Source organism: Nicotiana tomentosiformis, chromosome 6 (assembly GCF_000390325.3).
Source record: "Nicotiana tomentosiformis chromosome 6, ASM39032v3, whole genome shotgun sequence".
NCBI lineage: Eukaryota > Viridiplantae > Streptophyta > Magnoliopsida > Solanales > Solanaceae > Nicotiana > Nicotiana tomentosiformis.
In genome coordinates, this window is record NC_090817.1 from 36,670,002 (window position 1) to 36,735,258 (window position 65,257).

General features: G+C 39.4%; 1 protein-coding gene, 1 long non-coding RNA gene and 1 other non-coding gene across 4 annotated transcripts; 2 read left to right on the forward strand and 1 right to left on the reverse strand.

The window, feature by feature from the left end:
• The first annotated feature begins 13,402 nt into the window (after positions 1-13,402).
• On the forward strand, positions 13,403-13,509 carry LOC117279816 (small nucleolar RNA R71). Its single transcript, XR_004510234.1, has one exon. It is a non-coding gene; the product is annotated as a small nucleolar RNA R71 (small nucleolar RNA).
• A 29,581-nt stretch (positions 13,510-43,090) lies between these two features.
• On the reverse strand, positions 43,091-50,607 carry LOC117276705 (uncharacterized). The gene is made up of 4 exons (XR_011409125.1): positions 50,378-50,607; positions 49,342-49,432; positions 44,382-44,449; positions 43,091-43,314 (listed from the first exon to the last, which is right to left on the reverse strand). It is a non-coding gene; the product is annotated as an uncharacterized lncRNA (long non-coding RNA).
• Positions 50,608-53,191: 2,584 nt separating this feature from the next.
• Positions 53,192-58,680, forward strand: LOC104095687 (uncharacterized WD repeat-containing protein C2A9.03-like). 2 transcript variants are annotated; one of them, XM_009601878.4, is made up of 11 exons: positions 53,192-53,431; positions 53,893-53,947; positions 55,276-55,425; positions 55,545-55,712; positions 55,799-55,885; positions 56,233-56,367; positions 56,461-56,571; positions 56,976-57,067; positions 57,150-57,255; positions 57,744-57,830; positions 57,914-58,680. In XM_009601878.4, exons 3-11 carry the CDS (start codon positions 55,285-55,287, stop codon positions 58,325-58,327), a joined length of 1,341 nt encoding a protein of 446 aa, XP_009600173.1. In that variant the 5' UTR covers positions 53,192-53,431; positions 53,893-53,947; positions 55,276-55,284; the 3' UTR covers positions 58,328-58,680. The 2 variants fall into 2 exon arrangements, with proteins under 2 accessions (XP_009600173.1, XP_009600168.1); XM_009601873.4 differs by lacking the exon at positions 53,893-53,947.
• Positions 58,681-65,257: the final 6,577 nt, after the last annotated feature.

Here is a 65,257-nt window from a genome sequence, read left to right on the forward strand (position 1 = left end):
TTAAGAATCTAAATTAACAGAAAATAAATTATATTTTATGTTAAAACCAAATAATCAAATATTTTAGTTAAATATTTAGCAAGAGAATCTAATTAAATTATTTTTTAAATTTATCATATGAGTAAAATTATTTTTCAAGTTAAAGAAAAATCTTAGGGTACATAAATTTATTCCATAAAAAGAGCGTTAGAGATTAAAAAATATAGATCACAAAGTAAAAAAGATTAATATAATATTAAGAATACCATACAAGTGTTTGAGGAAGCACAATCAAAGCTAAATCCTGAACAAGAATAAGCTTTCAAGACTATATTATAAAAAGTTGACTGTGGTATAGCGAGATTATCATTTATAGATGCCTCCGGCGGAATCGAAATAATATTCATATGTCATACATTTCTTGCAAATGTCAGATCAAGAGGCATGATATTGTTAGAAATAAGAACAAGTGGTGTACTAGCAACGATTTTATTATGAGGTCGAACAACTCACTTTAGATTTGATATACCTCTTCAAATATCTGAAATAACCATCATAAATATATCAAAATAGAGCAATAGTGCTAAATTTATAAGGAAAGCAAACATGAAAATATGAGATGAAGCGCTTTTGGCTAATTGTCAAATGATCGAAACAATCGATTAGAGTTTTAGCGATATATTGGATATCGATAAACGTTGGTGAAAAAGTAATAGTTTGGGAGGTGATTTCTGTTAAGCACGATCAGTAGTTCCAAAATTACCAAAGCAGAAACTATAAAAGCTAGCTTGCCAAAATTATACTTATGACCTAAAATGAAAAATATTAAATAATAAGAAACATAAAAGTAAGAATAGATCCAACATTCAGTGACTTCTTGATTCGTGCCGGAAACGAAGAAGAGCATCAAATAAAAGATGATTTGGTTCTTCTAGAACACTTGGTTATCAAACCCAATGGTAATAGTAGTGCATTTAATAAGGAGAATATTTTCATCATTAGATTAAAACGCAATTTATAAGAATTACATGATAGAAATTAAAGAGTTATCTTAGCTAGCAGAAATGAATTTGTTGATCAACTAAATAAAAGGTTGATTACTAAGTTTTATGATAAAAACAAAATATTTTTCAGTTTTGACTCAGCAGAAGATGATACCAACAATTACTACCAAGAAGAATACTTAAATACTTTAATACCAAATGGCCTTCTACCATACATGTTTGTTGTCAAGTTCATTATTTATTACGTATGTTAGTGTGACCGTATATATAATAGACTAAGTTATAATTGATCTTCCATTGCATATAGGTTAATTTTGAAGAAAAATATGCTTGTCATGCTACTTCAAACTTAGATCCGTTGAATAGCTTATGTAATAGTACACATACAGTATATAGAAGTTTTGACAATAACGTCATGCATGCAGAACTTATGATACTGATCAATGTGCTTCTAAGTATGTGTTTATCCCCGAATTCAACTTTCGTCTTCCGAAACTAAAGAATATCCTTCTAAATTTGTGTGAAAATAATTTTCAGTATGTTTATGTTTTGAAGTTATAATAAATAAAACACAAGGACAAACATCCTAAATATTACACTATATTTACCACAATATGTTTTCTTACGCGAATAACTATATGTTGCACTTTCAAGAGAGATATCAATATCGATAACAAGAATTCTGGTTATGGCAGAATAACCAAAGTATGATAAGGAAATATATACAAAAACACATCGTCTATAAAGAAGTGTTCGGTTAGAGACCATCACATTAGACATCTTTAAACTACACTACATAATTATCTACTTAACATGACTAAAATTGATCATTTATATAATTTCTGATGATATCCTTTCATTTTGAATTCACGTATTATGCTAATGTAACAATATTTTTCGGCATTTAGATGATTGTTGTAGTATTATATATAAAATTTCTCTCATTAATTAAATTTTATTGTTCCTTCACATAAATAAATATTTAAACCATCATGAGCCATTATTAACGTGCAACTGTCACGACCCCTATCGTGATGATGCATATCATGGTACTAGGCAAGCCGACTGCTCAGACATTTCCAACACTTTAATTGTTGAAATATGCTAAACTAGTCTAAATAAATGAAAATTCTCATAAAAACATGATAGAATATCAATACTCAATATATAAAGTCTTCCCAAAACCGGCGTGTCACTGAGTACATGAGCATCTACATAATGACATAGTCTGGATATCTGCTCTGCATCTCTCACTCGGTCTCCCAAGTAGCCTCCTCAACTGGCTGATCTCTCCACTGCACCTTCACTGAAGCTATATCCTTTGACCTCAACTTTCGAACCTGCCGACCCAAAATGACCATCGGCTCCACATCATAAGTCAAATCACCATCCAACTGAACCGTGCTGAAATCCAAAACATGGGATGGATCACCGACATACTTCCGGAGCATAGAAACATGAAATGATGGATGCACACTCGACAGGCTAGGTGGCAAGGAAAGATTGTAAGCCACATCTCCAATCCCGTGAAGCACCTCAAGCGGCCCAATATACCGAGGGCTCAACTTGCCCTTCTTCCCGAACCTCATAATACCCTTCATGGGTGAAACCTTGAGCAGTACCTTCTCCCCAACCATGTAAGCAACATCGCGAACCTTCCGATCGGTGTAACACTTCTGTCCAGACTGCACCGTGCTAAGCCGATCCTGAATCAATTTAACCTTGTCCAAAGCATCCTGAACCAAGTCAGTACCCAATAGACTAGCCGCACTCGGATCAAACCAACCCATCAAAGACCGACACCGTCTCCCATACAAAGCCTCATACGGAGCCATCTGAATGCTCGACTTGTAGTTGTTGTTGTAGGCAAACTCCGCGAGCGGCAGAAACTGATCCCAAGAACCCCCAAAATCAATTACACAAGCGCGTAACATATCTTCCAAAATCCGAATTTGTGCGCTCGGACTATCCGTCCGTTTGAGGGTGAAATGTTGTACTCAACTCAACATGGGTCCCCAACTCATGTTGTACTGCTCTCCAAAACTGTGATGTAAACTGCGTGCCCCAATCTGAAATGATGGACACCGGCACAACGTGAAGGCGAACAATCTCGCTGATCTAAATCTCAGCCAACCACTCCGAAGAATAAGTAGTCCCAACTGGAATGAAGTGCGCGGACTTGGTCAACCGATCCATAATCACCCAAATAGCATCAAACTTCCTCGAAGTTCATGGGAGCCCAACTACAAAATCCATGGTGATACGCTCCCATTTCCACTCCGGAATCTCAGGCGTCTAAAGTAATCCGCCCAGTCTCTGATGCTCATACTTCACCTGCTGAAAGTTTAGGCACCGAGCTACAAAACCCACTATACCCTTCTTCATTCTCCTCTATCAATATTTCTGCCTCAAGTCCTGGTACATCTTCGCGGCACCCGGATGAATTGAATACCGCGAACTGTGGGCCTCCTCAAGAATCAACTCATGTAGCCAATCTACATTAGGCACACAGATCCGACCCTACATACTCAACACCCCACCATCCCAAATAGTAACATCCCTGGCATCATCATGTTGAACCGTGTCCTTAAGGACAAGAAAATGGGGAACATCATACTGGCGATCTCTGATGCGATCAAATAAGGAAGACCGAGGAACCACATATGCTAGAACCGACTAGGCTCCAAAACATCTAATCTCACGAACTGGTTGGCTAAGGCCTTAACATCAACTGCAAGCGGTCTCTCACCAACCGGAATGAATACAAGGCTGCCCATATGATCACGCCAACTATGCCTTGTAAAAAGGACTACGCGGTCGCTGCAAATATAACCCGATTCAAGTCCAGAGTCGAATTCCACAGGGAACTAACCTATTTACTACAACCTTAAATAATGCTAACGATGAGCTCAGACAACTTCCGGATGTAAGAGTTTTATGAATAATCAGTGAAATTTATTTAGCCAAGGAAAAATGACAATAAAATTAGCAATAATCAAGACTAAAATTGAATTCAAGGGTAAAAGGATCTAGGGCTATTGATTTCACCAATTGCCGGATTAATTCTCAACTCTTTAGCAATAATCTCACCATAATACTCTATGAGGATTATGAGTTCCGGGCTACCGTAATTACCTTTCTATCAATTACGGTAATTTACTAGAAGCATTCTCTCGAAGTACTCTAGTTAACAATTTATGCAACTCAGAATTATCCCACCAAAGCTTCGTTATTTCTAACACCACTTTTAAATTCAAGTAATTAATCTCTTAACTTCCCCAAAAGTGGTCTTGTTCAACAACAATCTAACAAAGTGTTCTTTCTCAAGCAACACAAGGTGAATAGACACGATTAATCGAGGGCCCTTTCAATTAACCACAATACAATACGTAATTGAACAATCATAAAATAAACACGGCTCAATTATAACAAAATAGAGTCAAGACTTCATCCAACAATTGGTTCCATCAACCCTAGATAATAGATTTAGATACTTATACTAATGGAAAACAAATCACTAAAATAATTCATAATCAACAAATAGAAGTATGAAGAAGAAGATGAAAACTCTTAGGAATTTATCCGTCTTCTCTCCCTCGTTCTTGCCTCTAAAATCTTCTAAAAATAGCTATCTCCCACTTCTGGGCGAGTTTAGGTTTCATATTGGTTTAGGTTAGTCACTTAAGAAATTACATAATTAACCCTGCGTGTTTGGCTTTCGTCCGCCCCTCCGCGGCCGCGGATTTAGACTGCCTCACTGCCTTGAGTTCGCGGACCAGTTCGCGGCCCACTCCGCGGCCGCACACCTGGAGGGGTCGTTTCGCTTGCTTTTCTCTCTCCTTTTCGACCGGTCTAACCTTCGATTGCCCTTTCACATTCCATATTGACTCCAAAACACTCGTTAGCTCCCTCCTAGCTCGGAGTAGCTCCTGCAAAGCATCAAATTCTTAATTAGAGCATTTTGTTATCTTTTAGCAATTAAATATTAATAAAGTGCGGCTAAATTAGAGTGTAAGTAGTGTCTAAATTGCATAAATATAGCCTACTATCAACACCCCACACTTAAACCATTGCTCATCCTCGAGCAATCAAACCACACTCTAAGAGGCCTAACTTCACTGAGTGACTTCCCTACTCGTCACACCAAGAATATTTCACATAAATTGACTATATTTGTGCAACATCTACACCTCAAGAGTTGACTCCCTCTAGCCACGCAATGTTCCTAACCGGCTTACTTACTCTATATCAAAGGTCCAGACTTACCTCTCCTTCATGAATCAAGTGCCTGCTCACAACAAAAGAGACTCATTTCACAATCAGTAAAATTCACACATACTAAGGAACTTTAAAAGGAACATAATTCACTCACCCTCAGAAATGACATTCTTGTGCCACAGAAAACGCACTATAGACTTTCCCGTAGTGTACGACTCTACTAATTGAGCTCACTCAGTCTAGGATCAAGTAGGACTTTATTTAGATGTAATGTAGGCTGTAGGTTGGGTAGGATATATTTGGATATATAATAGTGACTACACCTCCCTAAGCACTTTAATACATTTATTTTACAATCAAGTCCACACCTAAGTTAAACCAATATTTTCATTTTTAACACCACATATACTACCCCACACTTCTTCTTTGAGCACAATCACCTTAAAAGCCACCAAAGATTTATTACCAATCAACATGATACACTATTAACAATGTTTTTCTCTTTTTTTTTCACAAGTGGCCTTTTCCAACAAGATATACCTTTCTCCTTATTTCCTAGTTTCACTCAAAAGCTCCATCAACTACCCCACACTTTATCCTTTGTAAATTCATAGTATTTCCAGTGCTTACGAGAGGTAATGGATTCAAAAAGATGGTCAAGTCAAACAAGGGATAGGGCTTGTAATGTGGTTGCCAAGGAAACAGGATTACATGCTCAACGGGGTTAACTATGGTACATAGCAAATAGGTGGGTGGAGTATGTATATATATGGTTCAACAAAGAAATGCCTATATCACTTCCCAGGCTAAACAAGACTACCATTTCGCTTTGTAGACACATAGGGCAAGTTCTAGACATTAAATGTCGTGCACGGAATATAACAAGCCTCCCACACACATGGGACATAACTCATTCCAGATTAGATCATCAAACACTCAGATCAGAGTACTTCAGCCAAATTAAGAACATACATTTTAAGGCCTTCTTACAAGAGTCAACAAATGAGCCTAAGCGTCACACTAAAGTAACAGCTATATTCAAGGCATTACGAAATCAAACAAGGCTTCCTATTTTAATTCTGCCCATAGCCCATAAGTTCCTAACTAAAAAAATAAAAAGCTAACTACACCCGGTTTAACAAAACCCTTGGAAAAGAACCGTGGTTTGAAGAAAAACCAAGGAGGAATTGATACACTACTACAAAAGAAAATCTATTTTTTTTCTTTCGACTTTAGTCCCTCAAGAAACCCGTCGAATGATATCTATCGTTGGGCCAAGTCGAAATTGATTTATACAAATAAACTACGAAACTATCTACATACAACAAAGTATCCCCCTCCCCACACTTAAAAAGATGGCATGTCCCCATGTCATACAAAGTAAAGTAATGTGAGGTAAAGGAACTTCCCTGGTGGATCAATCTTGATCGGAGACAGTGCAAGGGTCGAGATGACATGCTCTCCCCAGCGCACGCAGCCAGCCCATGATTTTCTTTTCTGACTTCGCATTTTGGGTTGCCAAAGCATCAACTCTGGTCCCCAATTCTGTGACAGAAGTGCACAGTCCTGCCATGTCTTGTTCTAGGGTTGTCATTCGCGTGCTTCGTCTGCCCTGGGATGGTCCTTTAGCCACTGCAGCTTGTTCCTGTGGGGGTGAGGCAGGTTCAACCTCCTCCTGCCCTTCGTCGCCCTCTTCCGTCGCATTAGAATCGTCACTATGAGTTGCCCCTGGTGCCACCGGGTCTTTCCCGATGGTCACATTGTCTACCTGAAACTTTGCTTCTTTCTTTATCATGCCATACGTATTTGGGTTCTCAGGCACCCTTGCTGCCTGGTACAATCTAGTGATCAGAGAGGGGAAAAAGAACCCATACCTCTTCTGTGTTGAACGGACGAACATCTCAGACTGAAGAACCTTGGCCACATCGAAGTCATGGCCATTCATGAAGCACTATATCAAGACAACTCTCAGACCATTTACCTCCATGGTGTTGTGGGACTGCAGTAAGCGACTGTTGATGATGTACAACCAGCATTTTCCTTCAAAAGTGAGTGAGGAAGAGTGTAGCTTCGATCCCGGCATAACCCACACTACCTCTTTGTCTGGTGCACAGATAGTTCTGAAAAACTTGTTCCATGTGATGGGTTCTCTCCTGTAAGTATCATAGAAATCCTCCTCCCCATTGAATTCAGGCAATTGATACACTCTCGTGATGGCTTCTAACGAGGCATCCACCCTCGTGTGTCGCACAGTGCATATTCTATCCTCATGTTCGGGATAGTTGGAATAGAACTCCCGAACAAGCATCAAGTTACCCTCCTCCGGCTCTTCGAAAAAGTTGTCCAATCTGCGCCTGATCAACTCCCGATACATATTAGGGCATTCATCCTGGAGGGGTCAATACCCCTTTCCGGTACAAGTTTTTTAGTGGCCTTCAAACTGAAATGGTCTTGGGCAGCTCTGGAGACAAACCTGGTATGATCAAACTGAGCTGCACTGGTCGGTGCCCATCCCCGAGATGAGCCTCCATGACCACTTGATGAGGCCCCGGTAGCGCGTCTCTTCCTTGAAGATTGCATGTTACCTACAAAATAAATACTACTATCAGTGGAGAGAGAAATATGTGTCCCAATGGCCAGTTACTCAGACTTCACTCGCACAATTGTTCACAATTTATCTTCAATATTCATTAAGGCAAATCAACAAACAGGTAGTGTGCATATGTACCCCCAAGTCACCCAAAGACCCAATCAGACAACCATTCCTCACCAACCCAACAATGGCTTCCTCCAAATCAATCAATTCAAATAGCCTCCATATACCACATATAAACCACAATCCAAATCCCAGACAAAAGTACCTATGATTTTACTACCCTATATAGAAAAGGAAAAAAAACAAAGAAAAATACTAAGAAAGAGGAATAAAATCATGTACTTACTTGGAGATCTTGAGAAGAACGGAGGTTGGAGATCGGTTGAGTAGAGAAGAGAAAGAAGGAGAAGAGTCTTGTGTTAAAAGGAAAATATGGGGGAAGGGAGGGGTTTGGGTTCTTGAAGTTAGGGAGGGAAGAAGAGAAGTTGGGGGAAGTGAGGGGTTTGGGTTCTTGAAATTAGGAAGGGAAGAAGAGAAGTGGGGGGAAGTGAGGGGTTTGGGTTCTTGAAGTTAGGAAGGGAAGAAGAGAAGTTGGGGAAGTGAGGGTTTGGGTTAAGGAAAAGAAGGGGGTTGGGGATTAAAAATAAAAAACTTACCTGGACACGCCCACGCAACTGCGCCCCGATCCGCGGTCCAATCCGCGGCCACAAATTCTGGGCAGAGGGGGTCCCAAAATCCGCGACCCAATCTGCGGTTCGATCCGCGGCCGCGGACGGGGGGCAGAACACAGGCCAAAATCCGCGGCCGTGAATCTCCGTCTCCAGCCAATTTTTGTGTTTGCCGCATTTTTTACCTATTCTTGTGTTAATTTCGACCCCCGAATCCTTTCGATGCGCATGATCTTTGCCATGCACACTAGTAGGTTGGTCAAAGTCGTTCAAAATCAATTACAACAACCAAAGTATGAAAAATAATGGGTTGCCTCCCAAAACGTGGCTAAGTTAACATCGCGGCACGACGATTTACAACAAACCATGGGCTACCTCCCAGGAAGTGCCTGATGTAACATCGCGGCACGATGCAGGCTTTCATTATCACTCCTCGTTCGCGTACTGGGGCTCTTCCAAAGTTATCACCACTCTATCCCCTTTCTCTTCGACCATTCAAAGGTAATGTTTCAACCTTTGCCCATTTACCGTGAACTTGTTTGTCCCATCTTCGGATTCAATCTCCACAGCTCCACTTGAGAACACTTGCACCACTCTAAAGGGTCATGACCATCGAGACTTCAACTTACCCAAAAACAACCTCAATCTCGAGTTGTATAACAAAACTAGATCTCCGGGATTGAAGTTCTAATCTAAGATGTGCTTATCATGGATCATTTTCATCTTTTCTTTGTATAATCTAGCATTTTCAAATGCATGGAACTTGAATTCCTCGAGCTCATGTAACTCAGTGACTCTGCTGGTGCCTGCTGTCTCTATATCCAGATTCAGCTACCGCAGTGCCCAAAGAGCTTTATGTTCGAGCTCTACCGGAAGGTGGTATGCCTTTCCAAACACCAACTTGTACGATGACATACCAATTGGAGTTTTGAATGCTGTGTGGTATGCCCATAATGCATCATCCAGCTTCTTCGCCCAATCAGTCCTTGTTGCATTCACTGTCTTTGTTAGGACACTTTTAATTTCTCTATTGGACACTTCAACTTGCCCGCTCATCTGTGGGTGGTACGGTGTGGCTACTTTGTGGCGAACTCCATACTTTTCCAACAGACATGCGAACGCTCTATTGCAAAAATGGGTTCCACCATCACTGATTATAGCTCTCAGGGTGCCAAAACATATGAAGATATTTTTCTTTAGGAAACTTGTTACCCCTTTTGTATCATTGGTTGGGAGAGCCACCGCTTCGACCCACTTGGAGACATATTCAACCGCTACCAATATATATTTATTACCATACGAGCTGACGAACGGCCCCATAAAGTTGATCCCCCACATGTCAAAAACCTCCACCTCTTGAATTGTGGTCATCGACATCTCGTGACGGCGAGATATGTTGCCTGTCCTTTGGCATTCATCGCAACTTTTGACCCAAGCATGGGCATCCTTGAACAGAGTAAGCCAATACAATCCCGATTCCAACACTTTTGCTGCTGTCCGGATTCCTCCAAAGTGTCCACCATATGGTGAAGCATGACAAGCCTGCAAAATAGAAGGTTGATCTTTCTCGGGGATACACCTCCGGATCATGTTATCTAAACATAATTTAAACAATAGAGGTTCGTCCCAATAAAAGGCTCGACAGTCGCAGAAGAATTTTTTCTTTTGAATTAAGGAGAGTTCATAAGGTACAATACCGCTTGCTAAATAGTTAGCAATATTAGCATACCATGGCGTCTCCTCCATTGCTACAGCAAGTAATTATTCATCCGGGAATGTCTCTGTTATGTCTTCAACCTCCATTCTCTTTTCAACTCCTTCCAATCTTGAGAGGTGGTCTGCCACTTGATTGTCCATCTCCTTTCTGTCACGAATTTCCAGATCGAATTCTTGTAGCAAAAGAACCCAGCGAATCAAGCGTGGCTTTGACTCCTTTGCTATCAAGTATCTAATTGCTGCATGGTCAGTATAAACAATAACTTTTGAACCAATTAAGTACGACCTGAATTTGTCCAAGGCAAACACTACAACCAGCATTTCCTTTTCCGTTACAGTGTAATTGAGCTGTGCATCGCTGAGGGTCCTGCTTGCATAGTAAATCGGGTGCATCATCATGTCTTTTTGCTATCCCAAGACTGATCCTATAGCATAATTACTGGCATCGCACATGAGCTTGAATGGTTTCTCCCAGTTGGGTGCAGTTATCAGTCTCTTCTTCAGCTCCTCAAATACCAACCTGCAATCATTAGAAAACACAAAGGGCTGATCCTTTTCAAGAAGTTTACATAAAGGGTTAGCAATCTTGGAAAAATCTTTTATGAATCGCCTGTAGAACCTGGCGTGCCCAAGGAAACTTCTCACTGCCTTGGGCTATTGAGATCTGGTTATACCCCGAGTATCCATCCAAGAAACAGAAGTGGGACCGCCCAGCTAATCTGTCCAACATTTGGTCAATGAAAGGGAATGGGAAATGGTCTTTTCGAGTGGCTATGTTCAATTTCTGATTGTCCATGCAAATCCACCACCCCGTGACTGTACGAGTCAAGATCAACTCGTTATTCTCATTTTGTACGACCGCCATTCCTCCCTTTTTCGGCACACATTGGACAGGACTGACCCAGTTGCTGTCAGAGATGGGGAAGATGATACCCACATCCAGCCACTTGATCACTTCCTTCTTTACTACTTCCTTCATATTTGGGTTCCAACATCGTTGATGTTCCCTGGAAGGTTTGTGCCCCTCTTCTAGAAGAATTTTGTGCATGCAAAAGGCTGGGTTGATACCCTTTATGTCTGCCATGGTCCAACCAATGGCAGTCTTACATTCTTGCAATACTTTCAATAGTTGCTCTACCTGCACAGCTAGCAAACCAGATGATATAATAACAGGCAAAGTAGAATTAGGCCCCAAGAAAGCGTACCTGAGGTGGGCTGGAAGCGGTTTCAAGTCCAATTATGGTGGCTCCTCTATTGATGGTTTTGCAGGTGGTGTTGCTCTCTCTTCTAAGCGTAGGGGCTCGAACTGAGGTTCCCTTTTCCAGAATCCTTAACCTTCGAGAGCCATGACCCACTTTGCCAACCCTTCACCGTGTATCTCTTCCAAATTCATCAAGCAGGCTTCTAGTGGATCCTTGACATTAAGGGTCTCATCCTCTTCTTGTAGTATCACATCTATGGCCTCCACTAGTGAGCAGTTTGCAAATTCACTGGGTCTCCTCATGGATTGTTGAACGTTAAATATTATTTCTTCATTGTTCAACCTCATTTTCAACTCTCCAGTCTCACAATCAATTAATGCTCTCCCAGTGGCTAAGAATGGCCTTCCCAGAATGATGGGTATCTCTTCATCCACCAGACAATCAAGAATAACAAAGTCTGCAGGAAATACAAATTCCCCCACTTGCACAAGCACATCATCAAGAATTCTTGTCGGTCTTTTGACTATGCGATCAGCCAGTTACAGTAACATTGAGGTCAGTCTAGCTCTGCCAATGCCCAGTTTTGTATAGATTGCCAAGGGAATCAAGTTTATGATGGCTCCCAAGTCACACAATGCTTTAGCAAAAGCATAACTCCTAATAGTGCATGGGATAGTGAAGCTACCTGGATCAGACACCCTTTGGGCCATAGGTCTTGTCACTACCGCACTGCAGGTCTATGTCAGAGTTACAGTGGACAGGTCCTGGAAGTCAAATTTCTGCGACATCAGGTCCTTCATCATTTTTGCATACCCTGGCATTTCCCTCAAAGCATTCATAAGTGGAATATTCAATTGAATCTGTCGAAGCATTTCCATGAATTTCCTGTATTGATCATCTTTCTTTTGTTTTGCCAATCTCTGAGGGAATTGTGCAGGAGTCAATCTTTGTCCATTACTTGATGTCTTTTCTTTGTTAGAAGCTTCTGGCACAAGAGGTTCCACCTGTTCTGAGACTTATTCACCATCCTTCTCCTTACCCTTGTCAACCTGTGCTTATTCAATTACAACTTCGGTGAGCTCTGCTGACTCATCTGCCTCTAATGTAACTGGAGTAGTTGGCGTAGTCTCTCTCCTAAATTGAGCAACTTTTTGCTCTCTGTCTAAATCTCTTCCATTCCTGAGACTCACTGCCATTAGCTGATTTGGGTTCTGTTCCTTTGGGTTAATATTTGTATCTGCAGGCAATGTTCCTTGGGGGCGATTGTTCAAGGCCATAGATAGTTGTCCCAGTTGAGTTTCAATGCCTTTGATTGCTGAATCATATGCTGCTAACTTTTCTTGCATCTTACCATTTGTTCCAATAAGTTGTTGCAGCATACCCCTGATTTCTACCATATTGTTGTCCTGTTGTTGATGAGGCGGTTGGTAGGCCAACTGTTGCTGGTGCTGCTGATTATAGCCCTGCTGCCTTTGATAAGGCACAACTTGACCTTATGGTCATGCGCCTCCAGAATTGGGGTTGTGTTGTGGCAGGTTGGATCTGTACTGCTGGTTTGGTGCTGGTCCCCATTGTTGCCCACCTTGCCTCTGACCTCCAAAATTATTGACATAATTCATGTCTTCTCTGAAGCCCTGATTGTCATTCTCTCTACTCTACGAGCATGCATATGACTGGTTTATGCAAGGAGTGCACAATCCTTCATTCGTTGTATCAACAATGTGCACTTGCTTTGTACCCATCTCATCAATTTTCTTTGTCAGTATGCTCATCTGATTCATGAGAGTGGCTATGTTCTCTGCATGGGAATTGTTTGGGTCAAGAGCAACAGAATACACCATTGGTGTAAGTGTAGTAACTCTAGCCATCCAGCCTGAATTTTGAGCCATCTTGTCAAGAAGAATCTTGCACTCTGTGAATGTCTTGCTCAAAAATGCACCCCCAACTGAAGCATCTACATTGACCTTCAAACTATCTTCTAAACCCATGTAGAATCTCTGTCCCAGCATCTGATCTGGAATGCCATGGTGTGGACACTTCACTATCATACCCTTGAACCTCTCCCAGGTTTCTTGCAAGGATTCGGTTGGTTTCTGCCTGAACTGCAATATCTCATCAATCTGCCTTGCAGTCTTGTTGGGAGGATAAAACTTGTTTAAGAACTGTTTGACTAATTCTTCCCAAGTGGCAATGGAGTTTATTAGGAGTGGATTAAGCCAAGTTTGAGCCTCTCCAGTTATAGAGAATGGAAACAGTAATAGCTTGATGGCTTCAGGAGTCACATTCGGCTGTCTTTGGGTCACACATATTGATAGAAAATTCTTCAGATGTTGTTGTGGGTCTTCAATGTGTGACCCGGAGAACAGTCCATTATTTTGCAACAGATGCAGCATGTTGTTGGTGATCCAGAATGTCTCCGTTTGTATCTAAGGTACATCAATGGTAGTGGCTAAGTTATCAGCAGTTGGTTATGCCCAATCATATAGAGCAGCTTCTGGCACAAGAGGTGCCACCACTCCATTGTTTGGGTCAACCCGATTATTCCGATTGTTTTCGTTGACATCGTCCACGTTGTCCATTTCAATTTTGAGTGTGTATTTTTGTTGTAACTGTTTGTTCTTCTTGTTGGCTCGATTTAATGCCCTGAATGCTTTCTCGGGGTCTGAGAGTCCTTCAAAAAGTTCACCAGTCCTCGAAGAGCTTCTAGGCATACACCTGAGTCACAGGAGAAGTCAAACGCGAGAATTTCAATGGAAAAATGTTAAACACCGTAAGCAATTGATCTAAACTAAGAATCCTAACAACTATTTTAAGTTGTAATAAATAACACCGTTAGTTCCCCGGCAACGGCGCCAAAATTTGATCACGCCTAATTATGCCTTGTAAAAAGGACTACGCGGTCGCTGCAAATATAACCCGGTTCAAGTCCGGAGTCGAATCCCACAGGGAACTAACCTATTTACTACAACCTTAAATAATGCTAATGATGAGCTCAGACAACTTTCGGATGCAAGAGTTTTATGAATAATCAGTGGAATTTATTTAGCCAAGAAAAAATGACAATAAAATTAGCAATAATCAAGCTAAAACTGAATTCAAGGGTAAAAGGATCTAGGGCTATTGATTTCCCCAATTGCTGAATTAATTCTCAACTCTTTAGCTATAATCTCATCGTAATACTCTATGAGGATTATGAGTTCCGGGCTACCGTAATTACCTTTCGATCAATTACGGTAATTTACTAGAAGCATTCTCTCGAACTATTCTAGTTAACAATTTATGCAACTCAGAATTATCCCACCAAAGCTTCGTTATTTCTAACCCCATTTTTAAATTCAAGTAATTAATCTCTTAACTTTCCCAAAAGTGGTGTTGTTCAACAACAATCTAACCAAGTGTTCTTTCTCAAGCAACACAAGGTGAATAGACACGATTAATTGAGGGCCTTTTCAATTAACCACAATACAATACGCAATTGAACAATCATAGAACAAACACAACTCAATTATAACAAAATAGAGTCAAGACTTCATCCAACAATTGGTTCCATTAACCCTATATAATATATTTAGCTACTCATACTAATGGAAAACAAATCACTAAAATAATTTGTAATCAACAAATAGAAGTATGAAGAAGAAGATGAAAACTCTTAGGAATTTATCCGTCTTCTCTCCCTCGTTCTTGCCTATAAAATCTTCTAAAAACAGCTATCTCCCACTTCTGGGCGAGTTTAGGGTTCATATAGGTTTAGGTTAGTTACCTAAGAAATTACATAATTAACCCTCCGTGTTTGGCTTTCATCCGCCCGTCCGCGACCACGGATTTAGACCGCGGATTTGGACTGCCTCACTGCCTTGAGTTAGCGGACCAGTTCGCGGCCCACTCCGCGGCCGCGCACCTGGAGGGGTTGTTTCGCTTGCTTTTCTTGCTCCTTTTCTACCGGGTTAACCTTCGATTTCCCTTTCACATTCCATGTTGACTCCAAAACACTCGTTAGCTCCCTCCTAGCTCGGAGTAGCTCCTGCAAAGCATCACATTCTTAATTAGAGCATTTTGTTATCTTTTAGCATTCAAATATCAATAAAGTACGGCTAAATTAGAGTGTAAGTAGTGTCTAAGTTGCATAAATATAGCCTACTATCACATATTCACCGCCTTTCTAGTCAAGGCATCGGCCACCACATTGGCCTTCCTGGGATGATACAAAATGGTGATATCATAGTCCTTTAGCAGCTCCAACCATCTTCGTTGTCTCAAATTTAGATCCTTTTGTTTGAACAAGTGTTGGAAACTCCGATGATCTATAAATACCTCACAAGACACACCATAGAGATAGTGCCTCCAAATCTTCAATACATGAACGATGGCAGCCAGCTCCAAATCATGAACATGGTAGTTCTTCTCATGAGGCGTCAATTGACGCAAAGCATAAGCAATCACTCTACCCTCCTGCATGAAGGCACACCCAATATCGATCCGGGAAGCATCATAATACACTATATAAGAGCCAGAAGCTAAAGGCAAAATTAAAACTGGAGCTGTGGTCAAGGCAGTCTTAAGCTTCTGAAAGCTCTCTTCACACTCATCCGACCATCTGAAAGTAGCACCCTTTTGGGTCAATTTGGTCAAAGGCGATGCGATATACGTGAAACCCTCCACGAAGCGATGATAATAACCGGCCAAACTGAGAAAGCTTTGAATCTCCACACCTGAGGACGGTCTAGGCCAACTCTGAAGCGCCTATATCTTCTTCGGGTCCACCTTAATCCCCTTACTGGACACCACATGCCCAAGAACTCCACCGAACTAAGCCAAAACTCACACTTGGAGAACTCGGCATAAAGCTTCTCCTCCCTCAACCGCTGCAACACAACCCTCAGGCATGCTCCTCTTGGCTATGAGAGTACACAATGATATCATCAATAAATACTATTACAAATGAGTCGAGATAAGGCTGAAACACATTGTTCATCAAATGCATGAATGCAGCTGAGGCGTTGATCAGCCCAAAAACATCACAAGGAACTTATAATGACCATAACGGGTCCTGAATGTCATCTTTAGAATATCCGAGTCCCGAATCATCAACTAGTGATACCCAGACCTCAAGTCAATCTAAGAGAACATCCTCGCTCCCTGAAACTGGTCAAATAAATCATCAATACGCGGCAAAGGATACTTGTTCTTGATTGTAACTTTGTTCAACTGCCTATATTCGATGCACATCCACATAGTACCATCCTTCTTCTTCGCAAACAGAACCGGTGCACCCCAAGGAGATATACTAGGCCTAATAAACCCCTTATCAAGAAGTTCCTAAAGCTGCTCTTTCAATTCCTACAACTAAGCTGGTGTCATACGATACGGAGGAATAGAAATAGGCTGGGTGCCCAGCACCAAGTCAATACCAAAGTCAATATCCCTGTCGGGAGACATACCCGGTAGGTCTGCAGGAAACATATCCGGAAAGTCTTGTACCTCCAGAACAGAATCAATAGTAGGGGTATCTGCACCAATATTCCTCACAAAGGACAAATAAGATAAACATCCCTTTCCAACCATCCGTTGGGCCTTCAAATACGAAATCACCCTGCTGGAAACATAATCTAGAGAACCTCTCCACTCGATCCTTGGCAACCCCGGCATCACCAATGTCACGATCTTAGCGTGACAATCCAGAATAGCATGACATGGAGACAACCAAGCCATACCCAAGATCACGTCAAAATTAGCCATACTAAGCAATAAGAGATCAAATCTCGTCTCCAATCCCCCAATAGTCACTACACATGACCGATATACACAGTCCACAACAATAGAATCGCCCACTGGCGGAGATACATGAACAGATAAAACTAAGGACTCACGGGGCATATCCAGATAATGAGCAAATACGATGATACGTACGAATAAGTGGAACCAGGGTCAAATAATACGGAAGCATCCCTGTGGCATATTGAGACAATACCTATGATTACTGTGTTTGAAGAACCGACAACTGGCCTGGTAGGAACAGCATAGAACCAGGCCTGACTGCCACCTGATCGGCCTCCCCCTCTTGGGCGACCCCTAGCTGCCTGAGCCCCACCCTGAGATGGCTGGGCGGGTGGTGAAGTAACTGGTGCTGAAGTCGTGGCCTAACTCCTCTACTATACTGTCCCTCCCTAAAGGCGGGGACAAAACCTCTTCACATGACCCAAATATCCACACTCAAAACATCCCCTCTCAAAAAATGGTGGCAAATACTGAGGCGAACCCCGAGAACCAGAAGAACCTGGCACAGATGAACCCTGAACAGAAGGCGCACGAGATGAACTCTGAGCTGGGAGAGCACTGAGGGATGACTGACCCGGTCTAGCACTGTATGAACCATGGATGGATGATGCACCATGTTGAACTGAACGAGCCATCTGAGCGGGCCTATAAGGACGACCATTGCTGTGGTAAGGCTAGCTCCCAGAAGGTGCACCACCGAAACCGCCCGAACCATGAGGCCTCTTAGCCTTCCTCTCCTCACGCTCCTGACTGCAAACCATCTCTAAACGCCAAGCAATATCAACCATCTCATCAAATATAGCACCTGATACACTCTCTCGTGTCATAACAAAGCGGTACTAGTAGTAGAGGCCATGTATGAACCTCCTAATCCTCTCCCTCTATGTGGGAACCAACCAAACTGCATGATGAGCCAACTCTAAGAACCTCATCTCATACTGGGTCACAGACATGCCATCCTGACATAGCTGCTCAAACTATCTACGCAGCTCCTCCCTGCGAGTCTGTGGCACGAACTTCTCCAAGAATAGAACGGAGAACTCATTCCATCTAAGTGGTGCTGCACTGACTGGCATGCGCCTCTCATAGGCCTCCCACCATCTGAAGGCAGCCCCAGTAAACTGAAAAGTAGTGACTGAGACCCCACTGGTCTCCAGAATACCCGTCGTGCGAAGAATCCGCTAGCACCTGTCCAAGAAGTCCTGGGCATCCTCTGACTCATCCCCACTAAATGATGGAGGTTGGAGTCTCCTGAACCTCTCTAGTCTCCTCAGCCATCGCGAGACCCACCTGTGCCTGAGAAGCTGCAATCGACTGGGCTGGTAGTACCCCTAGTATCTGAAGTCCCTGCATGTAAGGCCTGGTAAAAGTTTACCTAAAACTCGGGGTTTCGTGCTGCCGAAGTGGACTTATGTATTGATGATTGTAGAGATTCTTCGCAGCAAGCTTGTTCTCTGCAGTTTGGACTTTTTTGGTTGAACAGTGCATGGGGGAGTTGAACAAAAATTTTGAAAGTGCAGAGCATTTCTGTGGTCCATTCTGCGGTCGCAGAACTGATCTACGGACCGCAGATCTGCCGCAGACTGAAGTAGAAACTTGGGCAAAATTTTTGGACCATTATGCGGTCCATTATGCGGCCGCATAAACATTTCGTGGGCCGCACAACCCATCGCATATCCAACACAAAACTTTCTGGAGGGAAGTTCTGCGGCGCATTATGTGACCACAGAATAGGGCTGCGGACCGTAGACTGGTTGCAGAGTGAGGAGGGAGTGCCCAGTTCTGGAGGGCCATTATGCGGTCCATTTTACGGACCGCAGAAGCGTTATACGGTTGCATATGTGACCGCAGATCTACATCGGGGCTTCATTTGTTTTTAATTTTTGACCCGACCCTATTTGGATATATTGCAGTAAAGGGCCACTTTTGAAGAAAAAATCTGACATTTCTATAGAGAGGGATTACCATAGAGTGAGAGGGGAAGTTCCTAAGCTTATTGATCATTAACTCTTGCTCAAAGTTGAATAATTGACAAGAAAATTCATTAGGTCTTCCTAGAGGTAAGATTCTACTCCCTAGCCCTCAATTTCATGATTTTACTGAAAATAGGTAATGAGAAAAGCAATTCTTGGGTGTGGGAGTTGTTCATTATGCATGCATATACTATCAATGGTTGGGGGAAGAATGTTGAGCTAAATTGGGTATACTTTGGGTAGTGGTATGGAGGAATCCACCATAGGAGGACCTTGAAATTATAATACCCACCTAGTGTTTGATAAAATATTCAAATGAGCTGGAACAATAAGCTCTCTCGTAATTTGTGTTCATTTTTTCTTTATTTATTAATAGATCGAAGAGGCTAAGAATTCTGGAACATTGTAGTAATTTAAAAAGTTCAAGGCAAGGTATGTTGTCTAAACTCATCTCTTAGAATTGAACCCCACAATATCCTTGTAAGTTCGGAGTTGTTCATTATGAATTGAATATTCCGAATAAGACTTGTATCGAAAGATATATGTTCAATATGTATTCCAATGTTCTTGTTATGTTATATTCTATTTGAATGTGTTCAAAGTATGGGTTGCATGTCTAAATGCTATAACTTCAAGTCGTGATTCAAGCGAAAGCTATTATGCCAAATTGTGTAAGAAATCTCAATATGCTTAAGACTCTTACTTGATCACATGTGTACTTAAGTCTTGAATAAAAATGCTTTGTTATTAATAATTTGTGATGATGTTTGAAAGTGAAAGAGGTGAGCAGAGCATGAAACATGAAATACGGCCAACGTGCCAAGAATGATATTATATTTGGGGCCACTAGTGCCAATGAAACTAAGGAACGTTTAAAAGACATTGAAATGAGTTGTGAATCCTTTTAATAACAAACACTTTGGGAGTATCGTTACTCACCGAGGAAGGGTAAGTTGAAATAGCCTAACTCCGAAACTACACATGCCGATATAGGAAAGGATAGTAATTATTCCCCTCATTTGGGGAGAGACTTATGTGATGGAATATTCCCCTTTATTGGGATGAGATGATTGCTATAAAAGAGTTATGTCAATCCACACGGTATTATGGTAAGACGGCCTAGCCGGTCGGGTTGTGATCGGACGCCATGCCGCACACATGGTGGTGATTGTGTTGAAAATTGCGATCGAGATAATGATTGGAACTGTGATAGTGATTGTGATTGTGGTTGATGTCTTCGGGTAAGACAGCCTAACCGATCAGGCCGAGATCGGACTCCGTGCTAAAATCACGATGGTATATCGGTGCTAAGATGCCCCAACCTAAAATAATGGAAATTTACTTGACACTTATCTTGCTCCCAATTTGATGTTTTAGTATTGTCTGAGGCTTCCATTGATTTATGATTGTCCTTCCTTGTGTTATAATTTGTTCTAACAAGAGGGCGTTTAGTCTTACATACTAGTACTATTTCATATGTACTAATGTCCCTTTTGCTGGGGGCGCTGCATCTTTAATGGATGCAAATGGTTACGCAGCAAGTGGCATTGATCATTAATAGCAGTACACCCTCTTCTTAGCAGATTTCGTGAGCCTCACTTCATTCGGGGTCTTGTATCTTTTGTCCCACGTGTATTATGGTTTGAGGTATAGCCGAGGCCTTGTTGCCGGCGTTATCATAGTATTTTGTATTTGTATAGGCTCCTTAGACACAGTATGGGTTGTATATAGGTGTTGGGAAAGTCAAACTAGCCTTGTTGTATTTGAATCGCTTATTGCACTTTAACCATGATTGTGTATGTATTTTGAGACTACAAGATGAAGTGACTAATGGTAATGGAATTGGCATTGTTCATGGAATCCACTCAATGTTTAATTAATGATATAAATGTATCTTCTCTTTATTCATCGGCGATTGGGATAGAAGGTATTATAAAGGCTTGCTTTATCGGGGTATCTCGGTTGAGCGTCGGTCGTGCTCCCTAAGGTCGGGGCATGAAACTGCATCACTTGCTCTGGAGTACGGGCGGTGTAAGTCTGGGTACCTCCCCCGACCTGAGAAGTGGCTGGCGTGGTCTGGACAGAAACCGCCTGAGCAAGGCTGGTGCACACAGTCAAAATCTGAGTCAACGCCTCCTGAAGGCCTGGAATCACAATGGGCACAGTTGGTGCCTAAGTTGGCCCCACTAGCTCAACCATATCGGGTACCTGATCCTGAGCTGGAGCAGCTGGTGGATCTGTAGGTGCTGTACGAGCTACACCACGGCCCTTACCGCGACCTCGAACTCTCGTGGCCCTAGCTGGTGGTATTGGTGGTTGTCCGTCCTATCAGGTAGCACGTGTCCTCACCATCTGTGAGAGAATAGAATAACAAAAGTTTAGTTCCCGGAATCAACAAATCCACATGACAAGAATACAAGAATGTGAAGTTTTTCTAAGGGTTCGGGAGCCTCTCGAAGATAAGTACAGACATCTCCGTACCGATCCGCAAGACTCTACTAAACTTGCTCATGACTCATGAGACTTATGTAACCTAGGCTATGATACCAAATTGTCATGACACAAAATCCAACCTATCGTGATGACGCCTATCATAGTACTAGGCAAGCCGACTGCTCAGACATTTCCAACACTTTAATTTTTGAAATACGCTAAACCAGTCTAAATAAAGGAAAAATCTCATAAAAACGAGATAGAATATCAATACTCAATACATAAAGTATTCTAAAAACTGGGGTGTTATTGAGTACATGAGCATCTACATAATGACATAGTCTGGTACACTAACTAGAAAGTAAATCTGAACAAGTGAATAGAAAGATAAGGGAGGAGAGTCAAGGTCTGCGGACGCCAAGCAGCTACCTTGATGATCTCCAAAGGTCTAGACTCAGCAAATCAGCAACTGTCGTAACCGGAAGCACTTAGATCTGCACACGAGGTGCAGGGCGTAGCGTGAGTACAACCAACTTAATAAGTAACAAATCTAATCTTTGGACTGAAAGTAGTGACGAGCCAAATATTGCAGCCCACTTACAACATTTAACAGTACAGAAAGTTACAGAAAATATGACAGTGATACTCAAAAATTCATAATTTAACAAGTAGAGGTACAAGAATTTAGACATGCTTTCAGATTTGCAATAAAGCTTAACACAGAACAGGGCAGATCCATCCCAGAGCAGATCCATCCCAAATACAAGTAAAACAGGGCAGATATAGTCTAAATGCAAATAAACCAGGGCAGATCCAGCCCAAATGTAAATAACTGCTAGCAATTGCGCCTACTGTGGATGTGCAGACTCCGGAGGGGTCGGGGCCGATCCAGCCCAAGCGCTATAATAAGCCAAATCCTGGCATGAATCAATAAATCTCTACTGCAGCGTGCAGCCCGATCCCAAAAACATCACTCACAATAGACCCTCAGTCTCACAAATGACTAATCTCTCCAGTCTCTCGGGCTCACCAGAATCATGTTATTCATCCCAAACAATAATGATATGATGTATCAAGTAAAGTACAATAGAGACCGAGATAGAATATGCAAATAATAGTTGTGACCGAGTACAAACGGCAATTAGCGCAAATAATTCAACATGTAATACGACCTCTAAGGGCCCAACAGTACCAACATGTAGCCTAAGCAGGATTTCTAACATGATTGACAACTCAATAGCTGTAAAATATGGTAAACAAACACGGGTAAAAGCAATATTAATCAACTATTCAGTTTCATGGAATCGACCAAGTCACAATTCTTACGGTGCACGCCTACATGCCCGCCACCTAGAACATGCGTCACCTCAACACCAATCACATAACACAAAATTCGGGATTTCTTACCCTCAGAACCAAGTTTAGAAGTGTTACTTACCTCAAATTGTACGAAACTCTACTCCAACAAGCCCTTGCCTCGCAAAATGACCTCTAAATATCTCGAATCTAGCCACAAACAATCCGATACAATCAACACGAGCTAAAGGAATCAATTCCATAAGAAAATATTAAGTTCTTAACCAAAAGTCAAAATGTCAACTCAAAATCCGACCCCCAGACCCACGTCTCAAAATTCGATAAAAGTCACAAAATCCGAAAGCCCATCCAACCACGAGTCTAACCATACCAATTTTATCAAAATCCGACACCAATTCGATACCCAAATCCCCAATTTAAACTCCTCAAATCCCTAGTATCAACTCCTAAAATTACACCTCAAAACCACACAATCTAGGTGGGAAATTCAATGGGGAAACATAATTATTGAATAAAAATAACCACAAGTGACTTGCCTAAAGAGTCCCTTCGAAATTCCCCTCAAGAATCGCCTAATCGCGAGCTTGAAATGTCCAAAATGAAAGAAATTACGAAACCCTCGAACTTAATATTCTGCCAACACTTTCGCACTTGCGACTCATTTAGTCGCACATGCGGTCTCGCAGGTGTGAGAAATCCTTCGCTTCTCCGGTTTGGTCAAGGCTCCACTGCCTCCACTTTTGCGACCACACACGTGCTCCTTCCGCATCCGCGCTCCACAGTAATCTAATCAAATCTCATTTCTGCGCTACACTCGTCGCATCTGCATCTATGCAGGTGCAGCAATTCCCTCGCACATGCGAACACTGCACGCTTACTCCAGGCCGCATCTGCATTTTTCTCGTTCGCACTTGCGAGCTCGCACCTGCGATCAAAGCTCCGCAGGTGCGATTGCACTAGAAGACTCCGGCTACAGCACTCCTTTTAACTCCAAACTTGATCCGACAATCATCTGAACTTCACCCAAGGCCCCCGGGACCTCAACCAAATATACCAACAAGTCCTAAAATACGATATGAACTTAGTCGAGCCTTCAAATCACATCAAACAACGCTAAAACTACGGATCGCGCATCGATTCAAGCCTAATGAACTTATGAACTTCCAACTTCTACATTCAATGCCGAAACCTATAAAATCAAGTCCGATTGACCTCAAATTTTGCACAACACCACGGACCTACTCCAACTTCCGGAACCCTAATCTGAGCCCGGTAATCATAAAGTCCACTTTCGGTCAAACTTCTAAATTTCCAACTTTCGCCATTTCAAGCCTAATTCAACTACGGACCTCCAAATTACAATCCGTACATGCTCCTAAGTCCAAAATTACCTAATGGAGCTAACAGAATGATCGAAACTCCATTCCGAAGTCGTTTACTCATAAGTCAACATCCGATCAACCTTTTCAACTAAAGCTTCCAACCTTGAGACTAAGTGTCTCAATTCATTCCGAAACTTCTTTGGACCCGAACCAACTACCCCGGTAAGTCACATAACAATAATTAAGCAGGGAATGAGCATTAAATGGGAGAACAAGGCTACAACTCTAAATATGACCGGCCAGGTCGTTATAAATACTAATAAAAGGGAAAAGGTCAATCATTGTCATTTCACGAGACTTGACGAGAATGGTAAAGTTCTACATAATTGGTTGAAGCTGGAGCTTGAATTACCTAGCATGCCAAAAATATATTAAAAAGTGTTATAAACTAGGTTCGAACTTGGGTCCCTAGGATGAATGACATGACTTCTAACCACCAGCACCACAAGCTCCTTTATTAGACTAGGTGTCTCGACCTATATTTATCCAATTTTCTATACATATATAGAAATACAAATAAGTTTCAATCGAGGCGTCCGGGTGGCGTGCCACCCCCACCCTTGTATATAGATCCGCCCTTACTCACTCCCACTAAACTTATGGTATAGATAATAATTAACAAGATTTATCTCGAAACCAAATCAGACAATAACTTGATGATATTTATAATATTATTAATTAGATACTTTCTTAAGCCCGCAAATGAATTTCTTTAATGACATTAATTCTTAAGGTTGTAGAGTTTGTTCTTTGAAAACAACTTCTTTAATGGTAGGTTTAATGATATTATCTGGATTCGAATTTACTTCTTGAACAATGTAAGTATAGAAAGTTATTCTCGAGCATTGACAATAGCAATTAGAGGAATATAAACATGTTCCTCTTTAAAGATAAAGTCCTTAACTCTCTCTCTCTCTCTCTCTCTCTCTCTCTCTCCCCCCCCCCCTTCCCCCCCCCCCTTCCTCCCCTCCCCCCAACATCCTCAAATAACCTCGCATTATTCGGGAAAAAAAAATAGCCTTAGTAGTTGGATAAAAAATTGAAAAATTAAGGGGATAAAAAATATTATTGGACAGAATTCTCTTATTTCTCCTTTGGAAATATGACCAAATCTCATGTTCTATAAAGAAGCTGACTACTGATGATTAATTTACGCTTATTAGCAGTTATGTTAACATGTAAGGATTCCGTAATGACCCAACTTATCGTTTTAAATAATTACTCTCCTTTATACTATTTAAAATCTTGAATAACTTCATATGATGTATTATTATGTGTGTGAATCGCCGGTTTTGATTTTCAGGTGTTTCGAAATTAGTTCGGAAGAATGAATTTCATGTTGGAAGCTTAAATGAAAAGGGTTGACCGGAGTTTGATTTTTGTGCAAACAACTCCGAAATAGAGTTTTGATGGTTTCAATAGCTCTGTATGGTGATTTTGGACTTAGGAGTATGTCCGAAAAATTACTTGGAAGTCAGTAATTAAATTAGGCTTGAAATGGCTAAAATAGAAATTTAAGTTTGGAAGTTTGACCGGAGAGTTGACCTTTTTGATATCGGGGTCAAAATCCGATTCTAGAAATTGTAATAGGTCCATTATGTCATTTATGACTTGTGTTCAAAATTTGAAGTCAAACGGACTTGATTTGATAGGTTTTGTCATCGCATGTAGAAGTTGGATATTTCTAGTCGGTTTCTATGTCGTTTCTTCAAGATTTAAGTGGTATCACATTGAGAAACTGAGCTCAAAATTCAGTTTTGATTGAATAATTATATCCTTATTGAAACTATGGAGCCAACACAAAAAGAATCGTCGAATTCGGACATTGTATGAGAGAGTTATGCCTATTTCCGTGTCGGGAATAATTTTCCGTCGCCGTCAGTGCCCAGGGTAGCGTGGGGCGCTAGCCCTGGTGCTGGGATGTTTAAAGGTACTGGAAATAGCGCCACAGGAAGTGCCCCACACTACCTGTGGCGCCCGAAACAACTGAGGCCCTATAAACGGGGGTTTTCTATCATTTTTGACAAAAATAGAGTTGGGGAGCTCGGTTTGGGCGATATTTGGGCGATTTTCACAGGTAAACACTGGGGTAAGAGTTTCTTATCCTATATTGATTATATTTCATGATTCCATACTCATTTACATCATGAATCCGTGAGTTTATGGAAGAAAAATCAGATTTTTGTAAAATCTTCCAAAAATGTAAAATGAAGATTTGAAGGTCAATCCGATGTCGGAATTTGATAATTTTTGTATGGTTGGACTCGTATCGGAATGGGTTGTCGGATTTTGTAACTTTTGTCAGGTTCCAAGACGTGGGCTCCAGTGTTGATTTTTTGAGTTAAGTTCGAATTTATTTGTGAAATTTAGCATTTTCATATGAAATTGATTCCTACACCTCGTGTTGATTGTATCGAATTATTTTGACTAAGATTCGAGGCGTTTGGAGGCCGAATCGCGAGGAAAAGCTTATTGGAATAAAGAATTGCTCGGATTGAGGTAAGTAACACTTCTAAACTTGGTTCTGAGGGTATGAATCCCCGAATTTGGTATGATATAAATTGTTGGAGGTGACACTTACGATAGGTGACAAGCATGTGGACGTGCACCATATAAATTGTGTCTTGAATCAATCCTGTGCAGTTGTAAGATTTAATGAAACATGTTATTATCTGAACATTCTCTATGTGTTAGAGAAATAGAGCTGAGGCTCCTGTTAAAGATCATGTTTAGACTACGTGCCAATATTTTGGGACCCATGGGGTCGTGTTGCTGTGGATTATTTGTTCAAAAATATACATTTCACACTCAGTAATAATTGTCCATTGTGAGGATATTTATGGGATTGAGTTGTGCAATGTAGCAGGCCATCTTGGCTTTATATATGTTATTATTGTTCTGGATCGGGGTTTCCCGCCTGCAGCAGGCCAGAATGGCTTTATACATTATTATTTTTCTGGATCGGGGCTGCCCGCCTGCAGCAGACCTTATTGGCTTTACTATTTTATGGATCGGGGTTGCCCGCCTGAAGCAGGCCTTATTGGCTTTACTATTTTATGGATCGGGGCTGCCCGCCTGCAGCAGGCCTTATTGGCTTTATTATTAAATGGATCAGGGATGCCCGCCTACAGTAGGCCTCATTGGCTTTATTATTATACGGATCGGGACTGTCCGCCTGCAGTAGGCTATATTGGCTTTATATTACGCTTGGGCTGAAGGAGCCCCTCCGAGAGTCTGCACACACCCCCAGTGAGCGCGGCCGACATATAGCGCTTGGGCTGAAGGAGCCCCTCCGGAGTCTGTACATCCCCAGTGAGCGTAGATGATTATATATATTCGGGATGGACTTCCCAGGGCATGGACTTGCCTTACTTACGATGATTATATATATATTCCGGATGGATTTTTCAGGGCATGGACTTGCCTTACTTATTTGTATTGTAATGAGTTTACCGGGACATGGATCTTGTCCGTATCAGTTATATTTGGGGATAAAATTATCCCAGGGCTAGATTGGCCTTATACGGATGTGTATATATATATACGGGTTGGAACACCCCTGGGCTGGATTGACCATAAACAGTACCGAGTGACCGAATAATTGGTGATCAGTATTTACTTGAGGTCTTTCTAGTGAGATGTCATATTCCTCATATCATACAGTATTGATCTATTTCACTTGTACTGAGTTTAACTGTTGAACTTGAAAGCATGCCTATATTGTTGTACCATTATTTATACTGGAATGTACCTGTAGAGCTCGCCATTACTTTTAGCCCAGAGGTTAGTCTTGTTACTTATTGAATTGATTGTACTCATACTACACTCTGCACCTTGTGTGCAGATCTAGGTGCTCCCAGATATGACGGCTGTTAGAATTCAGAGTTTTTTCCGTTGGAGACTATCAAGGTAGCTACTTGAAGACCGCAGACTTGATTCCTCTCCTGTTTAATTATTGTACTGTTCTATATTTTCATACAGTGATTTTTATCCGTCAGATTTTGTATTCATATTAGATGCCCATGTACTCAGTGACACCGGATTTTGGGAGTGTTATATTTGAAATTGTGAGTTTCTTCCGCTGAATTTAATTATTTTGTTCTCAAACATAAAAGATATGGGAGTTTATTGAGATTGTCGGCTTGCCTAGTATTGAGATAGGCGCCATCACAACAAGTGAGATTTTGGGTCGTGACAGATTCATTGGGAGAAGCAATCATTTCAAGTAAATATACCTGATAAATAACCAGAACCAACCAATTTTGAACTACAAAAAAACTAACTTTTTCATTCCAAATGAACAAAAATAACCAAACTTGCCAAATATAGAAACAGAAATCAGACTCCATCTGAAAGGCGGTGCAATATAAGTCTCATTCAAATTCAAATAAATTCAGTTATTAACAGCAATCTAAAAGTTTCAATTGCTTGGACTTTCACCGACTTGCTGTAACCATCGTAGATGTATCTTTTACCCAGAGGCGGCTCAATGTAATGGGAGGTCTAAAGCCAAAATTAAAAACGAGGCCTTAATGTTTTTGATAAAATTTAAATATATTCTATTTGATGTTATTGCTTCTTAAAATGTGAAGTAATTCATTATATTTTTAAAATTATTTTTTAATTGACAATATGTAAACTAGTTTATTTAATCCTTATAGAGACATAATTGATAGTAGGTAAGATTTTATTGATTCCAGTTTGAAAACTTATTTAACTAAGACAATGAATATAAAAATTGTTTAATTTATTCTATAAGCAATCTAATCATCTTAAAACTTTAACACTTTTATTCTCTATATATATATATATATATATATATATATATATATATATATATATATATATATATATATATATTCTATTTGTGCATTTCCTTAGCATATTTAATTCCAAAAATAAGCTGAAATTAATAATATCATAATGATGACTATTATGTTTCAAATAATATTCAAGTTTAAGACAATGAATCTAATTGTTAATGATCTAATTAACTTACAATGACAATAAATGGATTGAAGCAAAAATGATACATAGCTATTGATTTAAATTTGAACGAATTAGACAAAATAAGAAGAAAGTAATAAATTGGCTGTAAATCTTTCTTTCTAAATAAAAAATTGGCCGCAACTTTCAACTCTAATTATTTCAGTCAATAATTTAAAATTCTATAACTTTTAATTGCATGTATTTCAATCATAAATTGACAGAAAATAATAGAAAAGATTTAATTTTTCAATAATAATGAATAGTAATTTTTAAAATTTATATATAATATGGCTAGTTTTTGAGTTCTTACTATTTTGGGGGTCTAAGGTCATTGTCTTACTTGCCTAAGGGTAAAGCGGGTCCTACTTTAACCATCATTAGGCTTTCAACAATTTAGGCAATCCGGCATAGACACATGATATGAGTTGTGCACCGAAATCTATCCACTATTTGTGTCTTGGTACCGAAGTCAAATTAACTTTAGAACAAATAAAATTAAGAGATGTATCGTTTTTGCACGCCATTCGTGATAGTTGGTACAATCCTTCTTCTTGTGACCTGCAACTTTGCAAAAGAAACAACCATTTGTAGTTGGTTCCTAATGTTGTTTCTTTTGTGTTGCTATATCCGCAACTTCTTTATTCTTTCTCTTCTTGTCCTTCTTTTGTCCTTAGGGACAACGATTAAGTGAGCACTTTCTGTCTTTTCATGCTTCAGTCTATCCTCTTCCTGAACACAGTGTGAGATGAGATTATTTAGAGACCAAGTCTCTTTCTCACCTTAAATTGGCTAAACTGTTGGTGGAAGGGATATCAAAACCAAATGTACTAGCAACTCCCGAGAGAGGTCCAACTTAAGTTCTTTCAACTTAGAAGCAAGATGAGACATTTGCATGATGTACTCCCTGATGTTACTTTTGCCTTGATAGCTCATTGAAATTAGACTTGCCAAAAGTGTACCAATCTTAGCCTTTTCACTCGCAACAAATACTTTTTGAATTTCATCCATAAATTCCTTAGCGGTCTTAATCTTATCGGACATAGTGTCCCTGAATGTTTCTGAAATGGCTTTTTTCGTGATCATCATACAAATGCGATATGATCTCTCCTACCTTTTATCTCCCACTTTTTATCAAAGGTAATCATATCTGTAAGAGCTGATGGAGAATCAACCCTTTACACAAGGTCGAGATCCATGACTCCGAAAATTATGTTGAGGTTCTCTTGCCATGACTTAAAGTTAGTGCCATTTAACATATAAATTGAATTAATGTTAACAGTAATATTTGCAGGAGTAATTTCAGCTGAATCAGAGAATAATAAATAACAAAATAAGCTCACATATACTTGAAACCAAAATAAAAATTAAATTTGAATGAAGGTAAATCCCATCTTAAAGATACCGAATACTCCATTAATATTTTATATTTGAACAAAATATTAACTTGTAAGTGATATCTTTGTGTAGTAATCAACTACTGATAGTAATAAAGAACATATCGAATAATAACTCTTTCTTTCGGCCGATTTATTTTTCACAATAAAACCAAATAATCACCACATATTTACTACTACAAGAATGCACATGTAATTTTATTAAATATTGACCTTCCTTTGGGCCGATCAATATTTACGTAAGTTATACGTACACAACCCTTCATATTTGAAGACAAATAGACCTCCACAAAAGAGGTCATTTTGGCAACATCAAGCTTCAAGTCTATCCATCTAAAGTATATACAACCATACCAATATTCAAATTTAGATTTCTCGAAAAGAAAAATATAAATTACCAAGGCACCATACAATTGTGGGCCTGACATTAAATTACTTAAAAACTGTATGCCAAATATTTGACCAAAACAAACTGCCAGTATTTTCTTAATAACACCCATAAAAATAAAATTACAAGAAAAATGACTTTAGGATCCTTTCTGGCGCAGAAACTAATGGGAGTAAACCTCCATTTCCAAGATCATATGCACCAGTAAAACATTTTTCTTATTTTTTATTTTTTTATTTTTAAATCAATTCAATAAAAAGAATATAAAATCTAATGATTCCAAAACTGTTCTGGCAGTATACTTCAGAGGAGAACTAACCCAAAATTTTCAAAATCTAACTCCGCTCAACTGGCAGCCCGAACCTGCTTTTTTTATTAAAATTAAAAAAAATACATACATAGCCAAACCAAAGAATAATCCAACAACCTTCTCTGACAGCAAAAACTCTTAACAAACCAAAAGCCCTTTCCAAGCTGGTGGGTTAGAATCCACTGTCGCCACACTAATTTTGGATATACATGAATTGATTCATTAAAAATTTGATGGCTAAAATAAAAAATAAAAAATAAAAATTTAATGTCATTAGCAGCAGCACGTAAAGGAGGTCAAACCTCCAATATCCTAAGTCCAAATGGCACATTCACGTCGAAACATTGATCTCTAAAGGTTATCTTTATAGCAAATTATTATAACAAACTATATAGATGGCGGCAGGTTAGGTTCTATCACTCTTTCGCTAAATTTGCAATGTTTCAAAGTACAACAAGACACGTTTTACCCTTATTTTGTTTCTCGTTAAAACGTATAACGTTACTTTATCTAAAGTAGGTTATCACTATTTGCTTATTTGCGATCACATAAACTGAAATAACCTATATAATCCCAAAGCAACACAAATAGTCGAAAATATTTCTCCAAAAAGGAGACAGTGCCTAAAGTATTTTCTAAAAATTTCGTAACTGATTCTTGATGATTAAAAAGAGATAGACTCTGATACCAATTGTTACGATCAAATACTTTAAGATAAAATCTATCATCTTTTACCCAAGATCTATTGTCACATCTCCTTTTTCCCGCAGGGATAAGGGAGTTTATCTAATTAAAGTGACATTAATAGATATGAGATTATTTATTTAATTAGAGTCGTCACTTGGAATATTTGTTATGGTGTCCCAAGTCACCGGTTTATTTTAAAATCCTAAATCGAGGAAATTTGACTCTGTTTTAAAGTCCGTGAAATCAGAAGACTGGGTAAGGAATTCTATTAATTCGGGAGAAGGTATGAGGCACTCCACGTGGTTTTAGCACGATCGCTCAACTATTAATAATTGGTCTAATTATCTGATTTTTTACATGTTTAAACCTATTGTGCATTTTTACTTTCTAACTGTCTTTAATTGAATTTTAATTGCTTCTAGGATTTATGAGATTTGTTTGAACAAGTCGCGCACTCGTTTGTTTTTTGTACATATTGCGAATCGTGTCACGTGAAACGCACCCACGATCTGCAACATGTGTATTTTAATTATTATTTTAAGTGATGGTCGAGTCACGTGAAACGCACACTCGACTTGGGGATTACGTATCATGACTATGCAGCGGGAACCGTACCCATAGTCACGATGATTTATTATTAATCGCGCCTAAAGCAACTAGCGCATTTGAATTATTTTCCTAATCTTTGAGATTATTGTGAGGCCAAGAATTATGAACATTGATTTGTGAGAGAAGGGATAAGAGTCTATTCCATTATTATGGATTTATTAAGGAAAAACAAATATTGGACTAGCTAACATGACATAATACCTAAACTCAAATCCATGTAGCCGGATAAATCACCCAACTGCCCTGGTATACTTATGTTCATCTAACTTAATGTCCAATAGGAAAACCAACTAGATGAAGAACAAACTTAAATAAATGAGACTGGAATATCAACTAATTCTCTAAACAAAGCAAATAGCCAAGATATTCAAAATTTCACATCAATACATTCAACAAGGAAGTAGCAACTCAAAAAAAAATTTCATACAAATTCGGCTCAAATACATGTGCCCCTTTTTACTATTTCGATGAGATTAATCCAATTCCAAAATTCAAATGCCAATCGACTTAACAAACCAGAACTTTGTCCATTTAATTTATGACCAAAATTACTTAGTGGAATTACATGTCCTAAACCTCCTTTCAATTGAGTCCAAATCCTTCTTAGTACATATAAATCCCACAGCCTCCCAATCTCAACAAGTTTCAACAAAATTGTTTTTGCATCCCATGAAACAAATATTTTTCACATAAGTTTAATTAATTAGATCTACTGATTCAAGGCATGAAGCTTATAAAAAGACAAGAAAACAAACAAAAATCACATCTAAGAATAGAATATTCACATGACTAATAGACAAAGAAACAAAGACAAGTACGTAGCATTATAGAAATTGGTCCTAGAAGTCAAAATAGACCTTGTATTGATTGAATCCAAGCTTTAAAATTTCTGCTACTCAACACCAAGCCAAGACAACGACCACGACCGAAAACCTCCAACGGCACAACCTCGTCAGAAGCACGAAATTGACTGAAAAATGGAGAAGTCGGCGGCGACCTCCGAACTCGGATGGGCTAGGTTTGACCACTTCCAATGATCTATGGTATTTTGCGGTAGTCTTTTGGACTGTGTTTTGCTGGAGTTTCAGGGCTGGTTTTTAGCTGGAATTTTCGAAAGAAAAATGAAGAAAGAATGACACGAATAGAAACTCCCTTAGCGTAGAAGCAAAAAATATTTCTCTCAATTCCTTCCTCTCTTTTTTTTCTCCTTCTCTCTTTTTGTCTCCTCACTTTTCTCTTCTATTTATAGAAATATTTTCGTAATTTTCAGATTTGTTTTTTTATTTTATTTTATTTTTTACTTTTTAATTAAAAAGAATTCCCACCTCCCATTTTTCTTATTTTAAAAAAAATAACAATTCCCCACTTTCCTTTACTTTTATTTTTTAATTTCTCACTTTTTTACTTTTATTATATTTAAAATCTCACTTTTTTTACTTTTCTTTTTTTTATTTCCCACTTATTTTACTTTTTTTTTTTTTTAATTTTTACTTACTTTTAATTTTTTTTAAAAAAAATTCAGATACCCTTACTTTTATTTTTTAATTCCAAATTTCTTTTACTTTTTATTTTTTAAATTTTCACATTCTTTTACTTTTATTTTTTAATTTTTCACTTACTTTTACTTTTTAAAAAAAAATTCAAATACCCTTACTTTTATTTTTTAATTCCAACTTTCTTTTACTTTTTATTTTTTAAATTTTCACATTCTTTTACTTTTATTTTTTAACTTTCCACTTTCTTTTATTTTTTATTAAACAATTTCCACCTACTTTTACTTTTACTTTTTAATTCTATGTCACGACCCAAAATTCCACCACATGCGTCGTGATGACACCTAGTCTCTAAGACTAGGTAAGCCGATTTCAATTATATTTTTTTGGAGCCATTTTTTTTAATTAAATAAGTAACCAAAACTAACAGCAGAACAAATATGAATGTACAACCTTCCAAGACTGGTAGTACTAAGTCACGGACTCTAACTGATTACATGGAATGATCACGAGGACCGAATATACAATATTGTTTGATTAAAAATTAACAGTACAATGAAATGAAAAGACTCCAAGGGACTACGACAATCAAGCAGCTCTACCTTGAATCCTTACGATCCCGCTTTAATTCTTCTCAAGCCCAATAACTCCAATACCTGGTTCTGCACAAAAATGTGCATAAGTGTAGTATGAGTACACCACGGTCGGTACCCAGTAAGTATCAAGACTAACCTTAGTGGAGTAGAGACGAGGTACAGTCAAGACACTCACTAGTCTAATAGCCTGTGCAATATAATATACAAAATAATAGGAAGCAGATAACAATAAGGGCAACATAAAACAATCAGTAATATGCACAGCAGATGTCACGACCCAAAACTAACCCCTGTCGTGATGGCGCCTATCGTGGAACTAGGCAAGCCGACTCATTTCCAAAACAAAACGATATTTTCATTTCAAAGATAATTTCAAGGTTATTTAACATAAAACTTCCATTTAAAGAGTTCAAATCAAAGAAAAACAGAAGTGCGAAAAAGAAAAGCCCGACATCGGGGTGTCACTAATCATGAGCATCTAGTATAATCTGTCTAACAATATTAAGGCTAACTCAGCCTGAAAAATAGCTAAATACTACAAGAGGAAGATAAGAGGGAGAAGAGCAGGGGATGCGATAACCAAACAGCTACCTTGCTATCTCCAAGAAAATCTGCAACCAGAACACTCAATAATTGCTACCGTGTCCAGCTACACCTGAATCTGCACACAAGGTGCAGGGAGTAACGTGAGTACGCCAACTCAGTAAGTAACAACAATAAATAAAGACTGAGTAGTAGTGACGAGCAATAAAGCATATAACGTTCATATCAGGAAATCTCAGTAAAATACCACATGCTTTTAAAAATCAGGATTTGAATCAAACATCTCGTTTAAACCCAGTTCCAATAAAAATTATTTAAAGACATCTTTCCAACAGTTTTTCAAACAAAGGCTCAATGCGAAGGTGAGCAAAATGATGAAATCATAAACAACCCCTCGGGTAAAATATTACTCATATACAGCCCCTCGGGCAAACCTCACAGTCACTCGTGCCACTCGGGCATACCTCACAATCACTCTTGCCACTCGTGCATACCTCACAATCACTCTTGCCACTCGAGCATACCTCACAATCACTCTTGCCTCCCAGTCACTCAGCACTCGGCACTCGCACTCAGTAGGTACCTGCGCTCACTGGGGGTGTGTACAGACTCCGAAGGGGCTCCTTCAGCCCAAGCGCTATAATCTGCACGGACAACTCACGTGCAATAATAATAAAGTATGCTGCAGGCGGGCAGCCCCGATCCACACTCATCCTTACAAATCAAGCCCTCGGCCTCACTCAGTCATAAAGTATGTTGCAGGTGGGCAGCCCCAATCCACACTCATCCTCACAAATCAGGCCCTCGGGCATTTCAGTAAAACAGGGCATTCGGCCCAAAACATTTATATGCATCAAAATAGAGTCATAAAACTGAGTTATGCGGTAAACAAATATAAACATGACTGAGTATAGATTTTCAATCGAAAACAGTGAGAGGATGATAAGAAACAGCCCCTAAGGGTCCAAACATGGCGCAAAGCCCAAACATGGCATTCAGCCCAATTTATAGAAATTCTTTCTAAAACATATAAGTATCAAATGGTTTCAACAAAGTATGCAACTTTACAGTTGCTACGGGACGGACCAAGTCACAAATCCCCAACAGTGCACGCCCACACGCCTGTCACCTAGCATGTGTGTCACTTCAAAATAATAGAATAATAAAAAATCTGGGGTTTCATACCCTCAGGACTAGATTTACAATCATTACTTATCTCAAACCGGTCAAATCTCTACCCCGCAATGCTCTTGCCTCTGGACTCTGCCTCCAGATGCTCCAAATCTATTCACAATCAGTATAATACCATCAATATATGCTAATGGAATGAATTCCACAAGAAAAGCTTCAAAATTAGACGAAAACCCGAAATTGGCTCATACATCGCCTCTGGGGCCCACGTCTCGGAACCCGACAAAAGTTACAATATCCGAAAGCCCATTCAACCACGAATCTACCCATACCAATTTTATCAAAATCAGACCTCAACTCGACCCTCAAATCTACAAATCTTATTTCCAAATTTTTCCAATCTCTGATTTACACCTCAAAATTATGTAATCTAGTCGGATTATTCGATGATAATTCAATATTATGGAGTAGAAATGATCACAAGGTACTTACCTCAAGTTTTCCTTGAAAATATATCAAAATCGCCTCTCCCCAAGCTCCAATTTGTCAAAAATGGCAAATGGGACGAAGTCTCTGTTTTTATAATTCTGCCCAGACATCCTCGGTTCTGCCTCGATCTTGCCCCTCGATCTTGGCCTTCGATCGAGGTCCTCGATCCTGGTCCTCGGTCCTGCCCCTCGATCCTAATTTTCGATCCTGGCCCTCGATTATGTCTTCGACCCGGCCTTCGACCGTGACCCTCGACCCTGGGCTCGATCATGGCTTCGATCGTGGCCCTCAACTCTAGGCTCGATCATGGCTTCGATCGTGGCCCTCGACCCTGAGCTCGATCTGGGATTCGATCGTGGCCCTCGACCCTGAGCTCGATTTGGGCTTCGATCGTGGCCCTCGACCCTGAGCTCAATCTAGGCTTCGATCGTGGCCCTCGACCCTGAGCTCGATCTGCGCTCACATCTGGGTAGAAGGAAATTGCAGCAGCTGTTCTAGTTTGATTTTTGATCCGTTAACCATCCGAAACTCACCCGAGGCCCTCGGGACCTCAACCAAATATACCAACAAGTCCTAAAGCATCATACGAACTTAGTCGAATCCTCAAATCACCTCAAACAATGCTAAAATAATGAATTACACCCCAATTCAAGCCTAATGAACGTTGGAATTTCTAATTTCTACAAACAACTCCGGAACCTATCAAATCACGTCCGATTGACCTCAAATTTTGCACACAAGTCCTAAATGACATAACATAGGTATTAAAATTTTCAGAATCGGATTCCGACCCCGATATCAAAAAGTCAACCCCCGATCAAAATTCTCAAAAATAAAACTTTCGGCATTTCAAGCCTAATTCCTCTACGGACTTCCAAATAATATTCCGGACACGCTCCTAAGCCCAAAATCACCATACGGAGCTATTGGAATCATCAAAATTCAAATCCAAGGTCGTTTACAAATAGGCCCATATCCGGTCCACTTTTCTAACTTAAAATTTTCAATTATGAGACTAAGTATCTCATTTCACTCCAAGTTCCTTCCGGACTCAAACCAACTAAACCGATATAACATAATATAGCTGAATAACACAAAAAGAAGTAGGAATAGGGAAAATAGGGTTATAACTCTCGAAACGACCGGCCGGGTCGTTACATCCTCCCCCTCTTAAATATCCGTTCATCCTCGAATGGGTCTAGAAACATACCTGGAGTCTCGAATAGGCGTGGATATCTGCTCCGCATCTCCCGCTTGGTCTCCCAAGTGGCCTCCTCCACAGGCTGACCTCTCCATTGCACCTTCACTAAAGCTATATCCTTTGACCTCAACCTTCGAACCTACCGATCCAAAATAGCCACCGGCTCCACATCATAAGTCATATCACCCTCTAACTGAACCGTGCTGAAATCCAAAACATGGGACGGATCTCCAATATACTTCCGGAGAATGGAAACATGAAACACTGGATGCACACTCGACAAGCTGGATGGCAAGGCAAGCTTATAAGCCACATCTCCTATCCTCTGAAGCACTTCAAAAGGCCCAATGAACCGGGGGCTCAATTTGCCCCTCTTCCCAAACCTCATAACACCCTTCATGGGTGATACCTTCAGCAAAACCTTCTCCCCAACCATAAAAGACGCATCACAGACCTTCCTATCCGCGTAGCTCTTCTGCCTAGACTGCGCCGTGCGAAGTCGCTCCTGAATTAATTTCACCTTATCTAATACGTCCTGGACTAAGTCTGTACCTAAGAGCCTAGCCTCACCCGGCTCAAACCATCCAACCGGACATCTACACCTCCTCCAATACAAAGCCTCGTACGGAGCCATCTGAATACTCGACTGATAACTGTTGTTATATGCAAACTCCGCGAGTGGCAGAAACTGGTCTCATGAATCCCCAAAGTCAATGACAGAAGCACGCAACATGTCCTCCAATATCTGAATAGTGCGCTCAGACTGCCCATCCGTCTGAGGGTGAAAAGTTGTGCTTAACTCAACCTGAGTACCCAACTCTCGCTGCACGGCCCTCCAAAACTGCGATGTGAACTGAGTACCCCTATCTGAAATGATGGAAACAGGGACACCATGCAGGCTAACGATCTCTCGGATGTAAATTTCAGCTAACCGCTCTGAAGAGTAAGTAGTACCAAATGGAATGAAGTGCACGGACTTGGTCAGCCGATCCACAATAACCCAAATAGCATCGAACTTCCTCGAAGTTCGTGGGAGCCCAACTACAAATTCCATAGTGATCCGCTCCCACTTCCACTCTGGGATCTCTAACCTCTGAAGCAAGCCACCCGATCTTTGATACTCATACTTAACCTGCTGACAGTTTAGACACCGAGCCACAAACCCAACTATATCCTTCTTCATCCGCCTCCACCAATAGTGCTCCCTCAAATCCTGGTACATCTTCACGGCACCCGGATGGATGGAATACCGCGAGCTGTGGGACTCCTCAAGAATCAACTCTCGAAGCCCATCTACATTAGGCACACATATCCGGCCCTGCATTCTCAGCACCCCATCATCACCAATAGTCACATCCCTATCATCACCTCTCTGAACCCTATCCTGAAGAACGAGCAAGTAAGGGTCATCATATTGACGCTCCCTGATACGATCATAAAGGGAAGACCTGGAGACCACACAAGCCAATACCCGACTAGGATCCGAAATATCCAATCTGACAAGTTGGCCTACCAAGGTTTGAACATCTAATGCCAAAGGTCTCTCTACTGCTGGAAGATATGCTAAACTCCCCAAACTCTCTGCCCGGCGACTCAAAGCATCGGCCACCACATTGGCCTTCCCCGAATGGTACAAGATAGTGATATCATAGTCCTTAAGAAGCTCCAACCATATCCGCTGACGCAAATTAAGATCCTTCTGCTTTAACAAATACTGCAGACTCCGGTGATCAGTATAGATCTCACAATGAACCCCATACAAATAATGACGCCAAATCTTTAAGGCGTGAACAATGGCTGCTAACTCAAGATCATGGATATGATAGTTCTTCTCATGGGTCTTCAATTGGCGCGAGGCATAGGCAATCACCCTACCATCCTGCATCAAAACATAACCAATGCCTATCCTCGAGGCATCATAATACACGGTGTAAGAACCTGAAGCTGATGGCAAAACTAACACTGGAGTTGTGGTCAAAGCAGTTTTGAGCTTCTGAAAGCTCTCCTCACATTCATCCGACCACCTGAATGGAGTACCCTTTTGGGTCAATTTGGTCAAGGGCGATGCAATAGATGAAAATCCCTCCACAAAGTGACGGTAGTAACCCGCCAAACCAAGAAAACTCCTAATCTCCGTGGCTGAGGACGGTCTGGGCCAACTCTGCACCACCTCTATCTTCTTCGGATCCACCTGAATACCCTCACTGGACACCACGTGCGCCAAGAATGCTACTGAACTGAGTCAAAACTCACATTTAGAGAACTTTGCATAAAGCTTCTCCTCCCTCAATCTCTGCAATACAACCCTCAAATGTTGAGCGTGCTCTTCCTGGCTACGAGAGTACACCAGGATGTCGTCAATGAATACAACGACGAATGAGTCCAAATATGGCTGGAATACACTGTTCACCAGATGCATGAACGTTGCTGGGGCATTGGTCAGCCCAAAATACATCACCAAGAACTCATAATGGCCATATCGGGTTCTGAAAGCTTTCTTGAGAATATCTGAATCCCGAATCTTCAGCTGGTGATAACCGGACCTCAAATCAATCTTGGAGAACACCCTCGATCCCTGAATTTGGTCGAATAAATCATCAATACGAGGCAAAGGATACTTGTTCTTGACTGTAACCTTGTTCAACTGCCTGTAATCAATACACATTCTCATGGAACCATCCTTCTTTTTCACAAATAAAATTGGTGCACCCCAAGGTGACACACTAGGCCGAATAAACCCCTTATCAAGGAGTTCCTGGAGCTGTTCTTTCAATTCCTTCAACTCCGCCCGTTCCATATGATATGGTGGAATAGAAATGGGCTGGGTGCCCGGCACCAAATCAATGCCAAAGTCAATATCCCTATCAGGCGGCATGCCCGGTAGGTCTACAGGAAACACATCCGGAAAATCACGTACCACCGAAACAGAATAAATGACAGGAGTCTTTGCACTAACATCCCTCACAAAAGCCAAATAAGATAGGCAACCCTTCTCAACCATGCGCTAAGCCTTCAAATATGAAATCACCCTACTTGGTACATAATCTATAGAACCACTCCACTCACCCCTCGGAATTCTCGGCATAGCCAACGTCACCGTTTTAGCGTGACAATCTAGAAAAGCATGACATGGAGATAACCAATCCATACCCAATATCACACCAAAGTCAACCATACTGAGCAACAATAGCTCTACTCGGGACTCCAAACCCCCAATAGTCACCACACATGACCGATATACGCAGTCCACAATAATAGTATCGCCCACAGGAGTAGATACATGTATAGATGAAACTAAGGACTCACGGGGCATATCTAGAAAATGGAGAAATACGAGGAAACATATGAATACATGGAACCAGGGTCAAATAATATTGAAGCATCTCTGTGGCAAACTGAGACAATACCTGTAATCACAGCATCTGAATCAATAGCATCTGGTTTGGCAGAGAGAGCATAGAAACGGGCCTGACCACCCCCTAATTTGCCTCCCCCTCTAGGGCGACCCCTAGCTGGCTGACCTCCACCCCGAGCTGACTAAGCCTGTCTAAAATGACGACCTCTACCGTGCTAGAACTGACCCCCAAAAGGAGCACCGCTGAATCCACCCTGACCACGAGGCCTCTTGGCCTCCCGCTCAACCCTCTCCTGACCGCGAACCATCTCAATCTGCCGAGCAATGTCGACAACCTCATCAAAGGTAGCACCCGAAACTCGCTCCCTAGTCATGAGCAACTATAGGTGATAAGTGAGGCCATCAATAAACCTCATGATCCTCTCTCTGTCCGTGGGAACCAACCAGATAGAATGATAGGCCAACTCGGAGAACCGCATCTCATACTGCGTTACAGATATATCACCCTGGCGTAGCCGCTCAAACTGTCTACGCAGCTCCTCTCTGCGGGATCGAGGCACGAACTTCTCCAAAAAGACCACGGAGAACTGCTGCCAAGTAAGGGGTGTTGCGCCAATAGGCCTACGCCTCTCGTAAGTCTCCCACCATCTAAGTGCAGCCCCAGAAAACTGAAAGGTAGTGAGTGAGACCCCACAAGTCTCCAAAATACCAACAGTACGGAGTATCCTCTGACACTTGTCCAAAAAGTCCTGAGCATCCTCTCTCTCTGTGTCACTGAAAGGTGGTGGTTGAAGTCTCCCAAACCTCTCCAACCTACGCTGATCATCCTCAAGCATAGCAGGAACCACATAATCCTGAGCAACAGCAACCAGATGGGCTGGTGGTGCCTCTAGTGTCTGAAGTCCCTGAATAACCTGCTCGGGTGTGCGAGCGACGGGAGTCTGGGTGCCTCCCCTGGCCTGAGAAGTGGTTACGGCCGTCGAAATAGAGACCGCCTGAGCAAGGCCAGTACACACTGTCAGAATCTGAGCTAGGGCCTCCTGAAAGCCTGGAATCACAATAGGCACATGTGGTGCTTGAACTGGTGCATCAACAACTGGAACTTGGTCCTGATCTGGGACAACCGGTGGATCTGTAGGTACTGCTCCAACTGATGTACGGGCTATACCTCTGCCCCTACCACGGCCTCTACCGTGGCCTCGGCCTCTCGCGGCCCTGGCTGGTGGTACTGGTAGTTGGCCCTCCTGACCGGTAGCACGAGTCCTCACCATCTATGAGAGAATGAAACAACAGATGTTTAGTTACTAGAATCAACAATTTCGCACGACAAGAATTCAAGAATGTGGAGTTTCCTAAAGGTTCTGCAGCCTCCTGAAGATAAGTACATACGTCTCCATACCGATCCGCAAGACTCTACTAAACCCGCTCATGACTCGTGAGACCTATGTAACCTAGGCTCTGATACCAATCTATCACGACCCAAAACTAACCCCTATCGTGATGGCGCCTATCGTGGAACTAGGCAAGCCGACTCATTTCCAAAACAAAATGATATTTTCATTTCAAAGATAATTTCAAGGTTATTTAACATAAAACCTCCATTTAAAGAGTTCAAATCAAAAAAAAACAGAAGTGCGGAAAAGAAAAGCCCGACATCAGGGTGTCACTAGTCATGAGCATCTACTATAATCTGTCTAACAATATCAAGGCTAACTCGGCCTGGAAAATAGCTAAATACTACTAGAGGAAGATAAGAGAGAGAAGAGCAGGGGCTGCGATCGCCAAACAGCTACCTTGCTATCTCCAAGAAAATCTGCAACCAGAACACTCAATAACCGCTACCGTGTCCAGCTACACCTGAATCTGCACACAAGGTGCATGGAGTAACGTGAGTACGCCAACTCACTAAGTAACAATAATAAATAAAGACTGAGCAGTAGTGACGAGCAATAAAGCATATAACGTTCATATCAGGAAATCTCAGTAAAATACCACATGCTTTTAAAAATCAGGATTTGAATCAAACATCTCGTTTAAACCCAGTTCCAGTAAAAATCATTTAAAGACATCTTTCCAACAGTTTTTCAAACAAAGGCTCAATGCAAAGGTGAGAAAAATGATGAAATCATAAACAGCCCCCGGGTAAAACATCACTCATATACAGCCCCTCGGGCAAACCTCAAGTCACTCATGCCACTCGGGCATACCTCACAATCACTCTTGCCACTCGGGCATACCTCACAATCACTCTTGCCTCCCAGTCACACAGCACTCGGCACTCGCACTCAGTAGGTACCTGTGCTCACTGGGGGTATGTACAGACTCCGAAGGGGCTCCTTCAGCCCAAGCGCTATAATCTGCACGGATAACTCACGTGCGATAATAATAAAGTATGCTGCAGGCGGGCAGCCCTGATCCACACTCATCCTCACAAATCAGGCCCTCGGCCTCACTCAGTCATAAAGTATGCTGCAGGTGGGCAGCCCCAATCCACACTCATCCTCACAAATCAGCCCTAAGGCATTTCAGTAAAACAGGGCATTCGGTCCAAAACATTTATATGCATCAAAATAGAGTCATAAAACTGAGTTATGCGGTAAACAAATATAAACATGACTGAGTATAGATTTTCAATCGAAAATAGTGAGAGGATGATAAGAAACAACCCCTAAGGGTCCAAACAGCATTGGCGCAAGGCCCAAACATGGCATTCAGCCCAATTTACAGAAATTCTTTCTAAAACATATAAGTATCAAATGGTTTCAATAAAGTATGCAACTTTACAGTTGCTACGGGACGGACCAAGTCACAAATCCCCAACACTGCATCCACACGCCCATCACCTAGCATGTGCGTCACTTCAAAATAATAGAATGATACGAAATCCGGGGTTTCATACCCTCAGGACTAGATTTTCAATCGTTACTTACCTCAAACCGGTCAAATCTCTACCCCGCAATGCTCTTGCCTCTGGACTCTGCCTCCAAATGCTCCAAATCTATTCACAATCAAAATAATACCATCAATATATGCTAACGGAATGAATTCCACAAGAAAAGCTTCAAAATTAGACTAAAACTCGAATCTGGCTCAAAAATCGCCTGTGGGGCCCACGTCTCGGAACCCAACAAAAGTTACAAAATCCGAAAGCCCATTCAACCACGAGTCTACCCATACCAATTTTACCAAAATCCGACCTCAACTCGACCCTCAAATATTCAAATCTTATTTTCAAATTTTCTAAGTTCCAATCTCTGATTTACACCTCAAAATCATATAATCTAGTCGGATTATTCGATGATAATTCAATATTATGGAGTAGAAATGATCACAAGGGACTTACCTCAAGTTTTCCTTGAAAATATATCAAAATCGCCTCTCCCCAAGCTCCAATTTGTCAAAAATGGCAAATGGGACGAAGTCCCTGTTTTTATAATTCTGCCAGACATCCTCGGTTCTGCCTCGATCTTGGCCTTCGATCGAGGTCCTCGATCCTGGTCCTCGGTCCAACCCCTCGATGCTGGTTCTCAATTCTGGCCCTCGATTATGTCTTCAACCCGGCCTTCGACCGTGACCCTCGACCCTGGGCTCGATCATGCCTTCGATCATGGCCCTCGACTCTGGGCTCGATCATGGCTTTGATCGTGGCCCTCGACCTTGAGCTCGATCTGGGATTCGATCGTGGCCCTCGACCCTGAGCTTGATCTAGGCTTCAATCATAGCCCTCAACCCTGAGCTCTATCTGGGCTTTGATCGTGGCCCTCGACCCTGAGCTCGATCTGGGCTCACATCTGGGTTCGATTTCTGGGCAGAAGCAATTTCCAACAAAAGGATATTGCAGCAGCTGTTCTAGTTCAATTTTTGATCTGTTAACCATCCGAAACTCACCTGAGGCCCTCGGGAACTCAACCAAATATACCAATAAGTCCTAAAGCATCATACGAACTTAGTCGAATCCTCAAATCATCTCAAACAACGCTAAAATAATGAATTACACCCCAATTCAAGCCTATTGAACGTTAGAATTTCTAATTTCTACAAACAACTCTGGAACCAATCAAATCACGTCCGATTGACCTCAAATTTTGCACACAAGTCCTAAATGACATAACAAAGGTATTCAAATTTTCAGAATCGGATTCCGACCCCGATATCAAAAAGTCAACCCCCCCGGTCAAACTTCTCAAAAATAAAACTTTCGGCATTTCAAGCCTAATTCCTCTACGGACTTCCAAATAATATTGCGGACACGATCCTAAGCCCAAAATTACCATACGGAGCTATTGGAATCATCAAAATTCAAATCCGAGGTCGTTTACATATAGGCCCATATCCGGTCTACTTTTTTAACTTAAAATTTTCAATTATGAGACTAAGTGTCTCATTTCACTCCGAGTTCCTTCCGGACTCGAACCAACTAACCCGATATAACATAATATAGCTGAATAACACAAAAAGAAGTAGGAATGGGGAAAAGAAGGTTATAACCCTCGAAACGACCGACCGGGTCGTTACAGCAGACAACAAGAATACCATTAATATCGTTTTACAATTAATAAATACAATTACACACAATAAATCAAATCCTTCAAATAAATGTCTTTCACATATAATTCTTTCAAATAACTCTCTTTCAAATATAATTTTCTCTAATAATTACCTTTCAAATATAATTCTTTCATATAATACCTTCTACATAAAAATCCTTTCAAATAAATATTTTGATTATAATCCTTTCAATTAAAAAGTCACCATGTGGCACCTCGTTTCATAATCATAAAAATACGGGTCTCGGTCCATTTCCATATTTTTCGTAAATACGGGTCTCAACCCATTTTTTATATTTCCACGGCACCTTGTGCCCATAATTAAATCATCAAATTTCCCCCGGCACCTCGTTCCCTCAGTTCATATCACAACTGCACGGACAATTCACGTGCCAAATATCATTATCATTTAATCACAACACCCCGTGCCCACAATTCATATCATAACTGCACGGACAATTCACGTGCCAATATCCTCATTATTTACTCACGGCATCTCATGCCTACATTTTATTTTATAATCCGCCTGGCAATAGCCACATGCTCTCAATTTCAACATAAATCAGATTGTCATCAATTTACCAACAACAAGAAAAATTGTACAAGGATTTAAAAATAAACACAAGAATATCACAACATCACATGAAAATCATTAACCCCACAACCCCACATCATCACATATCGTCCCTGACAATAGCCACCCTTATCGCTCCTATTGACACCCTTATCGCTCCTATTGCCACTCTTTATCGCTCCTATTGCCACCCTTATCCCTCCGCCCAGACAATATTCCAACAAACACAACCACAATGAAATGCCACCCTTATACCCACATAATATCAACGGTGAAATGCCAACCTTATATCTTCAAAATAATAATTAACACAACACAATAATTTATACGAAAAATTATCACGGCAACATAACAAAATCAATTCATATCACAATTTGCCCAATGGCTACAACCAAAATTCCAAAGATACAACAAAGTCAATTAATTTCACAACAAATAGTCAAAGGTTCCACACAATGTGTACAACACCCAAAAATAATCAACAGAGATAGAAATCACTCAACATAAAAGCAAAGTTTTTATTAACTCAAAATTTTCGATAATTATATAAACACCTCTTCGTAAGCTCATTTAATTAATTATTTTGCAGAGGGAAAAATCCAAAATGAAATTAAATTTCAATAATTATCAAACCAGCAAATTTATGGAATTTCATAAATAATCAAATAACAATCACATCAACTTGTCATATAACAATAGAGTCAACAATAAGGATTTAGGCACGACAAATAGATGATTAAATATATGCCAATAATTATCTAATTTACTACACAATATGCTCAAGACTTTAACTCAATAAAATTTGCACATATAAACCAAGTACGTACTCGTCACCTCGCGTACATGGTTTTCAAGTACACAAATTACACATAAGACTCAATGCCTAAGGGAAAATTTCCCCACTCGAGGTTAAGCAAGACATTTACCTTTTTGAAGTTAGGTCGATATTCAAAAATAGTTTTCTCACGTGAATTGACCTCCGGACTGCTCCAATCTTTCTTGAGCCTTCCTTACATTACTACGAGGTTCCAGAAATCCTAGCAACTTCAATCTATTTATAAACATAGCAAAAGTGAACCATAATTAGGAATATTTTCATGGTTTCAGCTCATTTGAGCATTTTATCAAACACTAGGTGTGCAAATTTGGTTACAAGGTTCTTCTACAAGATTTCCTTCATTCCACAACCCAATCTTTACTTATTTGATCTCAACAATCTTCCCACAAACCTTATTGGTACAAGCATATATACATAATACTCTTACACCCAAGAATCATACTCCTAATCACCAATCTTTTACCCCAAACTCGAAATTGAAGACTAGGGGTTGAATCTTAACTCTTTGAAGATCTTGTGATTAGCTTCCTTGATTCTTGAAGATTGGATGATTAGAATGTTAGGTTCCCTCCTTATCTCTCTAAAATGCTCTTACCTCTCTCTAAAACCCTTAGAAAAATACCCCAAAATAAGCCCCAATGCCTATTTATCAAAATGGGGGCGGGTTATGAAAATAGAAAAATTAACCCTCTGAAAGCAGGTCTGCGGTCGCATAATGAACCGCAGAATGGGTATGCGGGCAGCAAAATTGATCGCAAAATCAGTGCCTAGAACTGGGCACTTCCGGTCCATTCTGCGACCAGTTTACGGTCGCATAAGTAGTTTTGCGATCGCATAACTGTTTTGCGATCGCATAATTGGTCGCAGAATTGTATTTTTCCAGCATTTGGTTATTTGGTCATAATTTCTTGTAGGAATGTCAAAATGACGAGCGGTTTAAAGCGTTTGAAACTAGATACACAGACCTTTCTTTTGATAGGTAACACACAATATAACTCTTCATATCAAGAGAGGTATGCTCGTTTGAAATTAGATCTTGTGCGAACTCACTTAAAAATTTAGTCTATTATGAAATTTCCAACTTCAACATTCGATGCCGAAACCTATCGAATCAAGTCCGATTGACCTCAAATTTTGCACACAAGTCATAAGTGACATAACAGACCTATTAAAATTTTCAGAATCGGATTCCGACCTCGTTATAAAAAATTCAACCTTCGATCGAACTTTCCGAAAATCGTCTATTTTCCAACTTTCGCCAAAATGCGTCGAATTGTCCTACGGACTTCCAAATCTAAATCCGAACACGCGCCTAAGTCTGAAATCACCATACGAAGCTATTGACATCATTAAAATTTCTATTCCGAGGTCGTTTGCTCAAAAGTCAACTCTTTGGTCAACTCTTTCCATTTAAGCTTCAAAATGAGAATTTCTCTTTCAATTAAATTCTAAATCTTCCAAAAATCAAACTCGACCACACCCGCGGGTCATAATACATATTATGAAGTTTTCCGGGACCTTAAGTCATTAAACGAGGCATTAATTCTTAAAACGACAAGTCGGGTCGTTACATTCTATATTTCTACTTTTCCTATATTTTTTTTTATTCCCATCCGAATTTTTATTATTTTTTTTCGGTTTTTTAATTTAATTTATTTTAAAATAAAGATAAAAATAAAAATAAAAATAATACTAATAATAATAATTGACCTTTTAAATTATTATTAATTTTTACCATATATATATATATATATATATATATATATATATATATATAAAACAAAAGTGTAACAAAGCTAAAAAATATATATTAAATTTCTGAAAATATTTACATAGTAGAAGGTGATAAAAATTCAAATATAGTCAAAAATTAGGTGCTCACACCTATCATGTCAAATCATCGAAAATAGAAATTAGATGCAGAAGCATACCTGAATCCATAGAACAGATGAAACATGTTGTGTGGTTTGTGGTCTTCCAAACTAATACGTAAGTTGTTCTCGTCTTTCCAACGATGAGATACTGTAAAAAAAACTCTACGTATCATTTTAATTTGGGTCAATCTTATAATGATAACAACCAACACAGTATTATTCTTAATAAAATATATGTGCAAGTCCATAAATTCTAACAATACTTTCTAGTGTATCTAAGGATATTTCACATCTTACGAATGACCTATATAATGTTGTGCTTTTATTTATCAACTAGTAGATGTGTCCGCGCTTCGCGCGGTAATAAAAAACCTAAATTTTCCTAAAAACATGTTGTTTTTTATCTTTTCTTTTTTCCCTACCATATCTCTTTTGTAAATTTTCCATGTACATTTTCCTTCCCTTCCATTCTTTTGCTTTTTTCCTCTCGCAACTCAATTGACATAAAAGTTACACTAAGTGTTTGACAATACTTTAATAATTTAACACCTTTTAGCGGTGTTGCAAGATGCATAAGTTGGATAAAATAACTTCAAATTCGATAAGTTGCTCAGTTCATGCACCTATCTTCCGGGAAATTTTTTTTTTTTTCTTTGGATAAAATAATACCATATTATTCAGATACCGATATATTGTAGATTATGAAAGTTTTATACCTGATATAACACATCTCAATTAAAAAAGAGTTTTAAATATTTGAAAAGAAACAATCAACCTTGAGAAAATAAGGTTTATTGATTTAGATGATATAACCACTTCTAGGTCCCCAAAAAAATGAACCAAAGAATAAGAGAACATCAATTGAAAACGATAGTGACCAGCAAAAAATAATACATGAATGACCATTGAAACCAAAATACATCCACCAAATCAGAGAAATAGAAGAGAACAAACAACCTTTTTAAACAATTATTATCAGGCAAAAACAACACATCAATGAATAATCAAAAAGAAAAATGGTAAAGTAACAGTGTTATAGGTCAAACAAATTATATAAAGATAAACAACACAAAAAGGAAAAAAAGATTTCAACCGGATTTTATCTCCTCCATATTGAATCAGTGGTATTAATAACAGAAGATTTTATGAATGGAAAAGGAGATTTTAATTGGTGAAGGGCAGGTGAGAGAAGGAACGGGAAGAAAGTGCGAGGCTATTTATGAAGATTAAAAGACATGGCTCTTGGAAGAGAAAGAGAGGGAGGCTAAATAAGAAGATTAAAAGACATGATTCTTGGTTTTTATTTTGAAGCAAATATATGGAAAAAAAATGAACAAAGCTAAAAATAATAAATAAATAAATAAATAATAAATAATAATATATATATATATATGATTCCTAATAAATAGTACCGAATAGAAAAAAAATATTCAAAATAACAATGGAAACATAATAATAGTTATCAGTAATTTAAAAATCCTTCATTTGCATCATAAATTGATAACCATTATGTATATGATCACAGTCATTATGTGCATCATAAAAAGAAAAATCACATACGTTGATTCTTCGAAAGTAACACGTAATTAGAAAAGCCGAAAGATTTAAAGAGATATGTACCAAAATCATATCGAAGTAGCACTCCATTGTAGAAAAGTTAAAGAAACGCAGTTAATGCCCGGTGACATCATAAAGAACATATTTCGTTGAGAATGAAGAAAGTTCTACATATAAAAGAAACAACGAAGAGTTAAATGAAAACGATTAAAATAAGAATATAAAAAATTAACACACCTCATGAGTAATTCCACCAGTTGTGAAAGATTTCGTTGGACTTTGAAGTAGAATGCAAAATTGGAAGGCCCGTCGGGATTTTCGTTTTCTTAATAGCAAGTGAATTTAAGGACTTTTAATATATAGAAAGGAACGATTGTTTCCGATCCCTAATGGTGACGTTTTGCATTCTTTGAACGTTTTGTTATTGAAGGACTTGGGGAGGTGCCTTTTCAATTAACCTTAATTAGTGGGGATGTGCCTTTTCAATTAATTAATGATGTAAAAATTAAAAGGGGAGAAAAATTCAAAAAAAGGAGAAAAAAAAGATAAATATGATTCCTAACTATTGAGACATGCCACATCACTCTTTCAAAACAACTCAGTTAATGTAGTATAAGATAATCCTGAATCATCCTTCGCCTCAAGATTCTAGAAACAAAATAAAATAATAAAAGGCAATTCAAGCATAGTACATAATAATAACACCATTATTTGATACAAATGAAAACTAAATGAAAAAAAAAAATTACAGCAAACATAGGGAAAGCAAAAAGGCTCCTGCAATTACTTGTGGATCTATATACATGTGAATTTTCTAGTAAACTTGATAAAGGCTGCTGCCATGAACCAATGTCGATGAAATAAACTTTTTCTCTCAAATGGACTGTGAGCTTGATTTCCTTTTTCCATAGAAATATTACAAGTTAAGATAAGTCAAAAATTGGAACAACTATTATTGCACAGAGGACTAAAAAGATTGGCTAAAATTATCTTTCTTATGTAGCTTACCTTCCAAGATGAAGATTTTCAAACAGAATGAAGTAGATGTTTGTCGTTCTGGATAAATTATTCAGCCTCGTAAAACGATATTTTCTTCAAACAACGCCTTCACCAAGATAACAAAGTTTATAATATTATTAAGGCAACCTGAAAAATCGAACAGTGATGTGGCAGAAATTGAGTTGATCGCATGATTTACGGTCATCAAGAAAGTCATGAGCATTCGGGGCCTGAGCGGCGTCGCTGCGACCTTCTGCGGGATTTATTTCCGGCGGTGATCAAATATCTTCAATTCTTCAAAATCAAAGCTACATATGAAGAAGAATAGGAACACTTTAATTTAAGCAATCATAAAATTGATAACAATTCAGAAAGTGAGGCATTGCAAGAAGGAATAAGGAGACATTGTTTAGAATTTTTACAGTTTTCATAGGTAAATACTGGAGGATGAATAAATACAGTGAAAGACCAGGTCATTTTTTCTTGGAAGCGTAAATGGTATTAATTTGAAATTTTGAATGTGACGTTACAGCAGAAAAACCAATAGTAGTTGTTTACATAACCAATGCGACCTTTCATAAGTAAAACCGTTTAGTCTTTTACGTAACCAGATTTTCTTTTTTCTTTTTCATTTATAAGGTACGAAAAAAAAAAAGCAAAAAAATGAGATATAAGATAAATAGGATTCTAAGTTTTTAGAGATGCCATATCAGCACTATTGGCCCTCCTTTATAGATATATATAGATAGTAATTGAAAATTTCTAGTCATGTATTGGTATACTACAGAGTTTTTAATTTTTATATTGACATCATCAAGAATTCTTAAATGATCAAAGTTGCTTTGTAACCAACTAAACGTAGTAGCTTATTATAATTGATTTTTTTCTCTTATTTCTTTTTTTCCACGAATTTATCAAATTCAGAATTTCTCAATTGAAATGCTAACACACCCATATCAGGTGTGCACATATCTTTATTATCATCAGAATTCGTGGCAAACACACCATATCAGATGTTCTCTTATGATATCAATTATAATTGATTAAAATATATTACTAATAGCGTAATTTTTTGTTGTTGTTCACATATATACTTATATCTTTACAAAATTCTTTTTTTGTTTATATCAGAAAAAAATGAGGCACCCTAAAGTGTAACTAACGATGAATGAAGTTCATTAAATCTTATAATAAAATTCCTGCGAAAATAACAAATACTACACGCCGTCTTAAAAATGAGGGGGCAGTATTTGATTTAGGACGATGGATTACCTTCTGTGCAACCGACTTAGGCAAATTACTTAACAAAATATTAATGTCGAAGCTGTCCGTTTCAGTGCACATTTTAGTAGGGAGTAGGGACCGTCATATTATGAGAAGCAGTGGATAAAGATTGATAGATAGATATTACGTACTCTCTCTCTTCCAAACCTATCACGATCTACCGGCATTAAACAGCTTTAATTTCTTACTTCAACTAATAGTCTAATTCTCATGTATAATAATACCCTCTGATTTCTTCTTCCTAATTTCGGTCGATATTAAAGTGAGCTCGATTTTGCCTTTCGTCTGCCTTCTCTTTTACCTTAAGGTCAGAAATTTATGAACAATTGCACGCTTATATTTATGTTTGTAAATTGTAATTAACAATTTTCTCCTTTTCCCCACCTTTTCGAATGTGAATTTTACTCTCTGGAATATTAGGGTTCATTTGTGTGTTAGTCCGCCTTTGAGGCATTAATTATGCATATAATTAATCTCCTTGTATCACTCTTCAAGCTCTCGCCAGTTTTAGGGTTTGATTAATTGTGGATTTCGTGAACTCGTATTAGCTTTTACGGTCTGGACCAATTTTCTGTTGTACTTTGCGCGTTCCTATGAGTAATCCAGAATGTTCCTTTTTGGCTGGCAATAAAATTTGAAGTTGGGAATAATACTTGTTAATTTTCTTTTTGACTTCCTTAGCTGTAATTCTGTACGTCACTTATCAATGTTAAAAATTGAGTTTATTTCATTGATCGAAATCTGTTTTTTAAATGACGTGGTGTTCAGGTAAGCTTATGCACACCTCGACTAATTCCAACAGATACCTGCTACCTCCCACCAGGTACCAAGTAACTCTGACCACTAACGCTTGGGGAGATAGACCACTAACGCTTGGGGAGATAGGAAGAAATCACTTAGTGTTTTTCCCTCTGCTGGGATTTGATTGAAATCTTTATTTTGTTGACTATGTAATTGCTATGCTTTTTTTTTTCTGGGCGACATCCAATAAGTGTATGTGCATGCTTCCCGTAGGAATTAACGTATATAACGATAATGTAAAAATTTTTTTTACGCTATTCATTGTTTTTAAATCGGTTATAGCATGTTATTTACTTTATTTTCTAGTTGCAAAATTATGCTTACTGTAGATAGTTACATGCTGTTGTAGGTCACATTAACCTTCGATGCAAAAAGATATGCACTGTCAGTTGAAATAGAGTTGTTATATAGAAGCTAAACTCGTTACTGAGAGTCTATTTTATTTCAGCAATTGTAGTTTACTTGTTATGATCCTTTATGCAAATTGGAGTCTTCCCTATGGCTGGAATTGAGTTTGATAAGTAGCTGCTTTTCATTAGATTCCTGGATAGAGAGAAGACTATGTTGTGCATGTTTCGTGCCTCCTTGGTTCTTTGTATCTATCTTCTGTTCTCTTTTTTTTTTTTTAGTGCACAATGTGCGTCAACACTGCATTCGTACAATCACATAATGTTAGAAACTAAGTTGCTCGGACTCTTCATTTTTAGTGCCGCACCCGTGTCGACACGACGTGGGTGTGGGTATGGGTGTGGGATCCGTGTCGGATCTGGTCAACCGATTTTGGGTACTTTGACCAAAATCAACGGAGAAATTTGGGACAGATACAATGATTTTTGAAAACAAATCAAAAGCTAGGGTGATATGGAAGAAAATGGAATACCTTGTATATATAAATTTCTATGTCAGTCCTTTTCCTTTTATCTCCTAAAATTCTACTCTTGTTCAATATTTTCTCCTTCTCGGAATACCTTGTAAGTTTTCCACATAATGTCTCATAATTTAGACATATTTTTATAACTCTAATTTTAAATAATTGAATTATTTTTAGCCGAATCCCCGCACCCGTATCCGTACCTGGATCCGTACCCCCGAATCTGTAAATTTAGATCATGAAGGATCTGACCTCTAGATCCGCACCCGTATCGGACACCCGCACCCGAGTCCGAGCAACTTAGGTTAGAAAGACAAGATAACCGTCTTTCATCGTATGGATGTCGACTGATCCTTTACTACTGAAAAGCTGCGTGATTGTCTGGTGCCATACCTAGATTTGGATTTGTATATCCTTGCACATTATCTCAACTCTGGTGTATTTAACTTTCGCCAATGTTGTTGTTGGTCATTTAATAGGGATAAAACATGTCCCACCAACCAGGAGATGATGCTGAATACATGGCAGATGAATATGAAATGGAGGATATAGATGACGATATGGATGATGAGTTCCACGGCCGAGACATGGGTGGCTCTGATTCAGATGTAGATGAGTATGACTACATGGTTTGTGAATTCCTCCCTGAAAATCATTTATTTATACAAGGAGATTTATGCAGTTGTGATGAGTGTGTGTAAATTTTTTGAACTTCAATATGTTGTTTGTTTGTTTGTTTCTGGATTAGAATAATAAAATGCAAGATACCTCTGCTGCTGAGGCAAGGAGAGGCAAAGACATTCAAGGGATTCCCTGGGAAAGGCTTAGCATAACCAGGGAGAAATACAGGCAAACGAGATTAGAGCAGTATAAGAACTATGAGAATATTCCTCAATCTGGGGAGGCATCAGAGAAGGTAAATGTGTTTGTGGTTTTCTTACTTCGTCAGCTCTGTTCCCATTGCTGACATTGTTGTCTTTGTTTCTTTTTGCTTGTCAACAGGAATGCAGAGCCACAAAGAAAGAGTGTTCATATTATGATTTCAGACGTAATTCACGATCTGTTAAATCAACAATTTTACACTTCCAGGTAATGTACTGGCCCTTGTTACATTTTTCTTTACATTCAGCTTCCTTCATTGTATGCGAGGGACTAGGCCCTTATATGGAGAACACGTTCACACCATTTTTAAGATGACATTTTTGTGGGTTTACTGGCATAAAAACTGAATACCAGAGCGACAGGGATAAGCATCGTAATGTGTTTGTAACCTATATCAAATTTGGTGTGCTGCATGATACTGTTACCCTAGTTGAGCCAACAAATCAGTTAAATTTGCATGTTTGTTAATTGTCTACTTGTAATTAAAGTGCATGCTATCATGCTTTCTGGCAAGAACAAAACCTATTCTAAAGTTTTTTGTCGTGTGTATGTAGCTGAGGAACTTGGTCTGGGCAACTTCCAAGCATGATGTGTACCTTATGTCGCATTTCTCCGTCATTCATTGGTCATCCTTGACTTGCGCTAAAAACGAAGTTCTCAATGTATCAGGGCATGTAGCACCATGTGAGGTGAGTGTTTTGGACATGGAATCTACCAAACATTTAGTTTAGGACACATTCAATTATAACCTTCCGCATTTTCTTGCTTCTTTTCCATTGTAGAAACATCCTGGAAGCCTTTTAGAAGGATTTACGCAGACACAAGTCAGCACACTTGCAGTGAAAGATAACTTGCTTGTTGCTGGGGGATTTCAAGGGGAACTTATTTGCAAGGTATGTCATTCCCTTACATTGGTTTCTGCATTTGGTTTTTCTTGGATTAGCTTTTGCCATCTACAGTGCCAGCATGTATTCTTCGCTTTTGTTTGTGTACTTGTTTCTTTTAGGCTAAAATTAGGTTTACGATAGATGTCAATTGGTTTAAGTCGATATATGGTTGCCACTTGACAGACCCACATATTATCAAATTGTAACATTGTTGTTGTATGTTGCATTTTAACACATTTATCTGATAGTAAATATTACTTAGATCTTAAGAAGAATGTTTCTTGTAGAACGTAGAGATATGATATAACAATGTGAAAAAAATTCATTTCCTTCTGGGTTTACTGTTTTGATCTTCACCTTCAGAAAGTGAAACTAATTTAACGTGGAATTAATGTTCTTGAAATATGCAGTATCTAGATAGGCCCGGAGTTTGTTTCTGCTCCAGGACTACATATGATGATAATGCCATTACTAATGCTGTTGACATTTATAACACTGCCAGGTATTGTGTTTATACGGCATATTGCTTAAATTCACTATTCTTAATGACAATGAAGCTAATTAAGATATCTTTTGCTTCTCAGTGGCGCACTACATTTTATAGCTTCAAATAACGATTGTGGAGTTAGAGATTTTGATATGGAGAAATTTCAACTGTCCAAGCATTTTCGCTTTTCCTGGCCAGTAAATGTAAGTTTGTGCCTTGTCTCCTCTCTGCACACGTTTGTGTATAGGATCATGGATGCCTCTAAATGCATCTCTGACTATGGGTGTTCCTCAAGAATTTTTTCCCCTCCAAATTCTGCATTTACGCAGCATTTCTGGTGCTAGATGTTTTCTGCTATTACTCATGTGGATTGTGATGCAGCATTGGTAGGATTTTTTATTATAAATTTTTTACTTTGGAATTATAATGTTGCTGATTGGTCTTTAGGATCAAGGCTGTGTCATGATGTTTCATGTTGGAAGAAGAAAACCCATGCCCTTTCTTTTTGAGTAAAGAAAACCTATGTCCTTTCCTTAGATACTTTTATCTAGGTTCTTTAACTACATTTTATACCGTTTCTACTTACGTGGAATAATACATTTTCTATCTTGATTAACTCTTTTTATAAGGCTATTGTCTTCATTTTGCATATTAACGTTGTTTACTTTGTTTTCCTATTTTATGATCTTAGCATACGTCACTGAGCCCTGATGGTAAGCTTCTCGTAGTAGTTGGGGATGATCCTGAAGGTATATTAGTTGACTCGAGGAACGGAAAGGTACGTGCACATTATTTCTCCCTCTTGTGATACAAATCATCGACATTCAATGTCTGATAGCTGTCGGATAATGAAACTCGCAGACTGTCGCACCTTTGTGTGGACATGTAGACTACTCATTTGCATCAGCATGGCATCCTGATGGCATAACTTTTGCAACTGGGAACCAGGATAAAACCTGCAGAATATGGGATTTACGGAACTTATCCAAGTCAATCACTGCTTTGAAGGGTAACCTTGGAGCTATTCGGTCGATCCGCTACACATCTGATGGCAGATTTATGGCTATGGCAGAGCCTGCGGATTTCGTCCATGTTTTTTATGTAAAAAGTGGGTATGAGGAGGAGCAAGAAATTGATTTTTTCGGTGAGATATCCGGCATGTCTTTCAGTCCTGATACAGAGTCACTGTTCGTTGGAGTTTGGGATCGTACATATGGTAGCCTCCTTGAGTTTGGACGCCGGCACAATTATTCCTACCTTGACACAATAATCTGAGAACTCCGTTGGCTGGTTTGGGTGTGTTCATTTCCCCTACAAGTGGTTCTGGCACAGCTTAGTAAACTAGTAGCATAGACAGAGGTAGTAATAGATTTAGGTGTATATTTTGTTACATTGTGGTAGTTAGGTATGTCTCATAAAGTGTTGTGCACGGATTGGAATGTCAATATAAGGAGTGGAGGGATGTATAGAACGCTAGCTCCAGAAGTGAACAAGAAAACAAGGGTGGTTTCCTTGGGCAGAGACTGCAAATGTAATCTTGTGTGTGTGTCATGTGTGGGTATCGGTGGTTGGATGTTCATTCCATCTGTTAGTGAAGCAGTTCAATTGAATCGACTTTGTTAAGCCTATGTTGCTTTACATAATCTTCACTATTCCATCTATGAATTACGCATAAAAAGACTTAGTTTGGTTCGGCAATTTCAACAGGCATTGTCGAAGGGGAAAAAGAAAACTTGGCCATCCGTGATGTCTGCATCAAATTTTTGAGCAACATTAGTGACAATATAAGTCATTTTTTCTTCTTCTAATTTTCTTATTTGACTAGGAACCATCGCTGTGATTTTTAAAGTCATGTACATTAATTTTTGAAATTGTTATTTTTCTTAACTCAATGTACAGACATGTTATTGCAACTAACATGAAATATAAAAATAAGTGAAAAGTAGATTTTTTCTAGAAATTGTATTAGACATCATGTGACGATGCTTTAAATATGTGCGAACAAACAATTATTTGGAAAAATCATATGTACCATGCATGTATTAATTTAATTTGGTTCGTATGAGAGGCAGGGAGGATTTATCACATTCGCTCGCTTACACTGCCCGATTAGGATCAGCCGGTTATCTCTTGAATTTGTCAATTAGCGTGTAGCTTATCTAAAGTTTACAAGAAACTATGTGCTATCCAGAAAAGAAAAGAAAAGAAACTATGTGCTCCAAGTTTGCAGAAATGTATCTGAAAAGGTCCAAATATTCCCTTGAGGCTTGCAATTTGCCTTATGGATTGCCGTCTGATATCTTTCCGACTCATAAAGACATCTCAAATATATTCCTACTAACGATTTTTCACGGTAAAAAAATTGGTCTGATTTTTCTGTTGTAGTAGAAGTCACGTAGCAATATATTTGAACATTTTCAATTATTCATGGGTATACTTCAAATTATTGTAGAGTATTGTAATGATCCAACCCGTCGTTTTGAGCGTTAGCATTATGTTCGGTGGTTTGAGACTATTGAGTAGCTTTACATAATGTATTATGACTTGTGTGTCTGGTTGGTTTTGATTTTCGGGAAGTTCAGGATTGGTTTGATAGAGTAATTCTCAATTTGGAAGCTTTAAGTTAGAAGAGTTGATCAAAGTTTAACTTTTGAGTAAACGACATCAGAATCGGGATTTGATGGTTTCTATAAGTTCATATGGTGATTTTGGACATGGGCGTATGCTCGATTTTGAATTTGGATATTCCTAGAAGGTTTTGGCTCTATTTGTCGAAAGTTGACAAATTGAAGAATTTATAAATTTGACTGGAAGTTGACTTCGGTGTTATCAGACTCCTATTGTGGGTTTGAGACCTTGTGTAGGTTCGTTTAGTTGATCGGAACTTGTGTGCAAAGTTTGGTTGTGATCCAGAATGTTTAAGTGTAATTCATACGCGTTCGGCGAAGTTTGAAGGTTTGGAAGTTAAGAGAATGATTTGATCTTCGATTCGCGGTTTTGATGTTATTTGTGGTGCTTCGAGCGTTTGGATAAGTTTAGATAATATATTTGTAATTATTGGCATGATTGGACGGGGTCTCGAGGGGTTGTGTGTTTTTTGGGGTGGTTTCAGATAGTTTTGAACCACTTTGAGGTTGTTGGTTTCTCGTGATTAGGTGTGCACCGCAATCGCGAAGGTCTTGACACGGTCGTAGAGGGTTTTAGCGCTGGTGGAGATTCTCTATATCACGATTGCAATGTGTAACCATGCGATCGCGTATGTGACGCTGCGATCGCGAGGAGGTGCTGGTTGGGCGAGATAGGCTATCACGTTCGCGTTTGGAGACCCGCGTTCACGGAGAGGTGAGGCTCGTTGGCCTTCACGTTCGTGTGGACTAGGCTGCGTTCGCGTTGGTCATTCTGGGCTGATTGTGCATCGCGATCGCGTGGCTTTGGCCGTGATCGCGAAGAGTTACTTCGCTCAGTGATTTAAGTTTTATATTTCGGAAGTTTGAGCTCATTTCTCATATTTTGAACCCTAGGCTTGGAGAGGACGATTTCTCATGGAGATTTTTACACAAGACTTTAGGTAAGTTATTTTTACTCATTTTTGCTATTATTTCAAGAATCTACACTAATTATTAACACTCAAACACGTGGAATTTGGGATTTCGACTACACTTTAAGAGAGTGTATTTTGAGAATTTGAATACACATTTGGACTCAGTTTTTGAATTTAATCATATATTTAGACTCGGCAGGTTATGGGTCATCGAATTTTGGTATTGGTTCAGGATTTCAGGCATGCGGGCCCAGGTAGACTTTTGTTGACTTTCGAGAATTCTTCAAAGATCGGTGCTTTATGTATTGGGATCGCTTTCTATAGCATTATTTGACTTTCTTGATTGATGATTGGCTTAGATTTGCATGATTGGAGGAATATAGAGAGATTTCTAAGCGAATTGTGGTTGAAGGCTAGCCCGGATGAGGTAAGTATCTTGCCTAATCTTGTTGAAGGAATAACTATTAGGATATGAGTTTGTTTGCTTAATTGAAATATGTGGGATGTGACGAACATATATACGGGTGCTATGTATGATTCATGATCAGAGTAGTCTTTAGGCTGTACTATGTCTTGATTTGGGAATTGTTCTTCTTGCTATCATGCTTTATATGTTTATATGACTACGTGAACTTCGTGAATCATGCCAAAGATCATGTGTAGGTGTTGATTCCCTGTTTGAGCATGATATTCGCTATTATATGGCGTATTCGCCTGATCTGAGCTGTAGTTGTTCACTCGTACAGACATACACCATAGCATGCTATCTTCATCAGTCCATGAGTATGTCATTTGATATCCGTTAATCGTATACATGTATTCTTGTACATGTTTTCCGTGTGATGGACTGGTTTGGCTGCATGTGAGTGGTCCGTGCGGGTTGAATTATTAAGGCACTTGAGTTGTTCGTGCGATTATGGCACGTGAGTTGTCCGTGCAGCGTGTGTATAAGGATCCATCCCCTAGGGTCACCCTCTCATATTTCTCTCTTTATGGGGTGCACGTAGGTTGTAAGAAACCGACGCGTTTCTGGTTGACGTGGTTTTTGGAAAATTGATCCTTGGTTCGACTTTGCATCTCTTCTCTATTTACAAACTCCTTAGATGTGTACATGATTTTACTGCATATCTTCTCTATATGCTAGCTCCGGAATGTATACATACCTTTATGCATATCTTTTATCTTTGTTGCCTTACTTGATTGGATATTCACGGTACATAACTTCTCTACATATGGATCTATATGACTCGACTTGATATTTCATGCATATCTTTTCTATGCAACTGTTGAAGGATTATTTGATATTTCATGCATATCTTCTCTATATTCAATCGTTGAAGGATTATTTGATATTTTACATATATCTTCTCTATATGCAAGCTTTGATGATTTAATGATGTTAAATGCATATCTTCTCTATATGCTGAGCTGTTAAACTGAAACAACACCTATGCATATCTTCTATATATGAAATTGTTGACGTGTTATCTAATATCACATGCATATCTTCTTTATATGCTGAACTGCCATGAGACTTGCGCACATCTCCTCCATGTGCACTGTTTGGTTGTACCTGTATTTCATGCTTAAATTTGATATTGTTTCTGGGTACATGTATATATTATTGAGCTGTACAAGTTATGTAAAGTGAGTATCCTTGGCCAGAGAACTCGTCACTACTTCATCGAGGTCAGTCAGGATACTTACTGAGTAAATGGGGTAGGTCATACTCGTACTACACTTCTACACCTTGCGTGCAGATCTTGGAGCTGAGCTACAGTGGATGACTGAGGCTAGCATTGAAGATGTACCTGCTTTTCGGATATAGCTACCACTTGTTCTTGGTAGTTTAGGAATTTTGCATCCGTTCATGTACATTCCAAACAAATATTGTATTTGTTTTCGTACCAATTTGTAATCCAAAAATCATAGTGGCTCATGACTTGTACTACAAATCCTTGAGATGTTGTATAGAATTCAGCTATACTATTTATTGTTATTTATGACCTTTCACTTGAGTTATATTATTCTTTGTTTGTCTTACCTAGCATGCTGGGTTTAGGTTCCATCACGACTAGGTGGGATTTTGGGTCGTGACAAGTTGGTATCAGAGCTTTAGGTTTATAGGTTCTACGAGTCATGAGCAACTGTTTAGTAGAGTCTTGCGAATCAATATGATGACGTCCATACTTATCTTCGAGGGCTACAGGGCATCTAGGAAACTTCACCTTCTTTCTTTCCTTATCGTGCGATATTGATTCAGCTTGGAGCTTATACTTCGATTTCTTTCCATTTACTCGTATGTGATGTTGAGTACTCGGTATCAGTTGTGCACCGATGACTTGTGATGTCATGGATGAGGAGCGACGTGTGTTTATGTATTGTGAAGGTAGGCTGGTCTGGAGGACTTGAGGCCAGTTTTAGACCACAACTTGGGCTTAGTAGTTTCAGTTGTGTGGGTATGTGCCTTTGAACTTTTACGTCCAGTAACATTTCTAGGAGGGGGATTGATGGCAAAGTGAGTGGCCAGATAGTTGTGTGATGAGTATTATGTGACTGATGACTACGCCTATATGGCTAGATGTCAAGAGAAGGATTTTCTTGGGATGCAAATGGTTATGGTTGCTTGGTTTTTGTCTTAATATGTTGTATAGTCTTAAGATATGGATGTGTTGGTGGATCTTTTAGTTATTTATTTGAGTAATGAAGCGGAGTTTTACGTCTTATTGACGAGTATAGACCCAGTAAGATTAAGTGATTGCACAGTGGTTGTGACCATGGTAGGGTCATACAGAGATATTGGTTTGAGGCTACGCAGTTAGGTTATCTCATGCGAGAAGGTCTAAGGTTTTATGATCCTTATGATGTTTTATGAAGAGTTTTTCTTCTATCTAGTGGACTGTATGTGCTAAAGTTCGGGTCGCTTGAGGAAGTTCACACAATTGTCACAAGGATGAGTGTCACACTAGGCAGACGATTTGGAGTGTTTTATGACTAATGCTACATAAGCTTATGAAGAATTCAACTGAATAACAATGCAAAATCATGATAGTTATGAAGGAAAAGCACTGTGGGTTATCAGATGATGCGTTATATTAGTTCCTGGACTAAGGGACACTTGTGGATTAGTTATAATTTGAAGAGGATGACTTCGAGGATGATTCGAGCAAGGGATTTGCTGGGTTCATGATGTACTATACTCTATGGGTATATGAAAATCTTGGAACGATTCGGGTTTGAAAGTCATTGTGGATGTAGTATGAAAGCAAAAGGAATGACTTGGTTGCTACTTTTTGGGTATTCATGTGCTGGTGGAGCATAAGTCGTTCGACGCATATCGGTTGTGCGTTAGACATTAGAGCAAGGTGTATGACTCTCGAGAAGGTTCTAATGGGTTCAAGATTTATATGTGGTATTTAAGGATTCCGGGATTTATGTATGGCTAAGATCTGAGATTTACATTGGATGATGCTTAGTCTTGTGGTATTTCTATATCATTATTGATTCTACATTGCGGTATTAGAGAGATAAAGGAAATAGCTCCAGATTCATAAAAGTTCTCGTTAGAGCGGGCATTTCGGTTTGCGGTACTATTGGGTGCGTGAGAGGGAGTAAAATGGCTTATGGGTATTAGGATGACGTGGTTTCATATTAGGGTCACTTGGGGTGAGTTTTGATTAAGGTCCGTAGAGTACTGGGAAAGGGAAGTGTTACCTTGAAGGCAAGTCAAGAGGCATCCGAAGAAGCTGGGCCAACATAGCAGTGGTTTGAATCAACATAGTAGTGGAAACGATCGGTTTCTTAGGTATGATAAGGATTTACATGCGTTTTGCAACAATACTTTTGGTTTTGACATCCTGTGTGACTTGGTTGAAGGGATTCAGTTTTGATGGCTTGGTTATGTGCAAGTGGGTTTCGAAGAGTTTATGATGGTCTTGACCACGACTCGAGGTTGATGTCTTTTACGAGTATAGAGGATTTGTTGTGTGTTGCAATGTTCTCGAGGATTAAGTTACGTCGAAGGTTTCTAGTTGGTGGGGTGTCTAGCCTACATGTGATTCAGAGTTGATTATTAGATTCTCACACTTTCATATGATATCATGATAGCTGCGATGCGTCGTATGGGATTGAGATCGTATGGACAAGGTTGCGGTTCAGTTTCAAAAGGAAGGTCATGAGCTCTAAATAGCATGGGAGATTTAAAGTGTTTAGACGGATGCTGACACTATCTGATATCGTCTGAGAAATGTGTGTGTTGTAGAAGACACATTATGTTTTGACTTGCAGATGTTTGATTGGTACTATAGAGATTGCATGGTTGGTAATCATTGATGTTCATGATTTTCTAACCGACGCGGAAGAAATATGGGAGTATTTCACATGAGGTGATAGTATATGAGTAATGTGTCAGTCATTTGAGTGGGAGAGTTAGGATCAGATATGGAGATTCCTGTATTCTTGAGGTGTAGAGACTGGATGTTCTCAGAGGCAGACTATTCCTTGGTTATAGATTGTGAAGATGTGTTAATGGTTAGACAACTAAACGTATGTGTTATGGATATGCCACAGTGGGCTTTTGGAAGGTTATTTACCTATTATGGGATAATCGAAATCGATTTGGGGACCCATTGGTAGACCTAATGAGAAGGTGTATTCTACATCGG

Excerpts from the sequence above, each read along its gene's own strand:
- LOC104095687 (XM_009601878.4), top strand. The coding sequence starts at position 55,285 with ATGTCCCACCAACCAGGAGATGATGCTGAATACATGGCAGATGAATAT. Across the intron at positions 55,426-55,544 it reads TAGATGAGTATGACTACATG|AATAATAAAATGCAAGATAC; the intron begins GTTTGTGAATTC and ends TTTCTGGATTAG. Across the intron at positions 57,256-57,743 it reads GCTTTTCCTGGCCAGTAAAT|CATACGTCACTGAGCCCTGA; the intron begins GTAAGTTTGTGC and ends TTATGATCTTAG.